At 48.6% G+C, this 72,089-nt stretch overlaps 1 protein-coding gene and 1 long non-coding RNA gene across 2 annotated transcripts; both read right to left on the bottom strand.

Annotated features, from left to right (window-relative positions):
• Nucleotides 1-28,010: 28,010 nt before the first annotated feature.
• Nucleotides 28,011-31,541, bottom strand: LOC141167087 (transmembrane 4 L6 family member 5-like). Its single transcript, XM_073654428.1, has 5 exons — nucleotides 31,297-31,541; nucleotides 30,929-30,994; nucleotides 30,364-30,542; nucleotides 28,581-28,773; nucleotides 28,011-28,333 (listed from the first exon to the last, which is right to left on the bottom strand). The coding sequence occupies exons 1-4, from the start codon at nucleotides 31,477-31,479 to the stop codon at nucleotides 28,584-28,586; spliced, it is 618 nt and encodes a 205-aa protein (XP_073510529.1). The 5' UTR covers nucleotides 31,480-31,541; the 3' UTR covers nucleotides 28,011-28,333; nucleotides 28,581-28,583.
• A 7,820-nt stretch (nucleotides 31,542-39,361) lies between these two features.
• Nucleotides 39,362-71,366, bottom strand: LOC141165388 (uncharacterized). Its single transcript, XR_012251154.1, has 3 exons — nucleotides 71,292-71,366; nucleotides 42,626-42,796; nucleotides 39,362-39,545 (listed from the first exon to the last, which is right to left on the bottom strand). It is a non-coding gene; the product is annotated as an uncharacterized lncRNA (long non-coding RNA).
• Between the last annotated feature and the right edge of the window lie 723 nt (nucleotides 71,367-72,089).

The following is a 72,089-nucleotide window of genomic DNA, read 5'->3' as shown; positions in this document are numbered from 1 at the left end:
GCTCAATGAAAGGGTTAAAGACCTGCTAATTGCTTATCCTACACCTGAAGATTTGCAACAGGCTATGCAATTAGCTATACGGGTGGATAGGAGACTGCGTGCAAGGGTTAATGAGAGCAAATCCTCTGCTATGTCAGTTTCTGGTTATGAGAATGTGTGTACTAACAGTGGTGAATCGATGGAGATTGGAGTGATGGCACCTCGCTCTCAAGAAAAAGACCGTAGATTTTTTGAAGGCTTGTGTTTCTATTGCGGAAAATCTGGTCATTTGATTAAAGGCTGTGAGCTTCGTATGAAGAAAAAAAAAAAAATGGTCAGTCATGCCCGTATTGCCTGTTTAAATTCCAAGGGTGTATTTTTAGCTGCTTCCACGATTGCTCAGGAAAAATTAATGGAATTTCGGGTGTTTGTCGATTGTGGGTCTACACTGAATGTAATTGATGGGGGATTCTTGGAAAGACTCAATTTAAAACCCGAACCTTTATCATCCCCCATTGCTGTGGTTTCTGTGGATGGTTCCCCTTTGAAGAATATTACTCTCAAGGTCTGTGAATTTCCTCTCACTATTAATGGTGTTCACCATGAGAAATTGGATTTGGTAGTTTTGAATAACTTGCCTTCTCCAGTAATATTGGGATTGCCCTGGTTAAAATTGCACAATCCTGTACTGGATTGGTCTACCAGTGAAATTAAATCCTGGAGCCATAAATGTTATGACAAGTGTTGTAATGGGCGTATTGCAGCTTTGGATAGGGGAGAATTGCCTGTTCCTATTCAGGATTTTTGGAGAGTTTTTTCTGAGGAGGAATCGCAGGTTTTGCCTCCCCATAGAGACTATGATTGTTCTATTGAATTTGTCCCTGGAGTGACTCTTCCTAAAAGTCGTTTATTTAACCTTACTATTCCTGAGAGGAAGGCTTTGGAGGAATACATACAGACAAGTTTGGCCGCCGGTCACATTAGGCCCTCTAAGTCTCCTGTGGCGGTTGGATTTTTTTTTGTAAAAAAAAAGGACGGCGGTTTACGTCCTTGTCTGGATTTTCGTGAGATTAACAAAATTACGGTACGCAATCCTTACCCACTGCCATTGATTCCTGATCTCTTTAACCAGTTAATGGGGGCCAAGTGGTTCTCTAAAATTGACCTTAAGGGGGCATACAATCTGTTGGGCATGAAGGAGGGTGACGAATGGAAGACTGCTTTTAACACTCCTGTGGGTCATTTTGAGAATCTGGTTATGCCTTTTGGTCTTACTAATGCTCCTGCATTTTTTCAGAATCTTATTAATGACATCCTTAGACCTTTGATCGGCAAAAATGTGGTTGTGTATTTGGATGACATTTTGATTTATTCGCCGGATCTGGAGTCTCATTGGCGGAGCGTACGTGAGGTATTACAGTTGTTAATGGACAATTCGCTTTTTGCTAAGCTGGAGAAATGTGAGTTCGCTGTACAGAGAATTAGTTTTTTGGGCTACATTATCTCCAGCGAGGGCTTTGAGATGGACCCGGTTAAAGTTCAAGCTGTACAGGAATGGCCTAGGCCTATTGGTTTGAAATCGATACAGAGGTTTTTAGGTTTCGCCAATTATTACAGAAAATTCATAAAAAATTTTTCTAGTATTGTCAAACCTCTGACCGATCTCACCAGGAAAGGTGCTGATGCGGTTCAGTGGTCTTCTGAGGCCATTGAAGCTTTTGTGTATCTCAAGGAGAGGTTCACCTCTGCTCCCATCCTTATGCAGCCTGATGTGACTAAGCCGTTTTTGGTTGAGGTTGATGCTTCCTCTGTGGGGGTTGGCGCAGTATTGTCTCAGGATAACGGGGATGGATTACATCCCTGTGCCTTTTTTTTCAAAAAAATTTTCGGAGACTGAACTGAATTACGATATTGGTAATCGGGAATTATTGGCTATTAAACTCGCATTTGAACACTGGCGCCACTTCTTGGAAGGTGCGGAATTTCCCGTTCAGGTTCTTACGGATCATAAAAATCTGATATATCTTGATGCTGCCAAGCGCCTGAATGCCCGTCAGGCTAGGTGGGCACTGTTTTTCTCGCGGTTTAATTTCTCCGTTACTTACATCCCTGGTACTAAGAATGTTAAGGCGGATGCCTTATCTCGCAGTTTTTCTCCCATAGTCGGTGCTGAGAAAGAGGAGAACATTTTACAAGAAGGTGTTGTGATTGCTGCTTTGGACTCCGTTTTGGAAGATGAGATTCTTAAAGCACAGGAGAATGCCCCATCTAACACTCCTCATGGGAGGTTGTTTGTGCCTGGGACCTTTAGGAGAGATTTGTTTGTTGAGTGTCACGAATCTCGGTTGGCAGGTCATCCCGGAATCTCTGAGACCAAGAGACTGGTGGGTCGCAGTTTTTGGTGGCCTGGATGGCAGAAGGAAGTCATTAAGTGGGTGCGTCAATGTACTATATGTGCTAGATCTAAGTCCTCACATACTCCTGCTGCGGGGTTGCTTTGTCCTTTGGAGGTTCCCAGTGCTCCTTGGACACATTTGGCTATGGACTTTATAACCCTCTGAGGGTTTTACTGTCATCTGGGTGGTCGTGGACCGTTTTAGCAAGATGTGTCACTTGGTTCCCTTCGTCAAACTGCCCTGCGCTAAAACTCTCGCTAAGGCCTTTGTCAAGGAAATTGTCAGACTTCATGGCGTTCCTACTGACATTGTTTCTGATAGGGGTCCTCAGTTCGTGGCTCGTTTTTGGCGTGCCTTTTGTGACAGGTTGGGAGTTCATTTATCGTTCTCGTCCGGATATCATCCTGAATCTAATGGCCAGACAGAAAGGAAAAACCAGGATGTTGAGCAGTTCTTGCGTTGTTTTGTGGCAGACAATCAAGAGGGGTGGTCTGAGTTTCTGCCACTTGCTGAATTTGCTCTGAACAATCATACATCTTCTTCTGCTGGTTGTTCGCCTTTTTTTTGTTGTTCTGGGAGACATCCGTCGTTTGGGTCGTTCTCCAAGTTGGGATCTGCCGTGCCTGAGGAGGAGAATTTTTCTGGTGATTTGGAGAGAGTTTGGACGGATGTGTGTGGTAATCTTCAGGAGGCCAACAGAAAATCTAAAGACTACTTTGATAGGAAACGACAGGAGGTTTTGTTCGCTGTTGGTGACATGGTTTGGTTGTCCTCTAGGAATCTGCGGTTGAGGATTCCTTCTAAGAAATTGGGTCCCAAGTTTGTAGGGCCCTTTAAGGTGCTTCAGGTTGTCAACCAATCTGCTGTTAGGTTGGAGGTTCCTACCTCCTGGAGAATTAATCCGGTATTTCATGTCTCTCTGTTAAAAAAAGCTGTTGTGTCGGATGGTGACGCCTCTGCCTCTGTTCCTCCGGTGGTGGAGGACGGGGAATATGAAATTTCTCGCATCCTTAACTCTAGACGGTATAGAGGTAGTTTGCAGTATCTTGTGGCCTGGAAAGGTTTCGGACCCGAGGATAACTCTTGGGTGAGGTCAGATGATGTTTCCACGTCCAGACTTATCAGAGCGTTTCACAGGAGATTTCCTGATAAGCCTGGTCCTAGGGGATCCGGAGGATCCTCTTAGAAGGGGGGGTACTGTTAGAACCTTGCTCTTAGGTTTTTTCCTTTGCTGGTCACATGACCTTGTTGGCCTATTTAATCCTGCTCCGCCCTTCTGGCTTTGCTGGACTTCATTGTATAACTACTTTCTAGCTAGCCTGTGCTCTGTATCTAACTCTGTTAGTTTGCTTGGTCTTCGGACCTCAGTGTTCTATATATTTTGTTTGTTTGTCTGTCTGCTACTATTTCTGTTAGGAGGTGTCCCATTTTCCTCCCAGTCCTTAGTACTTGTAGGGATTCCTTCCCCATATCTATAGGTCTCCGTACAGACTAGCTTAGGACTTTAGCAGGTCTGATCGCAGGATCAGGTCCCCTGTTACATCGTAGGGATAAAGCTGAGTTCTATCGTAGGGACAGATCTCCTCTCTTTCCTTAGCTCTGGTAGCAGAACATAACAAGCAGTTCATTAAAAAACTTCACATTACTACATCAAATAGGTGGGGTGCCAGAGGCAGAAAGAAAACGATCAAATAGCCCATTGTAGTGAAAAAAAAGAAAAAAAACTTTATTATAAATATTGCACAGGAAAAAAATGGGGAATAAAGGAGCAAAAAGACATACTTTTGCATTAAAAAATTAAAAGCAGATATATAACATGTCAAATGCGGGTAAAATAACTCTCTGAAACCGTGTCAAGCTTCCACTATAAATGAATAAGAGGAGTGCTAACAGAGAGAAAGAGAGGACCTATGCACATAACAAATAGTATGTAGTTATGTCTGTCTATCAATGTCCCTCACATTAAGTATAGCCACCATTGGCCGTCATTACCTTAGTAGGAGACCAGCATCAGCATGCAATTACCCCGACGCGCGTTTCGGCGCTTTTGCCTTTCTCAAGGGGACAGCTATGGCTGAACAGCTGATGTCTTAAATCTCCTGGCGTGTGGACCGCAGACCAACCGGAATGTGCCACCGCCCCCACCGGAAGTAGTACAATGTGCTTCGTCATTCACCATGGTAGCAGAAACTGCTACCCAGTGCAACCCCGCAGTACATTACTACATCGACAGCTAGAGAGGGAATGAGATGTAGAAGCAACACTGTAGTGTGTACAGTAAAGAATCTTACTAACATGACCTTACTCCCTTTACAAACTTGCGATTTTGCGTTTTTTCCTCCCCTTCTTCCCAGAGCCATCACCTTTTTATTCTTCCATCAATATGGCTGTATGAGGGCTTGTTTTTTGCAGGACGACTTGTAATTTTGATCGGCACCATTCATTTTACCATGTAGTGTACTAGAAAACGGGAAAAAAAATCCAAGTGTGGCTCAATTGCAAAAAAAGTGCAATTCCACAATTGTTTTTTTTTTTTTTTTTTTTATTTACCATGTTCACCAAATGTTAAAACTGACATATGATTATGATTCTCCAGGTTATTACGCGTTTGTAGATACTGAACATGTATAGGTTCTTTTTTATTTATGTGGTTGAAAAAAATGCAAAGTTTGTAAGAAACAAAATGGCGCCATTTCCCAAGACCTGTAGCGGTTTCATTTTTCGGGATCTGGGGTCGGGTGAGGGCTTATTTTTTGCGTGCTGAGCTAACGTTTTTATTGATACAATTTTGGGATAGATATGATGTTTTGATTGCCTGTTATTGCATTTTATTGCAATGTTGCGGCGACCAAGAAAACCCTAAGTCTGGAGTTTCAATTTTTTTCCTCATTATGCCGTTTACCAATTGGATTAATTTGCTTCATATTTTGATAGATCGGGTCTTTCTGAACCCGGCGATACCAAACATGCTTTTTTTTTTAAGCTGTTTTACTTTGAACTTTTATTTATTTATTTTATATTTTTTAAAACATTTTTCTTTTTAGCTTTTTACTTGCTTCAATAGTCTCCTTAGAAGACTTGAAGCTGTGATCATCCGATCGCCTGTGCTACAGAAGCAGAAGTGTGTAGCTGAAATCATCATCATCCATAGGAAATCTGCAGTGACAAGCACTGAGGTCTTCTACAGACCCCCACTGTCTGCCAGCCCATCAGCACCCCGCGATAAAATTGACAGAGGCGCCGATGGGCAGGTCTTATGACTCTCTCTAGCACACTCCAGTTAAATGCCGATGTCAGTGACTGACAGCGGCATTTAACATGTTAACAGCTGTGGTTAACAGCCGCAATTTCACCCTCGGCTCTTAGAGGCACGTGACAGTAGACGACCTTAGACGTTTCTATATGTCCAAGGTTGTGAAGGGGTGTGACGACACAGTATTTAATCTTAATTATTCCAGACGTATTTTTCAGTAGGTCAGGAGAATAAGGCCATTGTTCATATGAGCCTGAATGTTGAATCTTGAATTGATGTTTGTTGCAGCTTATTATGATGTCATTCTTGGAGGACAGGGATGCAGGGTAATTGAACAATCAGTGTTTGCTATTATGTTGATTACCGATTGTATTAGTTCATGTTTGTTGACCTGCAAACATGAAAGGACAAACTATGCAGATTGAGTGGATACTCAAAAAATGAGGCATGACCTCATCCCACCTTCCCTCTGACCTGTGGATGATGGCCTGAAGGACAGATGTGGATATAAAAAGGGACCTCTAACCTTCTGCAAGGAGACTCTACAGAACAGCACCCAGGACACCATGGTTTCAACCAGAGGAAAACAGATTTAAGACACTCTACAGGATGCCAGCTTAAAGGACCATTGCCCCAGCTGGAGGATACAGATCATATCCATTGACCATCACTGAACTATGGAGATGTTTGGAGAAGCCAGGGTGGGACAATCAAGTCACCTGGCTCCATGGAGATGTTCAGAGAAGCCAGGTTGGGACATTCAGGTCACCTGGTCACTTACTTCAATGGACTGCTATCTTCCTAAGCTTGTTGTTACCTCCTCTCTGTGTGTGCCTGCCAAGCACGGAGTGCCACTATTCCCGACGGGCCAGCGGAAAGGCGAGACTCTGTAATTTGTACCATTTTGGGTATTTGCTGGGACTGTTCTATATGTTATTGTCTATTAGTGGTTGTCAGTAACTCCACAGGGATAACACTGGGGAGATCATGCAATATCTCGCCGTTGGTGTCACGCTGTCAGTATTTCGTTCAGAATCGCGAGCACACGATCCAGACTACTCGATCCAGACTACACACAGTGAGTGTATGGGCGTCACACCTCTGGGTTCAACAGCATGGAATACGTGTTTATGTCCTCCGTATGGTCATTGTCAGCTTCAAGATAGCCCAATTATTATTATTCTTTGCCACCACCGGCTGAGTTTGAATTATAATACAGGCCTGGCCGGAAGCCTGCGCTTTGGTAGCGTATATGGCTTCGGGGAAGGGAACGATTACAGGACAAAAGAAACAGAACTATTAAATTTTATATTTAATCCAAAAGAGAGGCAGTGTTTAGGAAAAATATATACACAAGGATGTTACAAAGGAGACATTAAAATACATAAGCAGTTACATAAAATAAACAGGATAAAAGAAGATAACTTACAATACGATCTCTGAGACGATTCAATATAGGTGGAAGAGGGTCTCCCCAGTTTGATGTGAGCGTTATCGAACGCGACCCGTTACTTATAATCTTTATCTCCCCCTGGCAATGAGTGCTCCTGTATTTTCCATGGGTTCTCTCCCCTGTGGTGACTTCATGTAGGCCGGTCTCGAACCTGCACATTTTTATGAAAACCGCTAACTTCTGAGATAACTCATCGCTCATTGATCACATAAGCTTGCAAACGACGCCATTTTTTCCGTTATGATTTTACCTACATTTAGAGACCACACATCGCATAGTTGCAGTCTGCTATTCTGGTGTTTTTGCTCTACAGCTCTCCGATTTTGCTTACAATGAAAAACTAAGTATACCTTCCTTGGCTGTCCCTGTCACTAAAACTATAGGTCCCTTTATTGTCAGATGTATGAAACTTACAATATTTCATATTTCGTTTTGGAGTCCAAGTGTCTGTAAACTTCTTTTTGAAGCTCGGGAAACAAGTTTTCCCAGTTACATGCAAATTAGTGCAATCCTGCCACTAATTAACCCCTGTGTGTGCCAGGGACAAGATGCTCTCATCTTAACGAAGTTATCACCCTTCTCGTCTGCCAGCAGTTTGTTTGTGTGAGCTATTTCGGCTGTGGGTGATAATTTGCAGGAAGACACTATAGATTGTCATCTCTGGACTGTGTTAATTGGGGCTTTGTACTGAGATTTTTATGGAGACAGTTCGTTACTGACAAAAGGGAGAAATGGTCAATATCCATGTCAGGGAAATATGGAAGAACATTTTCCTGACATCAATATTTCTCTGACGGTGGTTCAATAAGGTATTGCCACAATGCTTTACCCTCACCCTGTGTTGTCTGAATAGTATTATGCCCACGGGAAATGAGAGCGGGTGTTCAGTGGGAAGAGCCCTGGTCCATGCGGTTCATAAAGACAGCCGAGCCAGCGGATAAGAGGGTAAAAAGGGGTAAAAAGATGTTAATTTTACCCCACAAGGGGTAAAAGATGTTAATTTTATGCCCTTATTCATAAAACCAAAGAATTCAAAGAGGGAGGATGAATATAGTTTTTCTCATGAGTGTAGGTATAAAAGCAGTGCGAGACAGAAATGATGTCAAGGCTTACCAGATGAGGAGTATCTTCTAAACCTCAGGTCCGCGTGGACAAACAGACCCCGGGCGTTGATGCAGAAAGTTGGAAGGCACGTGGCCAACGAGAACTTGGCACACACTGGAACCTCAGGACCAGCAGGATGGATGAAGTGCAAACCAGAAGGGATGGAAGCACAAAAAAAGCATAATTTCCACAGAAAGTTGAGCACAGTAAACATAGAGATCTAGATAATCAAACCTAAGACACAGGTGTGTGTCCTAATGGACCTTAAACAGGATCATGGAGATGACTTTCACTGAGCCACTCCGAGCAACCTGCAAGACCCAACGTGGAGCACAACAGAGGGCAGCGAACCGAGGTGAAGGGAGCAGAGCCCCAGATACCCAAGAAAACTGTGCAGCATATTAACATTTACTGCAGAGAGTGGACTAAAAAATCTATATTTGATTCATCAAAGAATACACTAATACACTAATAAGATGGATTTATACTCAGCCAACATAAAAGATTCTCTGCGGCCGACATCCTGGGCACCGGATCCTGGGCACCCGTGCCGCTTGTTTGGCCCTTACACAATAATAATTAATAGTTCACCAACTTCTTCTAGTGAATGATGTATACTTTTTGATAATGTATTTTTTTCTGTGTGTTTTCATTTTTTCCTCGAGTTGTGGTTTCACACCTTTCTTTTTACCATATAATTTATTGAAAAATGTAAAAAAATTTATATGGTGTGAAATGGTTAAATAAGACACAAATTCCAGCATTGTTTTTTTTAGGTTTAGTATTATCAGGAGTCACTGCATGAGAACACAATTCTCCTGGACAATACGATTACGGCGATACCAAACTCATTTATTTAGTTTTTTTTATTTTTTATTTTAGTGATTAAAAAAAAATCTGTACTTTGTTAAAAAAAAAAGTTTGTATCGCCTTTTTCTGAGACCCATAACTTTTTTATTTTAATATTGGCAGAACTACAAAAGGGCTTTCTCTTTTACTTTATTTATGTGGTGAATGGTGATCTTATTGATGCCATATCAGAGCACACTTGTCATCTTGATCACTTTTTTTTTTTAATCTTGATCACTTTCTTTTTTTTTTTAATCTTGATCACTTTTTTTTTTTAATCTTGATCACTTTTTTTTTTTTTTTAATTTTCTAGGGAGAGTCTGGCGAGTAAAAACAAGCGGCAATTGTGGCATTTTAATAGGTTTTTTGTTTCTTTTCAGCATTTAATATATGGTTTAAATAATTTTATATTTTGCTAAATCAGACTTTTACGGACTCAACGATAAATAATATGTTGTTGTTTTTTTAATTCTTGGATGCTCGGATTTCATTTCGTATTCTGTCAACTCTCATGGCGCTCACATGATACAGTTTTCTTGGCCGAGAGACCGCTATTAATGAGCTGCATGATGCTGTTTCTCTTTTCTTGGGAATCGTCCTAATAACACACTGGGCTATTAGGGGATGTGAGATCATGTTGTAATTTGTAGTATACAGGAAGAAAAAGATTTTTCCATCACCAGGAGCAAAACAGTAACAATGCAGTGACATGAGGAGAATCTGCATAACTAATCATATGCTAAATAGTTGAAAGTCAAATTTATGTATGAGATAGCCAAGATGAAGGTCTATAAAATGAAGGTAGTCTCACGTTCGAAGCAGTAGTGGATGGAGAGATATGGAGCCTGAAAGTTCAAAACATTGTTACCATTTTGCTCGTCAGTGTAGTTCTTCTCAGTAATAAAAATGTGGCGCCCCTAAGGGGTCAGTCGCCACACAGGTACTACAATTAGTGGTGTCTCACTCTCTGGTAAGGAAAGGGTACAGCCCGGGACCCCAACACCCACATCCAACACCACACTGCTACAGGAAGGGCAAGATGCACTGTGTTCTGCTGAGCCCTGTCCCTGGTTGGAGTGGGGGGGAACCAGAGTGAAGGGGGAACCAAGTAGTGGGTGTGGGTGGAGGAAGGAGTTTAGGGGAGCATTTGTTAGGAGTATAAATAGTAAGTGGACGTCTGTGTGTAGTGAGAGGAGCAGGGGCTCTTCAGGAGCTCTGCTCCAGTGTGGGCCTACTAAATGAGACCCAGCAGAGAAGGGAAGAAGAGGGGAGCAGAGGAGGAAGGCTCCAGTAACTGAAGGGGTCCCAGGGGTACGGAAGGAGCAGGAAGCCACCCGTACGCTCTAATCTGTCAAGTGTCAGAGGGACCAGGCCGCAAGAAGGGAACCGGTCCCTGGGTCGTATCACTTCAAGCCTCGGCTAGGAAACCGGAGGCTTCTGACTTTTATGGTACAGTTGCCATACTCGCATTCTAGCAGCCAATAAAGGTAGCCATTTAGGACCAGGGAACTCCAAGTGTCCCTGAAGGATCTGAGGACGCCATCTTGGGGCTCAGTATGTGAGGCGCAGGGCAGGAGGGAGAGACCCAGCGCGGAAAGTCGGCTGAGGAAAGGAACATATAGAAAGGGGGTCCCAATAAGTACTCTCGAATTGCCGGAGGGACTTCTGAACCCCTGCTTGGTGAATGCAGCGTGGCGCGGGAAGCGGTAACCTGTACAGTGTACCTGTGGAATCTAAAAAGAACTGTGAGTAAAATTGGACTGAACTCCACTGTCTCTGTCGGTTATTGCCGCTGCGCCATCATCCCTTCTACGCCACAACGCCCTGCAACCCATCTATCAACTCTGCCCCGGAGGCCCCCTTCGCCTGTGGGGAGCAGAAACATCCCAGCTGCCATCCCATCACCCCCGGAGGTCTGCAGCAGCGCTGGTACCCATTACCAGAAACCACAGGTGGCGTCACGAGACAAAAACTGTTAACAAAACCCCCCAGGGTATGGGCCCGGGAGCTGACTGCCATGACATCCCACAGAAGGTCAAGGCCCGGGTACCGAGTCTCCCCCATATCCCCCTGGGCGAGTCAAAATCATATAATAATTATAGACACAAAAAGCTTTTCTGACCTCCCATTTTACTTCCGTAGACATTAATATGGAGTCGCCCCTCTGTAGATATAAAGGCTTCCACTCTTTGTGATTTTCTACAAGATTTTGGAGGCTCTGCGGCAATTTTGCCCCTTCATCCAGTAGAGCGTTTGTGAGGTCAGGTCCTGATGTTGGGGAGAGGCCGGGCTCACAATCTCCGGTCTTGGATGGGGTTGAGGTCCAGAATGTGTGTAGCCGGTCATGTTCTTCCTCCTCCACATCTATGTGAACCTTCTGCACAGTCATGTGGAAGAAAAAAGGGCCTTCCCCAAAGCTGGAAGCTACAACTGTGCACAATGTCTTTGTGTTGAAGTAATAAGATTTTCCTTCACTGGAACTAAGGGCCCAATGCCGACCCCTGATAACAAGCCCATAGCATTATCCTTTTTCAGCTGTACAGCAGGTACAATGCAGTCAGGCAGGTAACATTTTTCTGGCATTTATCAAACCCAAGCTCTACCATCAGACGCAGATGGAAAAGTGTGATCCGCCACTGAACAGAACATGTCTCCTCCAGAGTCCGACGCTCGGCATTGTGCTTGGTGATGTATGGCTGCATGCAGCTGCTCAGCCATGAAGCTCCTGGTGGGGGCGCAGTGTTCGCGCTGACGTTAATACCAAAGGAGATTGGCATTGTTTTGTATTTACTCTGTTTTTGGCGGTCAGTGTAGTGGACTGGCGCCATCTTTTTCCTGCTTCAGTCTCAGAAAAGTAGAATGTGCTACAGGAATAATCTTGATTGCTTCCCTTTACATTACTTTCTGCAGACTGATTAAATTGAGGCTACTGTGCTCAACGATAGAAGAAAACTACGTTATCATTAAATTGGGGTAGGATCCAGGGTAGCAGATACAAACTGAAGATGTTTTTATACCTTTCGATCTTTGGTGCTCCACCAGTGATCGTCCAAGTGCGATATACGTCAAAAGTATATTTATTAGACATATTAAATTACAAATAAGTTATTTTAAATGTGTTCTAGGGGGTAAGAATTCCCACCTTTCATAGACATAGCGTATATGCAAACAGTCCGCACTAATAGCCATAAACCCAGGAAGTGTCAGGGACCAGAAGTGACGTCACGTTGACTTTTGCATTTTGAGTCGGATTTATCAATCACATAAAATGTCTAAAAGCCTCCTACGATAATTACCTGGTGCGGCAATAGACTCAGTATATTTGTTATATTGTTGATAATATTAAATTTAATGTTGTCCCCCCAAAAAAGTGCTGTGTGCCCCAAACAGGAAATCTGTGATCCACAAACAGGAAGAGCGGAGCAACAGAAAACTTATGATCCAAAGACAGGAAGTCTGTTTTAGTCCTAAATTAAACGGTATTAAAACTATTTAATAAAAAAGTTAAAAAAAAAGCTATAAACAATGTAAAAAAGTAAATGATCTAACTTTCATGAGGAAAGAGAATAATAAATAAATCGGCACAGTCGTTGCCAAAACTTCTGAGAATGACACAAATTTTAGTTTTCACAACGTTAACGGCTTCTTTGTAGTTAGATCTTTTACTCGGATGTTTCTCATAAGTTTTCACACTTTTATTCACAAATCCATGAAGTTTCTGTACAGCCTTGATATTCCCCTTATTTTTCCAGACTTCTGCCCTTCAATATGTATGAAATAATGATAATTGTACATCAGTAATCAGAGAATCATCCGAGTAAAAGATCGAAAATCACTGAAGAAGCAAAATGTGAAAATCAAAATTTGTGCCAGTCTCAGCACTTTTGGTATGTATCAATGCAAATAAAAGATATTAGTGATTTTAATATATTAATATATATATATGTCCAGGAGACTCATTTAGGCCACTTGGTGATAAGGAGTCACATCTAAACACCCAAAAAATCTCTTTTTGAATAAGGGTTTCTACTGGAGAGTGACATGCCAGGTCTGGCATGCCAGTATGAGGAGACTTAAAATCCTTGCATGCTCCTTTGGGAAATTAAATATGCAAATTGTCTCTTCAGAGAGGAAGAGGACTTGAGATCTAGTGCCACCTGTCCTACAAGTTAGTCTTAGCCTCTTACCAGCCAAATCAGATCTTATACTTTGTACTGACGGGGGCAGCACCCCGATATACCGTTTCTATAAATTGAGATTATGATTTGGCTTTTATCCTAAGTCATATTTCTAGGCTCGTTAAAGGGTCAATTACTTGTAGGATTGCTACTTCCAATAGGTGGCACTAGAGTTCAAGCCCTCTTTCTCTCTGAAGAGACAGTTTGCATATTGAATAAGAGTTTAAAATTTTTATTCACAATTTGTTTCTAGGGGATAACTCCAAGGACTGTGGGATGAATATGGTGGTGCATTGTGAGGTGTCTTAAGACGCTGTGCTTGGGAAGCTGTTTTTTTACATTTGATCAGATGTTTACTGATTTATTCTCTGAGGTTCTTCATTGTACCCCAACATATCTCACCCCACTTGGGGTATTCTAACAAATATACAAAATAGCATGATGCACAACTAAGGTGTGATTTACAGTGAGAAGGATGAGACTGTGTAATGTTGCACCATCTTGGGCATTTGCTGGGACTGTTCTATGTGTTTATTGTCCGCTTTGTGGTTCAATAAACTATTGCCACACTGTTTTACCCTCACACTGTGTTGTCTGAGTGGTATTACACCCACGGAAGGCCCCAGGTCTTCACATGTTGGTGGCAGTGGTGAGAACCTACTCAGCCCAGCTGAGCTGAGGAAGCTGCAAGGGGACTGCTTTTAGCACACACCATCCAAAGGGCTCCACAACCAGGGAAACATATAGACAGACCCAACAGACCATAGGTGAGGCATACACAGAGGGTTTCGAATGCTACCATGTCCGATCCCACCAGCCCGGCCTTGGGAGGAAGAACAGAGAGGCTATACAGCAGCAACAAGAAACGGCAACTACAGGAGCTGTGCCAGCTTCAATGGATTGAATACCAGGCCACCTATACTCATCGGATTTAATTCATTTAATGGATACATTTGGAGAGACCAAGTTGGGACAATGAAGTCACCTGGCCTCATGGATATGTTGTTTGGGGTTGCCAAGTGGGACCTTCCGGTCGCCTGGAACCCATGGAGACATTCGGAGAAGCCACTTTGGGACTGGCAGGTCATCTTGCCCCATGGAAACTCTCAGAGAGGCCAGGGTGGGATCCTCGGGTCTCCTGACTTTGTACCTCGATGGACTGTTAGCTTCCTAAGCTTGCCGCTACCTTCTCCCTGTGGTGGCACGCCAAAAGCGGGGGCCACTGGTTGAGGTAGTTGGCCCTGGAAGTCCCAAAGTCACAGCTATTCTATCCCTGGCGGGCCAGCGGAAGGGTGAGGCTGTGTAATGTTGTACCATCTTGGGTATTTGCTGGGACTGTTCTATCTGTTTATTGTCCGCTTTGTGGTTCAATAAAGTATTGCCACGCTGTTTTACCTTCACCCTGTGTTGTCTGAGTAGTGTTCTACCCACGGAAGACCCCGGGTCTTCACAAAAGGTTTGCTATCATCATCCATATTCAGTGCTTTGATACTATGTGCAATAGACTGACATCATCAACATCTTCTGACACCACATTTGTAAGACCCATTGTTTGCAGATAAAGAACTAGAGGATGTAATTAGGGTTGCAAAATAAAGGGTAGGGATTTGGAGACATTAAAGTGCCAGATAGAGATGAGGGGATCAGGAAAATTAAATTTGCTTGTTCATATGGATTATTCTGGAAAATTTGTTTTGCGGACAAGTTATGTCCATTACTATGTTCTGAGGTCTCAATACCCAGAGCACAGTAAAAAAATATGTAAGAAATGAAAACATCCTTATACTCACTTTACTGCTCATCTCTCCAGCCCCTCCTCACCTCAACATCAACTGTCCGGTCCTTGTTTCATCTTATGATCCGGTTTCCAGAAAAAATATCCCTTAAAATTTAACTTTTAATAATAACAACAACGGATAGACGCGATTGGCGCCCCTGCTCCATGGCGGCTGTCCCTCACTAAACCTCTTGATCCCTATTCATTGTGTCGATAACCAGAGTTTAAAGAAAAGGGGGATCAATGCAGATCCTGGTACTGCAGAAACAAGGACAACCAGCCAGGTCAACAATTGGGAAATAATTACATAGGAAGACACATTTATCAGTTCAAACAAATACTATGCACTGATAATTGACCGACTGCTCATAATAAGCCGGACAGAGAATGCAACACAAAAATTTACACATAAGATGCCCTTGATAAGGTGGCTCTATCTAGTGGCTAGTAAGTACGGTAATCAAGTGATTATATATAAAAACGTATAAATCAAGGAAAGGGAGAAACAATAGGACTATTTCTCCCTATATGATTGGAAATACTGTCTATCAGCGGGGGTCAGCACCTAAGAGTACATTCAGATAGCACCCTCTTATCTGAATATACTATGATAGGGGGGTGCTATCTGAATGTATCCTTAGGTGCTGACCCCCGCTGATTTCTGATATAGGGAGAGGCAGATTTATTATACTTACCTTACTGTCTGTTGCAGAGCAGTTGATGCAAAAGCCACTTCTGTGAAGAATTATCTACTTTATCATTGAGATTGTCTTGAGTTTTAATATACATTTTTAATTGTATCACTAAAAGTAAAATTTTAAGGGATATTTTTTCTGTAAACCGCAGTAGATTACCCTTTTTTGTGCATCTTATGTTCCCTGTCGCTTGCGCTGAAAGCCTCTAACACTAATCTACATATATAGTCATATCTTCTGATTGCATTTATTGTGATCTAGTAACAGAATTATGTTAAATTTTACTATCATTAAAGTTTCAGCATCTATCTAACCCAGCTTTTTGGCATCATTCATAAAAAGCTTATAAAATACCACTCTTGGGTCACATATGTAACTTCCAAAAGCCCCCATAAACAGATTAGCATAATATGGCACATATTTCGCGCCCATAGCGGTCCCTCTCGTATGAATATAAAAAATGTTACCATTGTTATAAAAATAATTGTGATGTAAAATGAAATGAATGAAGCCTTAAATAAATTGTTGTTGTTTCGGGGGCATCAAGGGATTCGATTTTAGAAAACGAGATATGGATTTTATGCCTTTAAAGTGAGGGATATTGCTATATAAAGATGTTACATCAAGGGTAGCGTATAAATAATTATTTTTCCAGATGAACTGATCAACTTATGTAAATGTCCTGTGTCTGAACGGTATTCTGGGAAAGTTGTCTCATACCTTTGTAGTTATTGATCTAAATATATTCGGATAGGTTATAGGTAGTGAATAATAGGTATTATCAGTCACACATGGACTTATGTTTCTTAGGCAAAAATAAAAATACAGAATGTTTAGATGTGTTCTGTAGATTGAACAATGTTTTTTTGTATTCCGTATTAATATTCCTAGTTAATGTTTTGTAGTAGTTTGTATCGGAAAGAATTTGAAGAGCTTTTGTTTCATAGTACTCATAGTCCATTATCGCAATTTCCCCTCCATTATCAGCATTTTTGATGACAATATCATTCTTGGATAAACATAAGAATACAGCCGCCTCTGTAAGCACTAAGATGTGCAAACATTGACTATATGGTATGTGAAGGGAATTACTGCTATATAGACTATACTTATACAATGAAGGTACTTAGCGCACAAATTCGCCATTAGTATTGTAGTGCAACTTTCACGTATTCATTGTTTGCACATCTTACAAAGTTCAGCTGTGTTCTTTTGTTTATGGGTTGTGTAGTCATGGCAGCAATGTTTTTTAAAAAAATATATAAAAAATAAGTCTGATCTATCTAAAAGTAAAGTTAATTAATAGTGATGAGCGAACGTGCTCGCCACTGCTCTGTACTTGGGTCCCCTATCTGCATGTTTGGCGCTCTTTAGAGAGCCAATGATCATGCAGGGATTGCCTACCACTCACTGTAATGCTGTAGCCATGTTGGTTGTGGGCATTACAGTGATTGGCTGGCCGCACAGCGTCATCCGGTCTATATAAGACCTGGCGCCGCCATGCTCGTCACAGTCACTCAGGAATCAGGCAGAGTAGGGAGAGGTGCTGCTGAGCTAGGGAGAGATTTGCTTGTTTATAGTTAGTAAAAGTATTCCACAGCATATATCTATATATCCATCTGTACTAACAGTGCTTCTGAGGACTAATGCAGCTGCATATAATCAGTGGTGATAGCAGGAGTTAGGCAGGCAGGGTATGTGTAAAACTGCAGTGCATGATACAGCACAAGAGGGTCCATAGCACGTCCTGTTAGTATAGGTATTCCACACATATATATATATATATATATATATATATATATATATACATCTGAACTAACAGTCCTTCTGAGGGCCAATCCAGCTGCATATAATCAGTGCTAGGCAGGCAGGCAGTGTATGTGGCAGACTGCAGTGTATGATACAATACAAGAGGGTCAATTGAACGTCCTGTCTGCTGCTGATGTAATAATTACAGATATTTGTAGACATTGCCCCAGATATCAGGGGCCAGGGCAAATTTTTTTTATCTTAATCCAGGTTATTTTCTTAAAAAGCAATCCAGAGAACACCATTTTTCTGTTACATTTGCTTGTTCTCACTGCAGAATACAGCCAGATCTGTTCCACATTTCAGCAATAAAAATCCAGAAATTTGAACTCAAGGTGGAAAATATTGGCCTTCTTTTCCACTTTGTTGCAGTGTGTCGGTCAAGCTATTCACACTAGGTGTCTGGAAAGAATAGTATTAGTAAATTACAGGCCTGCTATTTAAAACCGTGGTTCTCTGTCAGACATATCTCCTATAAGACTGTTCCAAAATCAGACATTTGTTCCATTTTCATTTCGTTGCAGTGTGTCGGTCAAGCTATTCACACTAGGTGTCTGTGAAGAATAGTATTAGTAAATTACAGGCCTGCTATTTAAAACCGTGGATCTCTGTCAGACGTATCACATATAACTGCGTTCCAAAATCAGCCATTTCTCGTGAACATGGAAAATATTGTCCTCCATTTAAAATGGGCCAGGTGCGAGGCAAGGGACGGTGAAGTGAATGTGATGGTAATGGTGCATGCAGAGGCCGAGGCCGAGGACGTGGACGTGGGCAAACTGAAATTGTGCCTAACAAACACCCACATCTTGTCGCTCGACCACAGAGCATCACTATTGAACACAGAGCAGTGTCAAAAGTTTGTTGGCTGGATAGCAGATAATGCTTCCAGTCACTTTGCCACCACCACCACCACCCTGTCTTCCATACGGTCAAGTCTCAGGAGCCGTGAGTCAGGACTGCATATTCCTCACCCTGATCCTCCTTCCTCCCACCATGCTGAGTGCCTGGAGACAACTGATCCCACACTTGGACACTCAGAAGAGCTGTTCAGTTTTCCATTTGTAGATTCGGGCCTCTCGCCCAGCCAGCTTCAAGCGAGTCAAGAGGAGAACGCGTGTAGTGATGGTCAAATATTGGAGCAGCCACGGTCACACAAAGGTGATGTCGCAAGAGGTGGATGACAATGATGATGAGACACAATTGCCAGAAAGTCAGGAGGAGGACCAAGGTGCGGAATGGAAGACGAGGTGGTGGATGATATAGTAACTAACCCAACCTGGCAGGGGGACATACAGAGCGAGGACAGCAGCACACAGGGGATGGAGGCGTAGCACCACAACAGGCAGGAAGAAGCAGCGTGGTGGCTGCAGACACAAGGCGGGAAAGCGTTCCTCGTAATGCCAACACGACGAAAGTTGCCAGTACAACTGTTAGGTCTTCCCAAGTCTGGTGATCAGGCACATGGCAGCAAAGCATCTGACTAAGTGGGCCGAACCCCGGGGACCAGCAACAGTGTCTGCAGGTGACACCACTGCTTGTTCCGCTGTTGTATGTGCACGCCAATCCCCTGTCCATGGCGCATGCCAAGATGCCTCCCGCCCTGCACCTGTTGTTGAACACTCTCAACTAGCACCATCAGCAAGCACGCCCACGTCCTTGTCCCAGTGCAGCATTCTGTTGTCCCTATCCCAGTCCTTGGAACGCAAGCGCAAATACGCAGCCAACGCCCCACAGGCCACATTACTAAATTCACACATTTCGCAAATGCTTGCGCTCTAAATGTTGCCTTTTAGGCTCGTGGAGACGGAAGCTTTCCACAACCTGATGGCGGAGGCTGTCCCTCGGTACTCTGTCCCCAGCCGCCACTATTTCTCCTGTTGGGCTGTCCTTGCATTACACGAGCATGTGTCCCACAACATTAGGCGTGCCCTCAACAATGAAGTTACTGGGAAAGTCCACCTAACCACGGACACGTGAACAAGTACTTGTGGGCAGGGATGGTACATCTCGCTGATGGCACACTGGGTTAATATAGTGGAAGCTGGGACCCAGTTGGACCTTGAAACGGAACACGTCCTCCCAACGCCGAGGATTGTGGGCCCTTGGTCAGTCAGGGTTGCCCCCACATTCTACAGCTTCTGCACTTCCTCCTCCTTCTCTTCAGCCTCCATCTCCGAAATGACCACATCAGTCACAAGCTGGAAGCACTGCAGCATTGCCTCAGCTAAGCGGGAACAGGCTGTGCTGAAGCTAATATGCTTAGGTGACAAACCGCACAACACTGCAGAGTTGTAGACAGCCCTGAAAGAGCAGGTAGATCTGTGGCTGACACCACTGACCCTACAGCCAGGCATGGTCGAGTGTGACAATGGCCGGAATCTGGTGGCGGCTTTGAGGCGAGGCGAGCTGACACACGTACCATGCTTGGCCCATGTGCTTAACCTCGTGGTTCAGTGGTTTCTCAAAACCAACCCGGATCTGCCAGATCTGCTTGTCAAAGTACGCCACCTGTGTGCCCATTTTAGAAAGTCAGCTACAGCTTTCGCCGCCCTTGCCGTGCTTCAGCAGCGTTTGCAGCTTCGAGCTCACCAACTGATCTGCAATGTCCCCAAGCGTTGGAACTCTACATTGCAGATGTTGGGAAGGATTTGTGAGCAGAAGAGGGCAGTAGTTGACTACCAGCATCAACAATGCCGTCGGTATTCAGTTCAGACTCCACACATAAGACCTCAGGAGTAGACATGGATGTCAGACATATGTACCATCCTCCAAAACTTTGAGGACTACACCAAGATGGTGAGCGGCGATGACGCCATAATTAGCGTCACCATCCTGCTTCCGTTTCTTCTGAAATGCTCTCTGCTCACAATTAAAGAGGATGCATTGCAGGCGGAGCACGATGAGATGAAGCAAGGAACCATACATGGTGATTCCACACAGCCCAGTCTCATCTCATCCCAATGTAGCGCCCAGGGGATGGGGATGTACTCGACGCCCAGGCTTTGATGCCCGGCCTTGGGGGATGTCGCGGTGGTCGGCTCCTGGGCCCGTACCCTGGGGTCTCTTTTAAAAGGGGGATTATGGTTTGGGATTTAAGAAAGTTCGTGACGCCACCTGTGGTGTCTGGTGAGGATCACCAGCGCTGCGGCAGTCCTCTGAGGCCGGTGTTAGGCAGCTTAGATGGTATAGCTCCCCACAGGTGGAGCTGGGCCTCAGGGCAGCGTGGGAGTAGGGGTGCAGGACAGAGGGGACTCAGCCAGGTCGGAAGAAGGATAGGCAAGCACACAGTTCACTTCAGTACCTTTACGGGTGGTATTTCAGGCACATCCCGGAGCACTGTAGGGTGAAGGGTGCATATCAGGACTCTCCCCAGTGAGCGGGTGTAGGGCCTCCTGCTTCTTTGCCTTTGTTTGGTAGGTCTCTGGCCTGCCTGGAGCTAGGCCTAACTTGGTCTCTGTCTTGCACCTACTGACTTTGTTGTAGTGCCTTTTCTTGGAGTTCACACTCCCTGCTTGCGGGGCCTCCGAGACTCCTGGCTCTGGTAGGTATCAGTTCTAGGTGATCCTGGGACCTGAAGTCTTCCAGGGGTTCCAGTTGTTTCTACAGGGGATATAGGGCCCTGAAGATGCGGACCAGGTGTCCGGTGAATCCTTTTTGGGTGAGCTGGTACAGCTCCTCTGTCCCCTATGTTGCTTATTCCACTAGCCTTCGGCCTCGCTCGAGGCCCTCACTAGGCTATACACACAGCAGCTGGCACACTGCTTCTTCACCGCTCTTATGGCGTTGGCACACCTTAAGCTCACTTACTTGAGCTCCTTGGGTCAGACTTGTGCTAAGCACTTCTCTGGCTACTGCAGACTGCTCTGTGCAGGACCTGACTTAGACTGCTGCCTGACTCCACCCTCCATATATATAACCCTATCCGGGCTCCCTCTGGTGGTCTGAGGTGGTAGGGTGGAGGTGTGTGTATGCTCTGAGGGCCTCTTGTGGAGAAGTCCGTCCATGCACCCCTCTGGGATCTGTGGCACTAATGCGCACCAGGGTGCCACACCAACATGGATTGGGTGACAATGAGGAAGAGAAGGAGGAGGATTAAGAACAGGAGCTAGTTTCTTACGCTATAGATGGTACTACCTGCACAAATATCATACCGTCTGTTCAACATGGATGACCTGAGGACAGGGAGGATGAGGAGGAGAGCATGGTCAATCGTCCTCTTGTTGAGGACACGGAAGTCTTGCCTCTTTGCAGTCTAGCACACATGGCTGACTTTATGTTACGCTGCCTTAACCGTGACCCTCGCATTGTCCAAATTTTGGGTGACAGTCATTACTGGTTGGTGACACTTCTAGATGCTACATGGAAAACTTTTTGTCTCTTATTCCCACGCTGGACAGGCCTAATAAAATGGGGCACTACGAGAAGGCCCTTGTTGTGGAATTATTAAAAAAAATTCTCATCGGAAAACGCTAGCGGCAGAGGTCACAGTTCATTGGAGTACAGGCGAGAGAGACACAAATACAGAAGCAGGGAGACACTGTCAAAGTTCTGGGACAGTTTTCTCAGACCCTCCCATCGCACAGGCCCTGAGACGCGGGGTGCTCTCCCAAGGAGGGAAACGTTTTGGAAAATGCTGAGGGAGTACCTTGCCGACCATACCAGCGTCCTCCATGATTCCTCTGTGGCTTTTAATTATTGGGTATCCAAGCTGGATACGTGGAAAGAACTGTCTCTCTATGCCTTGGAGGTCCTGGCCTGTCCTGCCGCCAGCGTTTTATCAGAGCAGGTTTTTAGTGCCGCTGGTGGAATTATAACTGATAAGCACATCCGCCTGTCAACTGAAAATGCTGACAGGCTGACTCTTATAAAAATGAACAAGGGCTGGATTGGGCCAGACTTCTCAACACCACCGAATGATAGCAGCGTAACATAAACTCAAATCCAGTGTATTTTCTTGGGGAGGTCTAACTCCATTCCCATGCACCTCTGTCTTCACACCCAGACATGGGTATACTCTTCCTGATTTTGTCTATTTGCTCTTGCCCTCCTCCTTCTCCGCATCCTCATCCTCCACCACCATATCACCACTATATTTACCATATCAATATATCTACATCTCTTGCAAGGGACATTGGAGTTCCTCCAAATTTTTGGCAGCCGTTGCTTCATTGCATAGGCAAACAGTAGGGGAGACCCACTTCCTAATAATGGGAACATTGTTTTCAAAAGGGCCTCTGATCTCTACGTCTCCTGCAAGGGGCATTGGAGTGCCTCCAATTTTTTGACAGCCATTGCAGTCACTGCATAGACAAACAGTATGGGAGGCCCTCTCCTTTCTAATGGGAATATGTCGTTACTAAGGCCCACCTCTATGTGTCTTTAAATTGTTAGTGGGGTTTTTTCTAAATTTTGCCAGCCGTTGCACTCACTGCATACCCTATAACTGAATAGCAGACCCTCTCCTTTCTAATGGGAACATATTGTACTCATTACTGTGGCCCTGCTCTATGTATCTTTAAATTGTTAGTGGAGTTTTTCCAAAATTTTGGCAGCCCTTTCAGTCACAGCATGGGCATTACCACTTATAGGAGACCTGCTCCTTTATAATGGGAACATTTTTTTTACTGAGACCCTCCTCTATGTCTCTTCAAAGGGGTATTGAGTTGCGTCAAAATTTTTGGCAGCCCTTGCAGTCACTGGATACGCAATAACAGTATAGGAGACCCACTTGTTAATAATGGGAACAACAAAGCATAGCCGGCTGATGTCTCTCTAACAATAGCGAAGGCTGACTGCTGGCCCTTTAAGAATAGTAAGGGCCGCCTGATGGCCCTATAAAAATAGGCTTTGTGACTTTCAGAGTCCCTCCATCATAAATGAAACACGATGTGTCTGATGAAGTGTCACACACCACATGGCCAGATAAGGTTGTAAAATGCTAAAATGACATTTCCCAGTGAATGCATTTGTCATGGATGAAAGCAATGCAAAAGTGCAAAAACACATTGAAAACACTACGTGTGAACATAGCCCAAGGTGTGGAGGAGCATTTTTGTTTTTGTATATTTATTTTACCTTATATACAAGTCATTACCCTGGAAATGATGTTCCTTAACATATTTCCCAGGAAAATCCATTTTGGTTTCGTTTTTATATGTTTTATTGTGAGTCCGTAAAAGTGGTGTAATACTCTGACAACGTTGTTGACAGCAGTGACCTGGGAGTCAGAAATGCTTCCAGGGGTCTTCCCCATGCTGTTCCCATGTCATTTGAGCACTGTTCCCATCGATTTGGGCAATTTTTAGGCCCTCTTCAGACCGCCTGGGGGGGGGCGCCGGAAAAATGCTCGAGTTTCCCATAGACTTACATTGGGCTCGTTGCTCGGGTCGAGCACCCGAGTATTCCAATGTGCTCGACCCGAGCAACGAGTACCTGAGCATTTTAGTGCTCGCTCATCACTATTAATTAACCTGCACGATAAATGCCGTTAAGTGAAAATAAACTAGATGCCAGAATTGGAGATTTTTTTTCAACTGTTCCTCCCTAAGAAAAATATCCAATGGAAAGAGATCAAAATGTCATATCGATCCGAAAATGGCATCAACAACAACGTCAACTCAACGCACAGAAACGAGCCCCCACTCAGCTCCATCGACTGAGACATAAAAGAGGTACAGGTGTCAGAAAAATGGCGACACAAACCAAAATTATTTTTAAGTTTCGAATTTGTGAATTTTTCAAAAAAATTTTAACCACTTAAATGAAAAAACTCTTCAAGTTTGGTATTGATGTTATTTACGCGACTTAGTAAACAAAATAAAATTCTGAAAATATAAAATTTAGCTGCTTTTTCTTCATTCCCCCCCAAAAAAAATAAATTCAATGTAATAAATTAATCTTTCATAACCCCAAAACAGTGCGAATAAAAACCACAACTTGTCCACATAAGGCGATTTGTATGGAAATGTTTCCCTCTGCTGGTGGAACACGTGTATAACAGCAGTGCAGCAGCAATTATAATAATCTGTCCACTAGAGGGCATAGGTGAAGTAATTATTAAATTTCAGATTTAACCTCTTGGGTGCCAAAGCCATTTTTGTACATGTATGTATGTATGTATATATATATATATATATATATATATATATATATACAGTACAGACCAAAAGTTTGGACACACCTCATTTAAAGATTTTTCTGTATTTTCATGACTATGAAAATTGTACATTCACACTGAAGGCATCAAAACTATGAATTAACACATGTGGAATTATATACTTAACAAAAAAGTGTGAAACAACTGAAAATATGTCTTATATTCTAGGTTCTTCAAAGTAGCCACCTTTTGCTTTCATGACTGCTTTGCACACTCTTGGCATTCTCTTGATGAGCTTCAAGAGGTAGTCACCGGAAATGGTCTTCCAACAATCTTGAAGGAGTTCCCAGAGATGCTTAGCACTTGTTGGCCCTTTTGCCTTCACTCTGCGGTCCAGCTCACCCCAAACCATCTCGATTGGGTTCAGGTCTGGTGACTGTGGAGTCCAGGTCATCTGGCGTAGCACCCCATCACTCACCTTCTTGGTCAAATAGCCCTTACACAGCCTGGAGGTGTGTTTGGGGTCATTGTCCTGTTGAAAAATAAATGATGGTCCAACTAAACGCAAACCGGATGGAATAGCATGCCACTGCAAGATGCTGTGGTAGCCATGCTGGTTCAGTATGCCTTCAATTTTGAATAAATCCCCAACAGTGTCACCAGCAAAGCCCCCCCACACCATCACACCTCCTCCTCCATGCTTCACGGTGGGAGCCAGGCATGTAGAGTCCATCCGTTCACCTTTTCTGCGTCGCACAAAGACACGGTGGTTGGAACCAAAGATCTCAAATTTGGACTCATCAGACCAAAGCACAGATTTCCACTGGTCTAATGTCCATTCCTTGTGTTCTTTAGCCCAAACAAGTCTCTTCTGCTTGTTGCCTGTCCTTAGCAGTGGTTTCCTAGCAGCTATTTTACCATGAAGCCTGCTGCACAAAGTCTCCTCTTAACAGTTGTTGAAGAGATGTGTCTGCTGCTAGAACTCTGTGTGGCATTGACCTGGTCTCTAATCTGAGCTGCTGTTAACCTGCGATTTCTGAGGCTGGTGACTCGGATAAACTTATCCTCAGAAGCAGAGGTGACTCTTGGTCTTCCTTTCCTGGGGCGGTCCTCATGTGATCCAGTTTCTTTGTAGCGCTTGATGGTTTTTGCAACTGCACTTGGGGACACTTTCAAAGTTTGCCCAATTTTTCGCACTGACTGACCTTCATTTCTTAAAAGTAATGATGGCCACTCATTTTTCTTTACTTAGCTGCTTTTTTCTTGCCATAATACAAACTAATAGTCTATCCAGCAGTCTTCTGCACAACACAACTGATGGTCCCAACCCCATTTATAAGGCAAGAAATCCCACTTATTAAACCTGACAGGGCACACCTGTGAAGTGAAAACCATTTCCGGTGACTACCTCTTGAAGCTCATCAAGAGAATGCCAAGAGTGTGCAAAGCAGTCATCAAAGCAAAAGGTGGTGTAATGCAGCGACTTGCTGGCATTACGGTAATGGTCCAGGATGTGTTTTACCTGACCATGTACCTTCCCCCTCAGGTGACTGGTCACATGACTGTGACATCACACAGGTCCTGTATGCACAGTAAAGGTCTGTATCACATGACTGGGACATCAGCAAGGTCCTGTCTGTGTATGTATGTGTGCTACAGGATATATAAACCCTGGTAATTTGAGACAGGTGTGTTCAGTGAGAGAGGCATGAGGCCTGTGCTCCGTGTGTGTGGTACACCGTTTGTGAGAGGACTAGTGAAGCCTGGCAGCCTGAAAGGCCGAGCCTGGATCCTGTGCGTGGATGTCAGTGGCCTTTGAGGGAGAGCCGGCTTGGTGAAGAACCCTGAAAGGCGCAGGCTGGATGTCAAGTGTGGAAGACATACCAGTAGCCTACGAGGGGACGAAGGCTAGAGACCCTCACCTGGGAAAGCCGCAAAGCCACAGTGGTGGCGGAATAAACGGACTGTAGCAGCCAAAACCCACTAAAGGTAAAAACGCTGCGTTATATGGACATTTATGTTGTTGCCTAGCCGAGGGCTATAACGGGAGCCAAGTGGACGTATCTGTCGCTGGAAAGGCTCCCGAATTGTGATGTGTGTAATATGCCGGTCTGCCACTTGAGAAGCTCCCGGAGGTGATAGGTGTAAACATGTCGGGCGTATACTAAGATGGACTGTGTGATTAGCGGTTTATGACGAAATAATAAACTGCATGGTGAATTATCAGAAGGACATTGCTTATGTGCCTTAATTGACCCGGTGCAGCAAGTATCCCCCATTATGATGACTAGCGCTGCCTTACAGTGGCTACTTTGAAGAACCTAGAATATTAGACATATTTTCAGTTGTTTCACACTTTTTTGTTAAGTATATAATTCCACATGTGGTAATTCATAGTTTTGATGCCTTCAGTGTGAATGTACAATTTTCATAGTCATGAAAATACAGAAAAATCTTTAAATGAGAAGGTGTGTCCAAACTCTTGGTCTGTACTGTATATATATATAAATTAATATTATTATGAATTTTAATTAATATTAATAATAATGACTAATACTAATATTATTCTATAAACATATTTATATGTAGAAATATATATTTTACACTGAACAGTGCAGAAGCAAAACCCCAAAACAATTGTGGAATTTTTTTTTTCGTTTTATCAAACTTTCATGCAGCCATACATCACTAGGCACAATGCCGACTGTCGGATGGAGTGGTGTAAAGCCGCCACTACTGGAGGAGACGTATTATGTGCAGTGACGGATCGTACTTCTCTATCTGCGTCTGATGGAAGAGTCTGTGGGTTTGATGATTCCAGGAGGACGTTAGCCCTAGACTGCATTGTGCCGCTGTACAGATGGTGGAGGAGGATAATGCTATGGACTTATTATCAGGGGTCGGCATTGGGCCCTTTGTTCCAATGAAGGGAAATCTTAATGTTTTAGAACAAGACATTGTAGACAATTGTAGCTTCCTGCTTTGTGGGAACAGTTTGGGGAAAACCCTTTTCTGCCCCCCATGACTGTGCCCAGCTCCATACAGAAATGGTTGGGGGAGTAGTGGGAAGAAAATTACGGCGTCACAGAGCCCAAACCTCAGTCACATCCAACACAAATAATGGAGCTTTTGAGCTCGGCCTCCCCCAACATCAGGGTCTGACATCACACATGCTCAAAAATTTCCACAGACACCTCCAAAATCTGATAGAAATTGTTCTCAGAAGAGAGGAGGGCCATTATATCTGCAGAGGGGCGACTCCATATTAATGTCTATGGATGTAGGATGGGAGGTTAGAAAAGACCCTGTAATGTGGAGGAAGCGCATACTTTTCTTTTGGCCATACAGTGTAGACTTATAACAAAACTTTTACCCATTAACACTAGAAATAATTCCCATTATAAGGACAAGAAACAAATATCGAAATCTGAGTTTATTCACAAATTAACATCAATAGAAATGATAAATAACAAAATGTCCGGTATATAAGTTATTTACACATCGGAAGAGACTCCCAGAAGCCTTAGTTCAAAAATGAGTCGGTCTGGGGTACAGGCGCCCTTCATCCTGACTCTCTGGGGTCCTCAGTCATGCTTGGCCAGGTAGACAGCTTCAACCAACCAGCTTTGGATTGTCAAAGGATCCAGCCTTTTGACGTCAGCATAAGAGAAGTGATGATGGAATGGGGGGGGGGAGGGAAAGTTGGGGAGGGGGTCAGAAGGGTTTCATTGATGAAGTCATCTGTAAACCAAACCATAAAAATCAATTAATACAACTGCACAAAAAAATCCTCATGTTTGTCACCATATGACCAGCTCTGATCTGAGGACGAGGCGGCTCTTTTCCCCCTCTCACAGCGGGAAATCCCAGCAGCGTCTCATCACTTTCTATAATAGTTCCAGAGTTCTAGGTGAAGGTTATTCTGGAGACTATGACATAAGCCAGGGGTAACCGCAGCCCCCATGGCCCTCCCAAATGGGCAGCTCACCATTTATTCCTTTTTCCGGCAGGTTCCGCAGAGACAGCCAAAGAGGCCGTTCAGCATCTGGATAGTGCACAGGACCAGGGTGATGGCGGTGGAGGCCAGGACCATAGAAAACAGGATGATGTTGAACTCCGCCACACCTTCGGGCTTCTTACAGAAATTCCACTCGTCTTTGTTGAACAAATAACTGTCTTCACTGCAAGAGCAAAGAGAGACAAAGGGTTAATCAGGTTTACTCCAATCACATCCAAAGCTGCATTCACAGCTCCTCCTATTTTAAGAAAAGATTGATGTAATTCCAATTTGACTTTGACTCCCTATTTTTTTTCCGGATTTTGCTAAAGTCAGACCTAAAATGTTTTAAAAAAGGTACACTTTGTTATACTTTTTTTTTAATTTATTATTTTTCATTTTTTTATTTGACAATTTTATTACCATAGCTCTAACCCTAACAGTATGCCACGTCATAACCCTAGCCCTAAACCAAAGCCTAACCTTAAGCCTAGCTCTAAACTGAAGCCTAATATTAGCCCTAAACTGAAGCTTAACCCAAGCCATAAACTGAAGCCTAAGCCTAATCTTAGCCCTTGACTGAAGACTAAGCCTATCCCAAGCCATAAACTGATGCCTAACCCTAACCATAACCCTGAACTGAAGTCAAAACTTAGCTTTAAGCTGAAACCTAAACCTAACCCTAAACTGAAGCCAAACCCTAGCCCTTAACTGAAGCCTAAGCCTAACCTTAGCTTTTGACTGAAGACTAAGTCTATCCCAAGCCCTAAACTGAATCCTAAACTGAACGTTAGCCATTAACATAACCCTAGCCCTAAACTGAAGCCTAACCCTAACCTTAGCCCTGAACTGAAGTCTAAACCTAGCTTTAAACTAAAATCCAACCCTACCCTGAAGCCAAACCCTAGCCCTTAACTGAAGATAAGCCTAAATCTAGTCCTAAACTGAAGCCTACACCTAATTTTAGCCATTAACTTAAGCCTATGCCTAACCCTGGCCCTAAACTGAAGCCTAAACCTAACCCTAGCCTTGAACTGAAGTCTTAACCTAGCTTTAAGCTGAAACCTAAACTTAACCCTAAACTGAAGCCAAAACCTAGCCCTTAACTGAAGCCTTTGCCTAATCCTAGACCTAAACTCAAGCCTACGCCTAACTTTAGCCCTTAGCTTAAGCCCAAGCCTAGCCAAAGTCCTAAACTGAAGCCTAACCCTAACCCTAGCCCTAAACTGAAGTCTAAACCTAGTTTTTAGCAAACGCCTAACTGTAGCCCTAAACTGAAGCCAAACCCAGCCTTTAACTGATGCCTAAGCCTAACCCTAGCCTTAAACTAAAGCCTAGCCTTTACCTTAACTGTAAACTGAAGCTTAGCCCTAAACTAAAGCCTAAGCTTAAAAAAGGGTTAGGGTTTAAAAAAAGTGTAAAAATGTAAAAGCAACTCTTCAAAATAAATGTGCAGCACTCATTCAACAGCTGCTTAGCTCCTGTCATCTCAGTCGCTGCTTTTGCAGAGCGCAGCAGTTGAGATCAGTTTGCCATTGGCTGCTGAGTTCTGCATAGGCAGCGATAGAGATGACAAAACTCACTGCACCATACTGAAGTTTGTCATCTCGGTCACTGTCTATGCAGAGTTCAGCAGACAGTGACGACTGCTAAAGCCGCAACCGAAATTACAGAAATGGAGCAGGTAATGAATGAGCGCTGCAAGTGGAAGGTGAAGCAAGAGCAATGTGAATGGTGTTCAGAGGAGAAGCCATGGTCTCCAATAAATCCTTACCTGAGTTCTTTCAGGTCGGAGTAAAAGGGCCGACCCCACGTTGTTTCATTTTTATTGGAGGTTTGATTGTAGAATGTGTAGAAGCACTGAGGTCCTCGCACCATCGCCAGCACGGCCGTCGCAAAGCCGTACACGGATCCAGCAACGCCAACAGCAGCAAAGATGATGGAGAGGAACATCTGTGGGAGAGAAGGGGTTAAATACTGTGCTCAAGATCACATGACCTGAACGGAAGGTATCACACAAGATAGGATTAGATACAGCAGAAAGTGTCACAAACTATAGTCTTAGATACAACAGATAATATCACACATAATAAGTTTAGATACAGCACATAGGATCACACATAGGTTTAGATACAGCAGATAGTATTAATACCCATGATAGGCTTAGATACTGCAGATAGTATCACATGTGATAGGCTTAGCTGGAGCAAGTAATACTACATACTGTATGGTAGGCTTAGATACAACAGGTGATAGGCTTAGATACAGTGGCTCGGCAGCACTGGTAATCACGGTATACTGGTGTAGTAGTATAGCGGAGGTGTACCCGGTGTACTCACCCCACAGCGGTTGTTGCAGCAGCCCTCTCGCCCGGTGGCTTGGATGTGAATGGCCGGAATGAGCACCTGGGATAAGAAGACTTCAGAGTTATCAGGACGCCGGGTTCTAGGCTCAGGACATCACAGAACGGAGGCTACAGGGTTCTAGGTGCCGAGTGTCCTCTGACAACCTGAAGGTCAGATGGACCACAAAAAAAACAGAACCGGCCGCTCACCCACCACGTAATGGCCACCTCTAGTCCATTTACTTCTAAGCTGACTCAACGAGACTTCCATAATAACAGATCTTCTCTGCACTGATGGCAGGAAAGACCCCCGAACATTCGGCCCAGAGTACACTCTATATATTATAAAGCTGAAGATCTTACCAGTAATCCGCCTCCGATAACTCCCCCTAAATACAGAACTTCTGGTGTGATCTGCTCCGAAGGCTCCTTGATGAACTCAACATCCCATCCTGGAAAGAGCAGGATCAAATTGCAGACCAGGGAGACGACACAAAAAGGGTAGAGGGAGATCCCGATAAATTTGGAACATTTTCCGGTACACATGGTGATGAGAGATGGATGAGCTGGAGGCTGAGACTGTGGTGAGGACACTGATCCTGGTCCTTTATATCTCCGGACCCAACCCCATAGATTCATAGATAACAGGGTCTGAGTCACCGTGGAGTTTGGACTACAATTGACACAGAGGAACATACAGCGATACAGGTAGGGGGTGTAGTCTCAGAAAGATTGATGTCATAACAAAGGTATAATAAAAAAATAACGTAAAATAAAAAATATAATAAATCTATCTGACCATAACTGATCTAAGTGACCTCATAGCTCAGTAACTGAGAACTAGTAAGTTTGTTCATCAAAAATAAAGAATAACAATAAAACCCAGATAAGAAAAATACACCAAACCAATGGATCACCAATGCTAGAATTTAGATAAGGAAAATACACCAAACCAATGCATCGCCAAAGATTAACTCTGGAAGAGCAAGAATGAATATCAAGCCAATGGATGACCGTGGATGGACTCTAGAGCAATAGCAACATACTGTATATGAAACCAATGAATCACTAAGGATGGACTCTAGAACAAGGATAAATATAAAACCAATGGATAACCAAGGATGGATTCTAGAACAACAAAAATGAATATCAAACCAAGGGAGGACCAAGGATAGACTGTAGAAGAATAGCAACATACATCAAACCATGGATCACCAAGAATGGACTCTAGAACAACGACAATGAATATCAAACCAACAGATCAGCAAGGATGGACTCTAGAGCAACAAGAATGAACATCGAACCAATGGATCAGCAAGGATGGACTCTAGAGCAACAAGAATTAACATCAAACCAATAGATCAGCAAGGATGGACTCTAGAACAACAAGAATGAACATCAAACCAACAGATCAGCAAGGATGGACTCTAGAGCAACAAGAATGAACATCAAACCAATGGATCAGCAAGGATGGACTCTAGAACAACAAGAATGAACATCAAACCAACAGATCAGCAAGGATGGACTCTAGAGCAACAAGAATGAACATCAAACCAATGGATCAGCAAGGATGGACTCTAGAGCAACAAGAATTAACATCAAACCAATGGATCAGCAAGCATCTACTCTAGAACAACAAGAATGAACATCAAATCAAAGGATCAGCAAGGATGGACTCTAGAGCAACAGACACATGCATCAAATCAATGGAGAACCAAGGACAGATGGTAGAAAAACACAACTTAATATTAAATCAATAGATCACTAAGGACTCTAAATCAAACTAAGATTGACTACAGAAGAAAGCAAAGTGACAGCATGCTAATGAATCAAGAAAAATCAAAATCAAGAAAAACTGATTCTGGAACAAAAGGAACATACATAACACCACTAGATCACTGAGTATAAAGTCTAGAAAGAAATACATAAAAAACTACAATGATTAGCAAGAATGGACTCTAAAACAAGATTGGACTAGAAACCAATAGATCACCACGGATGGGCACAAGAACAATAAAAAGTACATTAGAAAAATGGACAACAAAGGATAGACTGTAGAACAAAACAAATGTACATCACATCAATGGATCACCAAGTGTGGACTCCAGACCCACAAAAATAAACATCAAACCAATGAATGACTGTAGAACAACAGAAATGAGCATCAAACCAATGGATCACTAGGGATGGACTGTAGAACAACAAAAATGTACATCATATTATTACATCGATGAAAGATTAAGGATTGCATATACAGCTGAACAACAATAGAAACATACAGTATATCAAACTGATGGATCATGAAAGATGGATGGTAGAACAGCATGACAACATTAAACCAATAGATCACTGAAGATGGACTCTAGAACATCAGGGCTATAAATTAAACCCAAGATTGACTTTAGAATAAAGCACATAAACATCAAACTAATGAATCAACAAGAATTGTATCTGGAACAAGAGGAATATAAATCAAACCACTGAATCAGCAAGGATGGACTCCAGAACAACAAAAATGTACATCAAACCAATGAATCATGAAGGATGGAATCTAGAACAATAGAAACATATATCAAACCAAGGGATCACCAAGGATGGACTCTAGAACAACAAATACTATACATCAGACCAATGTATAACCACGAATGGACTCTAGAAAATCTAATCTCTAAATTACCAAGGATGGACTCTGGATAACAAGGACTAATAGTTGGTTAGAGAATTACCATAGTACGAAACTAAAACATTTGAACCACCACGTACAAAATATATATGTATGGATGCAAAACCACCGGATAAGCAAAAACTGACCATGGAGGAAGAACACAACTTTCAACCTCGAGGTCATCAGGGAAAATCCCTGAGTAACTAGAACACAGGATTACTAAGGATAGAATCTGGATGAAGAAATAGAAGACAAAACAATGGAGATACTACGGATGGACACTCGATCTCCATTGAATATGGACGGAATTACTAGAACTTTGTATCTGAAGGTCACGGCGTAGCTTTGGTCATTACTACTGGACTACCACACTGGCACTATATTACTAGGTCTTCAAGGACTGGGCACAATGCCATTGGGTCAGAGGGCATTTTTTTTTACTAAGAGACATAGAACAGGCGTGTGCCACTATTCTTCAATGATTGAAATATTCTCAGCCCGCTTAAATAACGACTGATAGTACATGTGGGCAATTGTCCCAGTGAGCATGGTAGCCATTGCTATAGCCCAGGATTCTCTGGTGTTATGGAAAACTAACAACTACCAAAGATTGGTATTAATACTTTTTTAATTTAGAAACCAAAATCAGTCTTGATAAAGGGCTTTTTGAGGAAAATCAAAAGTTCCGCCACTTAGAAAAAGTCTGTCGGTGAATATCTGCAGGTTATCTGTCCCATTCAGCAAGTTCTGCACATTATCTGGTAGCCCCATTGCTCCTCTGTACAAGGTCTGTGAATTTTATGACTCTGACGACTTTGTATAATTCTAGATCAGTGCCAGGGTCACTTTTACTGGCGGATATCTAAGGAGGATAAGATAGCTACCGACGGATACGCAAAACTCTCTTCAGAGGCGCAGAAAGACATTGTCGTAGGCATTCTCGACGGACTTTAACATCAATGGTCTGTTTTTAGTATAGGCTATCCATAATTGATTGGTGGGACCTTCAAATAAATGGTACAAGCTGTAGTACCAGGCATAACCACCTGTATGGAGAAGGCGATGTGCCTACGTAAGCCATGAAGGAGACCAATTATTTTGCTGATTGGTGGGAGGCCCAGACATTGGACTACCAACAATCAAATATTGATGGTCTTTCTTAAAGAGATTTATCAATGTTATAGTCTCAAAGATCCCTTTGAAGTCTTCTCCTATTCTACACCATGTTCTCTCTAGTATGCGGTGCCTCCTCGACAACAAACCTGCCTGGTCTGTGGTTAAAAATGGTGGAAATGGGACCAGCCTTTTCACTGTCTCAAGAATTTTTTTTCTTAGAGTTGGCTTGAGGGACTCTTTTAATGTCCCTCTTCTCATAAGACGTGTTGTACACATTCTTCATTTTCCGAAATGGCAGCTGATATTGGGTAACTTGCGCTAGCTGAAATAATCAAAATGCATGTCCCTCAGATTATTTTATCATGCTAATTAGCTTATAGAGGAACTTTTACTCCGTCTACGACTAACCTTCCTTCATGGTTGGTGTTACTTGGTTGTCTAAGACCACGTTCACATGGAGTTTTTTGAGGCATTCAAAAATAATTTTTTTCAAGTGGAAAGGGCTTCAAGAAATGCTTCTTTGGATGAGTTTTTCTTTTCCTGAAGGATTGTTTTGAAGCCTTCTGATGGGACGGCGCCGAGTTTCGAATGAATTTCATCAAGAGCTGCTTCAAAAAAGTGACGTGCACTTTTATTATTTTTCCACCAGGCGTTTCTCAAAACCTCTTTGTACGCAAAAAAAAACTCCTCATGTGAACAGAAAAGTTGTTTTCCCGTAGAAATGCAGTTCTTTTAAGTAGTTTAAAAGGAAAATCTGCTCCAAAAACTCCTCAAGAAACTCTATGTGAACATAGCCTGAAGGAATGTCCACTCTGCGTCTTTATCCAGTTTTTTTTGCGTGGAAAACACTAGAAAATATGCTGAGAAAAGGCTCGAATGACTGGTCCACTTGTTGTTCAAGTGTTCATTCTTTTGAGCGTCTTAACTGCTTCGGGTTTCCAAAGTCCCCAAGTGGCTAAAACCCATGGCCAGTCCATTCTTCAGGCATTTTCCGCTGAAGAACAAATCAACGGGATAATTAAGAAGATTCCTGGAAGATGCCTTGACGATTTTTTTTTTTTTTTTAGAGATTCTGTCTCCTAAAGCACTCGTATTTTCTTCATTGCTTTATAGATTTCAAAATAACATGTGTAAAACGCCAGAAGAAAAAGGCAAGAAAGCGTAAAAAAAAAAAGTTGACAAAAACGCTTAGAAAAAAAAAAACAAAGAAGCAAAAGAGAAATAAATCAGGATTACAAGTCTTCAAAGAAAAGGAGAGTTTCCTGGAGAGTCTTCTGCTTCTTGACAGCAGGAAAAAGATGCAGTGTGAACAAGGCCTTCGGGTTGCAAAGAAGCGTTGACAAGTTTCCTTCAAAGGTGGGAGGTGTGAAAGAAGGTTTCTACGTTGGTGCCTAAATTATCGCACCCAACAAATGAGCGTTTTCCTTGTTCAGTGGGTGATCTCTGGCCCACTAATAGTCGGGAGTGAACGTTACTAAGATGACTGATTATTGGCATTAAGAGGACGTTTGGCATGGTGTAGAGTCATTACAGCTGTCTGGTTGTAGAACATTGCCCACCGCACCCCACACCTTCTGCAGCCATTGTCTAATTTCATCTAAGGCCACGTCCACGTGCCCGAAATCCTTCTGAAAAAGCACCACGAAAATGCCCCATAAAATGGACATAATGCCCAACAATGTCAAAATGACATACGTATGTGTTCCGTCTGACGTCCCTACTTTTCACCGCTTTGGACATTCGGAAACCCTGAAGCAGTAAACAGAAGTGACAGGTACATTCTTCGGGCGCCTTCTGCCGGGAAGCCTCCCGAGCTCTATACTTGATAGTGTAAAGTCAAAGACGCGGCAAGAGCGGCAGAAGAAATGCCGGCAAAACCGCTACAGGAAAGCAACCGCCAGCATCTTCCCGGGAATACTCGATGGCTGCGCTGGTGTCTAAAAGCCACCGTGTGCACACAGCCTTAGGGGAACCGTAAATTTTAAAGAAATCATATTTGGGAAACATTGCTCAAGAACATTATATCTTTTCACACTGGGCTTCAATGATGATCAAGGAGAGCCTTTTAGGAAGTATTTGGCCATGTACTGGCATTATTTGATAAAGGGTTAAAACTTATTTTCAAAACGTTAAGGAGAGGGGATACTTTGCTGCCGGTGGGATTCTAACAACCCTATAAACTGGGCTCTTCCAACCCGTCCTGGATAAACCAAGCTGCGCTCCATTCATTGTCCATGGGGCCATTTCCATCAGTCCCATTGACAATAAATTATAGCAGGACCTCTGCTTCATGCAGGAGTCCAGAGCCAAGACATCAGAATTGTTGGGTGGTCCCAATGTCTGGATCCCAGCGATCAGCAACTTATCCCTAAGGGTAGGGGAGTCATTTTGGGGGAATAATCCTTTACCTGTCTAGGTAATAAGAGATGGATTGAAGCAGTTGTCCAACAATGAGATAATATTTTTTTAGGCATGGGTGGTTTTAATAAAGTAACTGATTTTCCAGTGAATCCAGTGCAGGCTAACTCAGAAGATCTCTGCCGGCTCCAAAAGTATTCTCTGCTCCGTTCGGAAGGCACAGGAACGCTGCAGCTGGTGATTGGCTGCAGCAATCGGGTGACCAGGATATCGCATGTTTTTTTGATGGTATGCACTTTTAGTCGCAGACATCGGATCGGAGCAGTCATAGCTTATGAACTTCCTGAGTAGACTGCGCTGGATCCGCGGGAATGCTGGAAGGTGATACCGGTTATTATTTTATGCCAAAAAAATATTATTTCTCTGTCGGACAACCCCTTTAAGGACACCATGCCACAGTAACAGCATCCCGACTAACCCTTGAGTGCCACAAGGAGGACTGTCAGGTGACTGGATCACCTCCTTGCGACACAATGTATTCTTGAACTGTGAGTCGCAATTGATGTGACCGGTGGCCTTCGCCTCGTTATGTCACTGTATGCGAGTTACACCACGTGACGCCATGTTATATGTATGTGCTATTTATACATTTTATTGCAGGCACTGCACAATGTATACACACCCTGGTGCCTTTACGACTGTAGTACATACGTAGCAGTAGCATCTGGGGTTCTGACCATTGAGAAGAACAGCAACCTTGAGATCTAACAGGGGCTTTCAGACTACCTGCTGGAGTCAGGGTCCAGTGCCAAAAAGTAGCCCTGGCTATCACAAGTGGTTGCGGACCACTTAAAGGAGCCTGTGAGCAAGTGCAGTAAGAAGCTCCGCAGCTGTGACCTGTAGACAGTTTGACTGTATGTGGTGTCGATTATTTCCAGGTTGGAGCGTCCTACTGCGCATGTTCACAGGCACCTGACCTGGTAACTTTTTAGGGCAGAAACAAGATATCCGCCATTTTAGTAATTATCTCTCTAGACAAAACAAATGCAATTTGCTAACTAAAGGAAATGACTTATTGTGACATTTTTATTTTATTTTTTTTCTTTGCTGGGAAAACCCTTTTAAGTAATTGTCCAGGGACACTGACAGAAATAACCTGCTAAGCTCTGCTGCTGCCTGGTGTGAGCTAGGTGTGAACTGTGGTAAGAGGCTATTGCTTTTTCTGCAAGTAACCACCAAGCTCTGTGCATCAACTGTGAAGTGTAACCACTAAGCTTAATGCCTCTAATCTGATATGTAACCATCAAGCTCTGTGCCTCTACTGTAATGTGTAACCACTAAGCTCTGTGCCTCTACTCTAATGTGTAACCACTAAGCTCTGTGCCTCTACTCTAATGTGTAACCACTAAGCTCTGTGCCTCTACTCTAATGTGTAACCACTAAGCTCTGTTCCTCTACACTAATGTGTAACCACTAAGCTCTGTTCCTCTACTCTGATGTGTAACCACTAAACTCTGTTCCTCTACTCTAATGTGTAACCACTAAGCTCTGTTCCTCTACTCTGATGTGTAACCACTAAGCTCTGTTCCTCTACTCTGATGTGTAACCACTAAGCTCTGTGCCTCTACTCTGATGTGTAACCACTAAGCTCTGTGCCTCTACTCTAATGTGTAACCACTAAGCTCTGTGCCTCTACTCTAATGTGTAATCACTAAGCTCTGTTCCTCTACTCTAATGTGTAATCACTAAGCTCTGTTCCTCTACTCTGATGTGTAACCACTAAGCTCTGTGCCTCTACTCTGATGTGTAACCACTAAGCTCTGTTCCTCTACTCTGATGTGTAACCACTAAGCTCTGTGCCTCTACTCTAATGTATAACCACTAAGCTCTGTTCCTCTACTCTGATGTGTAACCACTAAGCTCTGTGCCTCAACTCAGAGGTGTAACCACTAAGCTCTGTGCCTCAACTCAGAGGTGTAACCACCAAGCTCTGTGCCTCAACTCAGAGGTGTAACCACTAAGCTTTATGCCTCAACTCAGAGGTGTAACCACTAAGCTCTGTGCCTCAACTCAGAGGTGTAACCACCAAGCTCTGTGCCTCAACTCTGATATGTAATCATCAATGTCACCAGATTGTTGCCAACTTTCCATTCTTTTGAAATCAATTAGGCAGGGGATAAAAATAACAGATGTGAATTTTGCATAGAAGAACCCTCACCATTAGGATATACAGAAGAGTGGTACTTCATGTTTCATTAACACATTTTATTATTTTCGACAAATGACCTTTAACTTTCTAGCAATGCCATCTCTCTGGAGAGGAAAGTGCTATGCAGGTTCTTGCCACCCAATAGCAAAGGGGATGGGACCATCAGGGAGGGTCTTCTCTTTTCATGGACCGAATTTATGGTATATACCCCCTTGACGCCTCTAAATATCAGTGTTTGATCTCTCCTCTTTTTTCAAATTATTTCTGTAAGGAAGAAACCATATTTATTCCATCATGTCCAACTCTTTTAACAACTCTTATAGTAGTTTCTCAGAAAGCAGTGTGACATAAAATATGACCATTACATTTGCTGTATGGATTGTGCCTTATTCTCTACTGAACTTACTCTATCCAATGGATAGGAGTAGGAGTATCTACTGAGAATAACCTCATGACCCAACATCACCATTAGTTTATGAGGGATCGGTCCTGTCAAACTAACCTGATCAGCTTCTATGAGGAGGTAAGGTCCAGACTAGACAAGGGAAACGCAGTGGATGTTGTCTATCTGAACTTTTCAAAAGCATATGATACGGTGCCACAAAAAAGTTTGGTACATAAAATGAGAGTAATTGGAGAAGGGGAAAATATGTGAAACTGGGTTAACAACTGCAAAAAGAAAAAAGGGTTCTCCAGCGATTCCTTTAAGGAAACACTAAGGTCTCATTCACACACCATGATTAAGGCATCTCGCTGAACCGCGTTGGTTTTTGTATCTTTGGACATTCCTTGTGAACCGGTGTATACAGATTTCAATATTTCTACAATAAAGATGGATTTTTAACTGTTTGTCATCGCTGGAGATTCCTTTTTTTCTTTTTTGCATCTGCCTTCATGTCCAAGGGTTAGGGTTAGGGTTAACCCTAACCCTAACCCTAGGATGGCTCCATGCGAGGCTTTATACCTGCTGGCAATCTGCGATGTGGTGAGCTGACATCCCTTCCCTACTCCCCTCTGTGTATATGGGTAAATAACTGGCTCAGTGATAGGAAACAGGGTGGTTATTAATGGAACACACTTAGATAGGGTCACGGTTAACAGCGATGTACGATAGGGGTCGGTATTGGGCCCTCTTCTTTTGAAGACCCGTGCCAGGCAGCTGCTGCCAAGGCAAATAAAATATTGGGATGCATAAACAGAGGCAGAGATGCTCATGATGAGAACATAGTTTTCTACTATACAAGTCACTAGTACAGCCACGTTTGGATACTGGGTACAATTTGGGGCTCCAGTATATAACAAGGACTTAACTGAACTTGACTGGGTGCAGAGAAGAGCAACCATGGTTATTAAGGAAATGGGTGAAATGCAGAAGACGGGTTATCAGACTTAAGAGTTATTCAGTTTAGAAAAATGAATGTTTCTGGGAGATCTTATGTCAGAGAGATATTAAGAATATATTAACTATTTCTCCCAAACCCCACTCACCCCTCCCTTATCCACCATTTATCATAAGAGGAAAGAGGAGAGCTGACAGTCGAGCATCTGTCTCTCTGCAAATGATACAGCAGAAGTGACTTGGAAACCAATGCTGGCCCAGAAGGTGCTAGAACCTAATTAAAATGCGGGGGTCTTTCTCCCCTAGCAGAGGCAGGGGATGATTAGACATCGGCTTGCAATAAATTTACGTGTAGCTGTTGAAGCTTGCTTCCCAGGACGAAAAAGGGAATTTAATAGAGGGTCCCAGGACGCCCAGCACCGATAAGAAATATGGAATATCTCAAGTTCCATAATCCTGATAATAAGGGGACCCATATTTTTAGTGGCATGGTCAGCTAAGGAACAAGATGCTTATTTTTTCGTAGCCATAAGCCCCTCTAGGGAGCTGTAGCGCAAGAGCACCAGAATAACGGATCGCAGCTACGCCATGTGTGGTCTCTAAATGAAGATAAAATCATAATAGAAAATATGGTATCACTTTTGGGATTCTGGGATCAACCGGCGATGTTATCCCAAAAACCAGATATCTTAAATAAAAGGTGCAAGCTAGAGCACAGCCCCGTGATGTCTGAACAGGGGGTGTTTGGGCAGACCTCCCCTTAGGCATAAAAGAGTCCACAGAGGATAGATGAGCATTCATTGCCACGGGGATATAGATACTATAAGCAACAGATCGTGTTTGATAACTCTCAAATCAAATCGGAGAGCCCCTCCTCCAGCTATACTGATTTGTCTCTGAGATCTTTATTGTAAGTTTCTTCTGTAATCCTGTTTATTTTATGCAACTGTCTATTCTGTATGGTAAATGACTATTTGCAAAATCTTTGTATATTTTTCCTAAACACTGTCTCCCTTTTGGATTAAATATAAAACTGAATAGCTCTGTTTCTTTTGCTCTGTAATCGTTCCTCCCCCGAAATCATATGCGCTACCAGAACGCAGGAGTCCGGCCAGGCCTGTCTTATAGTTCAAACTCGGCCGGTGGTGGAAGACAATAATAATAATTGGGATATCGTGAAGCTGACAGTAACCGTACGGGGCGTGTACACATATTCCATGCGTTGGAATCCGGAGGCGTGACGCCATACGCTTTCTGCTCGCTTGCCGATAGCTAAGTAGTGAGTAGTCGGGATCGTGTGCTAGCGAATCCCTGCTCAATCCTGTGAATTAATGACAGAGTGACAGCAACGGTGAGATATTGCGTGATCTCCCTAGTGTCGTCTCTGTGGAACCCTGACATCTTATAACAATGGAAAAATATATAAAGGGACAGTACAGAGAGCTGACTAATGATCTTTTTACACCCCGGCTTGCAACGTGGACAAGGGGGCATCCTTTATGTCTATAGGAAAAAAGGATTAATCATAATCACAAATGGCTATCCTCTACTACAAGAGCAGTGAGATTATGGATTATTTAAGGTACGAGCAGTGAGATTATGGATTCTTTACTGTACGAGCAGTGAGATAATGGATTCTTTACAGTCAGAGCAGTGAGACTATGGATTATTAACTGTAAAAGCAGTAAAATTATGGAGCTCTATGCCACATGATATTGCAATGGTCAATTCACTACAGCAGTTTAAGAAGGACCTGGATGACTTTCTTGAAAAATATAATATTACAGATTAAGGGCACTAGATTCTGCGAAGGGACAATGATCCAGGGAACTCGTCTGATTGCCGTATGTGGAGCTGGGCAGGAATTTGCCTCCTAATATGGGGCAACTAGAGTCTGACTCATGGCGATTTTGCTTTCCTTTGGATCAGCATCTTAGGTTATAGGTTGAAGGAGGTGGACTTGTGTCTACTTTCAACTTTTAAACTCTGAAACTTTCACACAGACCTAAAAGGAAAATTGCACAACAGCAGAAACCAATGAATGTGTCTCAGAAGAAAATCCCACAGATTCCGGGTGTGGAAATAGGAGCAGCTCCAGGATATTTCCTATACCCACTGCCTTTATGGGATGGAGATGATGCTGGTGCCTGACACCAACTGCAGCAGATCCTCTTATCTAAGTCATAAACAGAAAAAACAGGCAATAAACCCAGGAGGCCACAACTACAGGGTCACACACTGCCATACACTCCACCCCGTAAACTACACGGGTCACACACTGCCATACACTCCACCCCGTACACTACACGGGTCACACACTGCCATACACTCCACCCCGTACACTACACGGGTCACACACTGCCATACACTCCACCCCGTACACTACACAGGTCACACACTGCCATACACTCCACCCCGTACAATACACGGGTCACACACTGCCATACACTCCACCCCGTAAACTACACGGGTCACACACTGCCATACACTCCACCCCGTACAATACACGGGTCACACACTGCCATACACTCCACCCCGTACACTACACGGGTCACACACTGCCATACACACAACCCCGTACACTACACGGGTCACACACTGCCATACACTCCACCCCGTACACTACACGGGTCACACACTGCCATACACACAACCCCGTACACTACACGGGTCACACACTGCCATACACTCCACCCCGTACAATACACGGGTCACACACTGCCATACACTCCACCCCGTACACTACACGGGTCACACACTGCCATACACACAACCCCGTACACTACACGGGTCACACACTGCCATACACTCCAACCCGTACACTACACGGGTCACACACTGCCATACACTCCACCCCGTACACTACACGGGTCACACACTGCAATACACACAACCCCGTACACTACACGGGTCACACACTGCCATACACTCCACCCCGTACACTACACGGGTCACACACTGCAATACACACAACCCCGTACACTACACGCGTCACACACTGCCATACACTCCACCCCGTACACTACACGGGTCACACACTGCCATACACACCACCCCGTACACTACACGGGTCACACACTGCCATACACTCCACCCCGTACACTACACGGGTCACACACTGCCATACACTCCACCCCGTACACTACACGGGTCACACACTGCCATACACTCCACCCCGTACAATACACGGGTCACACACTGCCATACACTCCACCCCGTACACTACACGGTTCACACACTGCCATACACTCCACACTGTACACTACACGGGTCACACACCGTCATACACTCCACCCCGTACACTACACGGGTCACACACTGCCATACACTCCACCCCGTACAATACACGGGTCACACACTGCCATACACTCCACCCCGTACAATACACGGGTCACACACTGCCATACACTCCACCCCGTACACTACACGGGTCACACACTGCCATACACTCCACCCCGTACACTACACGGGTCACACACTGCCATACACTCCACCCCGTACAATACACGGGTCACACACTGCCATACACTCCAACCCGTACACTACACGGGTCACACACTGCCATACACTCCACACCGTACACTACACGCGTCACACACTGCCATACACTCCACCCCGTACACTACACGGGTCACACACTGCCATACACTCCACACCGTACACTACACACGTCACACACTGCCATACACTCCACCCCGTACACTACACGCGTCACACACTGCCATACACTCCACCCCGTACACTACAAGGGTCACACACTGCCATACACTCCACCCCGTACACTACATGGGTCACATACTGCCATACACTCCACCCCGTACACTACACGGGTCACATACTGCCATACACTCCACCCCGTACACTACACGGGTCACACACTGCCATACACACAACCCCGTACACTACACGGGTCACACACTGCCATACACTCCACCCCGTACACTACACGCGTCACACACTGCCATACACTCCACCGCGTACACTACACGGGTCACACACTGCCATACACTCCACCGCGTACACTACACGGGTCACACACTGCCATACACTCCACCGCGTACACTACACGCGTCACACACTGCCATACACTCCACCCTGTACACTACACGGGTTACACACTGCCATACACTCCACCCCGTACACTACACGGATCACACACTGCCATACACTCCACCCCGTACACTACACGCGTCACACACTGCTATACACTCCACCCCGTACACTACACGGGTCACACACTGCCATACACTTCACCCTGTACACTACACGCGTCACACACTGCCATACACTCCACCCCGTACACTACACGCCTCACACACTGCCATACACTCCACCCCGTACAATACACGGGTCACACACTGCCATACACTACACGCGTCACACACTGCCATACACTCCACCCCGTACACTACACGGGTCACACACTGCCATACACTCCACCCCGTACACTACACACGACACACACTGCCATACACTCCACCCCGTACACTACACGCGTCACACACTGCCATACACTCCACCCCGTACACTACACGGGTCACACACTGCCATACACTCCACACCGTACACTACACGGGTCACACACTACCATACACTCCACCCCGTACACTACACACGTCACACACTGCCATACACACAACCCCGTACACTACATGGGTCACACACTGCCATACACTCCACCCCGTACACTACACACGTCACACACTGCCATACACTCCACCCCGTACACTACACGCGTCACACACTGCCATACACTCCACCCCGTACACTACACGGTTCACACACTGCCATACACTCCACCCCATACACTACACGGGTCACACACTGCCATACACTCCACACCGTACACTACACGGGTCACACACTGCCATACACTCCACACCGTACACTACACGGGTCACACACTGCCATACACTCCACCCCGTACACTACACGGGTCACACACTGCCATACACTCCACCCCGTACACTACACAGGTCACACACTGCCATACACTCCACCCCATACACTACACGCGTCACACACTGCCATACACTCCACCCCGTACACTACACGGGTCACACACTGCCATACACTCCACCCCGTACAATACACGGGTCACACACTGCCATACACTCCACCCCGTACACTACACGGGTCACACACTGCCATACACTCCACCCCGTACACTACACAGGTCACACACTGCCATACACTCCACCCCGTACAATACACGGGTCACACACTGCCATACACTCCACCCCGTACACTACACGGGTCACACACTGCCATACACTCCACCCCGTACAATACACGGGTCACACACTGCCATGCACTCCACCCCGTACACTACACGGGTCACACACTGCCATACACTCCACCCCGTACACTACACAGGTCACACACTGCCATACACTCCACCCCATACACTACACGCGTCACACACTGCCATACACTCCACCCCGTACACTACACGGGTCACACACTGCCATACACTCCACCCCGTACAATACACGGGTCACACACTGCCATACACTCCACCCCATACACTACACGCGTCACACACTGCCATACACTCCACCCCGTACACTACACGCGTCACACACTGCCATACACTCCACCCCGTACAATACACGGTTCACACACTGCCATACACTCCACCCCATACACTAGATGGGTCACACACTGCCATACACTCCACACCGTACACTACACGGGTCACACACTGCCATACACTCCACCCCGTACACTACACGGGTCACACACTGCCATACACTCCACACCGTACAATACACGGGTCACACACTGCCATACACTCCACCCCGTACACTACACGCGTCACACACTGCCATACACTCCACCCCGTACAATACACGGTTCACACACTGCCATACACTCCACCCCATACACTACACGGGTCACACACTGCCATACACTCCACACCGTACACTACACGGGTCACACACTGCCATACACTCCACCCCGTACAATACACGGGTCACACACTGCCATACACTCCACCCCGTACACTACACGGGTCACACACTGCCATACACTCCACCCCGTACAATACACGGGTCACACACTGCCATACACTCCACCCCGTACACTACACGGGTCACACACTGCCATACACTCCACCCCGTACAATACACGGGTCACACACTGCCATACACTCCACCCCGTACACTACACGGGTCACACACTGCCATACACTCCACCCCGTACACTACACACGACACACACTGCCATACACTCCACCCCGTACACTACACGCGTCACACACTGCCATACACTCCACCCCGTACACTACACGGGTCACACACTGCCATACACTCCACACCGTACACTACACGGGTCACACACTACCATACACTCCACCCCGTACACTACACGCGTCACACACTGCCATACACACAACCCCGTACACTACACGGGTCACACACTGCCATACACTCCACACCGTACACTACACGGGTCACACACTGCCATACACTCCACGCCGTACACTACACGGGTCACACACTGCCATACACTCCACCCCGTACACTACACGGGTCACACACTGCCATACACTCCACCCCGTACACTACACGCGTCACACACTGCCATACACTCCACCCCGTACACTACACGGGTCACACACTGCCATACACTCCACCCCATACACTACACGGGTCACACACTGCCATACACTCCACACCGTACACTACACGGGTCACACACTGCCATACACTCCACCCCGTACAATACACGGGTCACACACTGCCATACACTCCACACCGTACACTACACGGGTCACACACTGCCATACACTCCACCCCGTACACTACACGGGTCACACACTGCCATACACTCCACCCCGTACACTACACGCGTCACACACTGCCATACACTCCACCCCGTACAATACACGGGTCACACACTGCCATACACTCCACCCCGTACACTACACGGGTCACACACTGCCATACACTCCACACCGTACACTACACGGGTCACACACTGCCATACACTCCACCCCGTACAATACACGGGTCACACACTGCCATACACTCCACCCCATACACTACACGGGTCACACACTGCCATACACTCCACCCCGTACACTACACGCGTCACACACTGCCATACACACAACCCCGTACACTACACGGGTCACACACTGCCATACACTCCACCCCGTACAATACACGGGTCACACACTGCCATACACTCCACCCCATACACTACACGGGTCACACACTGCCATACACTCCACACCGTACACTACACGGGTCACACACTGCCATACACTCCACCCCGTACAATACACGGGTCACACATGCCATACACTCCACCCCGTACACTACACGGGTCACACACTGCCATACACTCCACACCGTACACTACACGGGTCACACACTACCATACACTCCACCCCGTACACTACACGCGTCACACACTGCCATACACACAACCCCGTACACTACACGGGTCACACACTGCCATACACTCCACACCGTACACTACACGGGTCACACACTGCCATACACTCCACGCCGTACACTACACGGGTCACACACTGCCATACACTCCACCCCGTACACTACACGGGTCACACACTGCCATACACTCCACCCCGTACACTACACGCGTCACACACTGCCATACACTCCACCCCGTACAATACACGGGTCACACACTGCCATACACTCCACCCCATACACTACACGGGTCACACACTGCCATACACTCCACACCGTACACTACACGGGTCACACACTGCCATACACTCCACCCCGTACAATACACGGGTCACACACTGCCATACACTCCACCCCATACACTACACGGGTCACACACTGCCATACACTCCACCCCGTACACTACACGGGTCACACACTGCCATACACTCCACCCCATACACTACACGGGTCACACACTGCCATACACTCCACACCGTACACTACACGGGTCACACACTGCCATACACTCCACCCCGTACAATACACGGGTCACACACTGCCATACACTCCACACCGTACACTACACGGGTCACACACTGCCATACACTCCACCCCGTACACTACACGGGTCACACACTGCCATACACTCCACACCGTACACTACACGGGTCACACACTGCCATACACTCCACCCCGTACACTACACAGGTCACACACTGCCATACACTCCACCCCGTACACTACACGCGTCACACACTGCCATACACTCCACCCCGTACACTACACGGGTCACACACTGCCATACACTCCACCCCGTACACTACACGGGTCACACACTGCCATACACTCCACCCCGTACACTACACGGGTCACACACTGCCATACACTCCACCCCGTACAATACACGGGTCACACACTGCCATACACTCAACCCCGTACACTACACGGGTCACACACTGCCATACACTCCACCCCGTACACTACACACGACACACACTGCCATACACTCCACCCCGTACAATACACGGGTCACACACTGCCATACACTCCACCCCGTACACTACACGGATCACACACTGCCATACACTCCACCCCGTACACTACACGCGTCACACACTGCCATACACTCCACCCCGTACACTACACGGGTCACACACTGCCATATACTCCACCCCGTACACTACACGGGTCACACACTGCCATACACTCCACCCCGTACACTACACGGGTCACACACTGCCATACACTCCACCCCGTACAATACACGGGTCACACACTGCCATACACTCCACCCCATACACTACACGCGTCACACACTGCCATACACTCCACCCCGTACACTACACGGGTCACACACTGCAATACACTCCACCCCGTACACTACACGGGTCACACACTGCCACACACTCCACCCCGTACACTACACGCATCACACACTGCCATACACTCCACCCCGTACACTACACGGGTCACACACTGCCATACACTCCACCCCGTACACTACACGGGTCACACACTGCCATACACTCCACCCCGTACACTACACGGGTCACACACTGCCATACACTCCACCCCGTACACTACACGGATCACACACTGCCATACACTCCACCCCGTACAATACACGGGTCACACACTGCCATACACTCCACCCCGTACAATACACGGGTCACACACTGCCATACACTCCACCCCATACACTACACGCGTCACACACTGCCATACACTCCACCCCGTACACTACACGGGTCACACACTGCAATACACTCCACCCCGTACACTACACGGGTCACACACTGCAATACACTCCACCCCGTACACTACACGGGTCACACACTGCCATACACTCCACCCCGTACACTACACGAGTCACACACTGCAATACACTCCACCCCGTACACTACACGCGTCACACACTGCCATACACTCCACCCCGTACACTACACGCGTCACACACTGCCATACACTCCACCCCGTACACTACACGGGTCACACACTGCCATACACTCCACCCCGTACACTACACACGTCACACACTGCCATACACTCCACCCCGTACACTACACGGGTCACACACTGCCATACACTCCACCCCGTACACTACACGCGTCACACACTGCCATACACTCCAACCCGTACACTACACGGGTCACACACTGCCATACACTCCACCCCGTACACTACACGGGTCACACACTGCCATACACTCCACCCCGTACACTACACGCGTCACACACTGCCATACACTCCACCCCGTACACTACACGGGTCACACACTGCCATACACTCCACCCCGTACACTACACGGGTCACACACTGTCATACACTCCACCCCATACACTACACGGGTCACACACTGCCATACACTCCACCCCGTACACTACACACGTCACACACTGCCATACACTCCACCCCGTACACTACACGCGTCACACACTGCCATACACTCCACCCCGTACACTACACGGGTCACACACTGCAATACACTCCACCCCGTACACTACACGGGTCACACACTGCCATACACTCCACCCCGTACACTACACGGGTCACACACTGCCATACACTCCACCCCGTACACTACACGGGTCACACACTGCCATACACTCCACCCCGTACACTACACGGGTCACACACTGCCATACACTCCACCCCGTACACTACACATGTCACACACTGCCATACACTCCACCCCGTACACTACACGGGTCACACACCGCCATACACTCCACCCCGTACACTACACGGGTCACACACTGCCATACACTCCACCCCGTACACTACACGGGTCACACACTGCCATACACTCCACCCCGTACACTACACGAGTCACACACCGCCATACACTCCACCCCGTACACTACACGGGTCACACACTGCCATACACTCCACCCCGTACACTACACGGGTCACACACCGCCATACAATCCACCCCGTACACTACACGGGTCACACACTGCCATACACTCCACCCCGTACAATACACGGGTCACACACTGCCATACACTCCACCCCATACACTACACGCGTCACACACTGCCATACACTCCACCCCGTACACTACACGGGTCACACACTGCAATACACTCCACCCCGTACACTACACGGGTCACACACTGCCACACACTCCACCCCGTACACTACACACATCACACACTGCCATACACTCCACCCCGTACACTACACGGGTCACACACTGCCATACACTCCACCCCGTACACTACACGGGTCACACACTGCCATACACTCCACCCCGTACACTACACGGGTCACACACTGCCATACACTCCACCCCGTACACTACACGGATCACACACTGCCATACACTCCACCCCGTACAATACACGGGTCACACACTGCCATACACTCCACCCCGTACAATACACGGGTCACACACTGCCATACACTCCACCCCATACACTACACGCGTCACACACTGCCATACACTCCACCCCGTACACTACACGGGTCACACACTGCAATACACTCCACCCCGTACACTACACGGGTCACACACTGCAATACACTCCACCCCGTACACTACACGGGTCACACACTGCCATACACTCCACCCCGTACACTACACGAGTCACACACTGCAATACACTCCACCCCGTACACTACACGCGTCACACACTGCCATACACTCCACCCCGTACACTACACGGGTCACACACTGCCATACACTCCACCCCGTACACTACACACGTCACACACTGCCATACACTCCACCCCGTACACTACACGGGTCACACACTGCCATACACTCCACCCCGTACACTACACGCGTCACACACTGCCATACACTCCACCCCGTACACTACACGGGTCACACACTGCCATACACTCCACCCCGTACACTACACGCGTCACACACTGCCATACACTCCACCCCGTACACTACACGCGTCACACACTGCCATACACTCCACCCCGTACACTACACGGGTCACACACTGCCATACACTCCACCCCGTACACTACACGGGTCACACACTGCCATACACTCCACCCCGTACACTACACGCGTCACACACTGCCATACACTCCACCCCGTACACTACACGCGTCACACACTGCCATACACTCCACCCCGTACACTACACGGGTCACACACTGCCATACACTCCACCCCGTACACTACACGGGTCACACACTGTCATACACTCCACCCCATACACTACACGGGTCACACACTGCCATACACTCCACCCCGTACACTACACACGTCACACACTGCCATACACTCCACCCCGTACACTACACGCGTCACACACTGCCATACACTCCACCCCGTACACTACACGGGTCACACACTGCAATACACTCCACCCCGTACACTACACGGGTCACACACTGCCATACACTCCACCCCGTACACTACACGGGTCACACACTGCCATACACTCCACCCCGTACACTACACGGGTCACACACTGCCATACACTCCACCCCGTACACTACACGGGTCACACACTGCCATACACTCCACCCCGTACACTACACATGTCACACACTGCCATACACTCCACCCCGTACACTACACGGGTCACACACCGCCATACACTCCACCCCGTACACTACACGGGTCACACACTGCCATACACTCCACCCCGTACACTACACGGGTCACACACTGCCATACACTCCACCCCGTACACTACACGGGTCACACACTGCCATACACTCCACCCCGTACACTACACGGGTCACACACTGCCATACACTCCACCCCGTACACTACACATGTCACACACTGCCATACACTCCACCCCGTACACTACACGGGTCACACACCGCCATACACTCCACCCCGTACACTACACGGGTCACACACTGCCATACACTCCACCCCGTACACTACACGGGTCACACACTGCCATACACTCCACCCCGTACACTACACGAGTCACACACCGCCATACACTCCACCCCGTACACTACACGGGTCACACACTGCCATACACTCCACCCCGTACACTACACGGGTCACACACCGCCATACAATCCACCCCGTACACTACACGGGTCACACACTGCCATACACTCCACCCCGTACAATACACGGGTCACACACTGCCATACACTCCACCCCATACACTACACGCGTCACACACTGCCATACACTCCACCCCGTACACTACACGGGTCACACACTGCAATACACTCCACCCCGTACACTACACGGGTCACACACTGCCACACACTCCACCCCGTACACTACACGCATCACACACTGCCATACACTCCACCCCGTACACTACACGGGTCACACACTGCCATACACTCCACCCCGTACACTACACGGGTCACACACTGCCATACACTCCACCCCGTACACTACACGGGTCACACACTGCCATACACTCCACCCCGTACACTACACGGATCACACACTGCCATACACTCCACCCCGTACAATACACGGGTCACACACTGCCATACACTCCACCCCATACACTACACGCGTCACACACTGCCATACACTCCACCCCGTACACTACACGGGTCACACACTGCAATACACTCCACCCCGTACACTACACGGGTCACACACTGCAATACACTCCACCCCGTACACTACACGGGTCACACACTGCCATACACTCCACCCCGTACACTACACGAGTCACACACTGCAATACACTCCACCCCGTACACTACACGCGTCACACACTGCCATACACTCCACCCCGTACACTACACGGGTCACACACTGCAATACACTCCACCCCGTACACTACACGCGTCACACACTGCCATACACTCCACCCCGTACACTACACGGGTCACACACTGCCATACACTCCACCCCGTACACTACACACGTCACACACTGCCATACACTCCACCCCGTACACTACACGGGTCACACACTGCCATACACTCCACCCCGTACACTACACGCGTCACACACTGCCATACACTCCACCCCGTACACTACACGGGTCACACACTGCCATACACTCCACCCCGTACACTACACGCGTCACACACTGCCATACACTCCACCCCGTACACTACACGCGTCACACACTGCCATACACTCCACCCCGTACACTACACGGGTCACACACTGCCATACACTCCACCCCGTACACTACACGGGTCACACACTGCCATACACTCCACCCCGTACACTACACGCGTCACACACTGCCATACACTCCACCCCGTACACTACACGCGTCACACACTGCCATACACTCCACCCCGTACACTACACGGGTCACACACTGCCATACACTCCACCCCGTACACTACACGGGTCACACACTGTCATACACTCCACCCCATACACTACACGGGTCACACACTGCCATACACTCCACCCCGTACACTACACACGTCACACACTGCCATACACTCCACCCCGTACACTACACGCGTCACACACTGCCATACACTCCACCCCGTACACTACACGGGTCACACACTGCAATACACTCCACCCCGTACACTACACGGGTCACACACTGCCATACACTCCACCCCGTACACTACACGGGTCACACACTGCCATACACTCCACCCCGTACACTACACGGGTCACACACTGCCATACACTCCACCCCGTACACTACACGGGTCACACACTGCCATACACTCCACCCCGTACACTACACATGTCACACACTGCCATACACTCCACCCCGTACACTACACGGGTCACACACCGCCATACACTCCACCCCGTACACTACACGGGTCACACACTGCCATACACTCCACCCCGTACACTACACGGGTCACACACTGCCATACACTCCACCCCGTACACTACACGAGTCACACACCGCCATACACTCCACCCCGTACACTACACGGGTCACACACTGCCATACACTCCACCCCGTACACTACACGGGTCACACACCGCCATACAATCCACCCCGTACACTACACGGGTCACACACTGCCATACACTCCACCCCGTACACTACACGGGTCACACACTGCCATACACTCCACCCCGTACACTACACGGGTCACACACTGTCATACACTCCACCCCATACACTACACGGGTCACACAGTGCCATACACACCACCCCGTACACTATACGGGTCACACACTGCCATACACTCCACCCCGTACACTACACGGGTCACACACTGCCATACACTCCACCCCGTACACTACACGGGTCACACACTGCCATACACACCACCCCGTACACTACACGGGTCACACACTGCCATACACTCCACCCCGTACACTACACGGGTCACACACTGCCATACACTCCACCACGTACACTACACGGGTCACACACTGCCATACACTCCACCCCGTACACTACACGCGTCACACACTGCCATACACTCCACCCCGTACACTACACGGGTCACACACCGCCATACACTCCACCCCGTACACTACACGGGTCACACACCGCCATACACTCCACCCCGTACACTACACGGGTCACACACTGCCAAACACTCCACCCCGTACACTACACGCGTCACACACTGCCATACACTCCACCCCGTACACTACACGGGTCACACACTGCAATACACTCCACCCCGTACACTACACGGGTCACACACTGCCATACACTCCACCCCGTACACTACACGGGTCACACACTGCCATACACTCCACCCCGTACACTACACGGGTCACACACTGCCATACACTCCACCCCGTACACTACACGGGTCACACACTGCCATACACTCCACCCCGTACACTACACATGTCACACACTGCCATACACTCCACCCCGTACACTACACGGGTCACACACCGCCGTACACTACACGGGTCACACACCGCCATACACTCCACCCCGTACACTACACGGGTCACACACTGCCATACACTCCACCCCGTACACTACACGGGTCACACACTGCCATACACTCCACCCCGTACACTACACGGGTTACACACTGCCATACACTCCACCCCGTACACTACACGCGTCACACACTGCCATACACTCCACCCCGTACACTACACGGGTCACACACTGCCATACACTCCACCCCGTACACTACACGCGTCACACACTGCCATACACTCCACCCCGTACACTACACGGGTCACACACTGCCATACACTCCACCCCGTACACTACACGGGTCACACACCGCCATACACTCCACCCCGTACACTACACGGGTCACACACTGCCATACACTCCACCCCGTACACTACACGGGTCACACACTGCCATACACTCCACCCCGTACACTACACGGGTCACACGCTGCCATACACTCCACCCCGTACACTACACACGACACACACTGCCACACACTCCACCCCGTACACTACACGGGTCACACACTGCCATACACTCCACCCCGTACACTACACGCCTCACACACTGCCATACACTCCACCCCGTACACTACACGGGTCACACACTGCCATACACTCCACCCCGTACACTACACGCGTCACACACTGCCATACACACCACCCCGTACACTACACGGGTCACACACTGCCATACACTCCACCCCGTACACTACACGGGTCACACACTGCCATACACTCCACCCCGTACACTACACGCGTCACACACTGCCATACACTCCACCCAGTACACTACACGGGTCACACACCGCCATACACTCCACCCCGTACACTACACGGGTCACACACTGCCATACACTCCACCCCGTACACTACACGGGTCACACACTGCCATACACTCCACCCCGTACACTACATGGGTCACACACCGCCATACACTCCACCCCGTACACTACACGCGTCACACACTGCCATACACTCCACCCCGTACACTACACGCGTCACACACTGCCATACACTCCACCCCGTACACTACACGCGTCACACACTGCCATACACTCCACCCCGTACACTACACGGGTCACACACTGCCATGCAATCCACCCTGTACACTACACAGGTCACACACTGCCATACACTCCACCCCGTACAATACACGGGTCACACACTGCCATACACTCCACCCCGTACACTACACACGTCACACACTGCCATACACTCCACCCCGTACACTACACGGGTCACACACTGCCATACACTCCACCCCGTACAATACACGGGTCACACACTGCCATACACTCCACCCCGTACACTACACACGTCACACACTGCCATACACTCCACCCCGTACACTACACGCGTCACACACTGCCATACACTCCACCCCGTACACTACACGCGTCACACACTGCCATACACTCCACCCCGTACACTACACGCGTCACACACTGCCATACATTCCACCCCGTACACTACACGGGTCACACACTGCCATACACTCCACCCCGTACACTACACGGGTCACACACTGCCATACACTCCACCCCGTACACTACACGGGTCACACACTGCCATACACTCCACCCCGTACACTACACGGGTCACACACTGCCATACACTCCACCCTGTACACTACACAGGTCACACACTGCCATACACTCAACCCCGTACAATACACGGGTCACACACTGCCATACACTCCACCCCGTACACTACACGGGTCACACACTGCCATACACTCCACCCCGTACAATACACGGGTCACACACTGCCATACACTCCACCCCGTACACTACACACGTCACACACTGCCATACACTCCACCCCGTACACTACACGGGTCACACACTGCCATACACTCAACCCCGTACAATACACGGGTCACACACTGCCATACACTCCACCCCGTACACTACACGGGTCACACACTGCCACACACTCCACACCGTACACTACACGCGTCACACACTGCCATACACACAACCCCGTACACTACACACGACACACACTGCCATACACTCCACCCATACACTACACGGGTCACACACTGCCATACACTCTACCCCGTACACTACACGGGTCACACACTGCCATACACTCCACCCCGTACACTATACGGGTCACACACTGCCATACACTCCACCCCGTACACTACACGGGTCACACACTGCCATACACTCCACCCTGTACACTACACGGGTCACACACCGCCATACACTCCACCCCGTACACTAAACGGGTCACACACTGCCATACACTCCACCCCGTACACTACACACGTCACACACTGCCATACACTCCACCCTGTACACTACACGGGTCACAAACCGCCATACACTACACCCCGTACACTACACGGGTCACACACTGCCATACACTCCACCCTGTACACTACACGGGTCACACACCGCCATACACACCACCCCGTACACTACACGGGTCACACACTGCCATACACTCCACCCCGTACACTACACGGGTCACACACTGCCATACACTCCACCCCGTACACTACACACGTCACACACTGCCATACACTCCACCCTGTACACTACACGGGTCACACACTGCCATACACTCAACCCCGTACACTATACGGGTCACACACTGCCATACACTCCACCTCGTACACTATACGGGTTACACACTGCCATACACTCCACCCCGTACACTACACGGGTCACACACTGCCATACACTCCACCCCGTACACTACACGGGTCACACACCGCCATACACTCCACCCCGTACACTACACGGGTCACACACTGCCATACACTCCACCCCGTACACTACACGGGTCACACACTGCCATACACTCCACCCCGTACACTACACGGGTCACACACTGCCATACACTCCACCCTGGACACTACACGTGTCACACACTACCATACACTCCACCCCGTACACTACACGCGTCACACACTGCCATACACTCCACCCCGTACACTACACGCGTCACACACTGCCATACACTCCACCCCGTACACTACACGCGTCACACACTGCCATACACTCCACCCCGTACACTACACGGGTCACACACTGCACTACACTCCACCCCGTACACTACACGGGTCACACAATGCCATACACTCCACCCCGTACACTACACGCGTCACACACTGCCATACACTCCACCCCGTACACTACACACGACACACACTGCCATACACTCCACCCCGTACACTACACGGGTCACACACTGCCATACACTCCACCCCGTACACTACACGGGTCACACACTGCCATACACTCCACCCCGTACACTACACACGACACACACTGCCATACACTCCACCCCGTACACTACACGCGTCATACACTGCCATACACTCCACCCCGTACACTACACGGGTCACACACTGCCATACACTCCACCCCGTACACTACACGGGTCACACACTGCCATACACTCCACCCCGCACACTACACGCGTCACACACTGCCATACACTCCACCCCGTACAATACACGGGTCTCACACTGCCATACACTCCACCCCGTACACTACACGGGTCACACACTGCCATACACTCCACCCTGTACACTACACGAGTTACACACCGCCATACACTCCACCCCGTACACTACACACGTCACACACTGCCATACACTCCACCCCGTACACTACACGGGTCACACACTGCCATACACTCCACCCCGTACACTACACACGTCACACACTGCCATACACTCCACCCCGTACACTACACGGGTCACACACTGCCATATACTCCACCCCGTACACTACACGGGTCACACACTGCCATACACTCCACCCCGTACACTACACGTATCACACACTGCCATACACTCCACCCCGTACACTACACGGGTCACACACTGCCATACACTCTACCCCGTACACTACACGCGTCACACACTGCCATACACTCCACCCCGTACACTACACGGGTCACACACTGCCATACACTCCACCCCGTACACTACACGGGTCACACACTGCCATACACTCCACCCCGTACACTACACAGGTCACACACTGCCATACACTCCACCCCGTACACTACACGGGTCACACACTGCCATACACTCCACCACGTACACTACACGGGTCACACACTGCCATACACTCCACCCTGGACACTACATGGGTCACACACTGCAATACACTCCACCCCGTACACTCCACACGTCACACACTGCCATACACTCCACACTGTACACTACACGCGTCACACACTGCCATACACTCCACCCCGTACACTACACGCATCACACACTGCCATACACTCCACCCCGTACACTACACGCGTCACACACTGCCATACACTCCACCCCGTACACTACACGGGTCACACACTGCCATACACTCCACCCCGTACACTACATGCGTCACACACTGCCATACACTCCACCCCGTACACTACACGGGTCACACACTGCCATACACTCCACCCCGTACACTACACAGGTCACACACTGCCATACACTCCACCCCGTACAATACACGCGTCACACACTGCCATACACTCCACCCCGTACACTACACGCGTCACACACTGCAATACACTCCACGGGTCACACACTGCCATACACTCCACCCCGTACACTACACGGGTCACACACTGCCATACACTCCACCCCGTACACTACACGGGTCACACACTGCCATACACTCCACCCCGTACACTACACGGATCACACACTGCCATATACTCCACCCCGTACACTACACGGGTCACACACTGCCATACACTCCACCCCGTACACTACACGGGTCACACACTGCCATATACTCCACCCCGTACACTACACGGGTCACACACTGCCATACACTCCACCCCGTACACTACACGTATCACACACTGCCATACACTCCACCCCGTACACTACACGGGTCACACACTGCCATACACTCTACCCCGTACACTACACGCGTCACACACTGCCATACACTCCACCCCGTACACTACACGGGTCACACACTGCCATACACTCCACCCCGTACACTACACGGGTCACACACTGCCATACACTCCACCCCGTACACTACACAGGTCACACACTGCCATACACTCCACCCCGTACACTACACGGGTCACACACTGCCATACACTCCACCACGTACACTACACGGGTCACACACTGCCATACACTCCACCCTGGACACTACATGGGTCACACACTGCAATACACTCCACCCCGTACACTCCACACGTCACACACTGCCATACACTCCACACTGTACACTACACGCGTCACACACTGCCATACACTCCACCCCGTACACTACACGCATCACACACTGCCATACACTCCACCCCGTACACTACACGCGTCACACACTGCCATACACTCCACCCCGTACACTACACGGGTCACACACTGCCATACACTCCACCCCGTACACTACATGCGTCACACACTGCCATACACTCCACCCCGTACACTACACGGGTCACACACTGCCATACACTCCACCCCGTACACTACACAGGTCACACACTGCCATACACTCCACCCCGTACAATACACGCGTCACACACTGCCATACACTCCACCCCGTACACTACACGCGTCACACACTGCAATACACTCCACGGGTCACACACTGCCATACACTCCACCCCGTACACTACACGGGTCACACACTGCCATACACTCCACCCCGTACACTACACGGGTCACACACTGCCATACACTCCACCCCGTACACTACACGGATCACACACTGCCATATACTCCACCCCGTACACTACACGGGTCACACACTGCCATACACTCCACCCCGTACACTACACGGGTCACACACTGCCATACACTCCACCCCGTACACTACACAGGTCACACACTGCCATACACTCCACCCCGTACACTACACGGGTCACACACTGCCATACACTCCACCCCGTACACTACACGGGTCACACACTGCCATACACTCCACCCCGTACACTACACGGGTCACACACTGCCATACACTCCACCCCGTACACTACACGGGTCATACACTGCCATACACTCCACCCCGTACACTACACGCGTCACACACTGCCATACACTCCACCCCGTACACTACACGGGTCACACACTGCCATACACTCCACCCCGTACACTACACGGGTCACACACTGCCATACACTCCACCCCGTATACTACACGGATCACACACTGCCATACACTCCACCCCGTACACTACACGCGTCACACACTGCCATACACTCCACCCCGTACACTACACGGGTCACACACTGCCATTCACTCCCCCCCGTACACTACACGCGTCACACACTGCCATGCACCCCACCCCGTACACTACACGGGTCACACACCGCCATACAATCCACCCCGTACACTACACGGGTCACACACTGCCATACACTCCACCCCGTACACTACATGCCTCACACACTGCCATACACTTCACCCTGTACACTACACGCGTCACACACTGCAATACACTCCACCCCGTACACTATACGCGTCACACACGGCCATACACTCCACCCCGTACACTACACGGGTCACACACGGCCATACACTCCACCCCGTACACTACACGGGTCACACACGGCCATACACTCCACCCCGTACACTACACGGGTCACACACTGCCATACACTCCACCCCGTACACTACACGGGTCACACACTGCCATACACTCCACCCCGTACACTACACGGGTCACACACTGCCATACACTCCACCCCGCACACTACACGGGTCACACACTGCCATACACTCCACCCCGTACACTACACGCGTCACACACTGCCATACACTCCACCCCGTACACTACACGCGTCACACACTGCCATACACTCCACCCCGTACAATACACGGGTCACATACTGCCATACACTCCACCCCGTACACTACACGCGTCACACACTGCCATACACTCCACCCCGTACAATACACGGGTCACACACTGCCATACACTCCACCCCGTACACTACACACGACACACACCGCCATACACTCCACCCCGTACACTACACGCGTCACACACTGCCATACACTCCACCCCGTACAATACACGGGTCACATACTGCCATACACTCCACCCCGTACACTACACGGGTCACACACTGCCATACACTCCACCCCGTACACTACACGGGTCACACACTGCCATACACTCCACCCCGTACACTACACACGACACACACCGCCATACACTCCACCCCGTACACTACACGGGTCACACACTGCCATACACTCCACCCCGTACACTACACGGGTTACACACTGCCATACACTCCACCCCGTACACTACACGGGTCACACACTGCCATACACTCCACCCCGTACACTACACGGGTCACATACTGCCATACACTCCACCCCGTACACTACACGCGTCACACACTGCCATACACTCCACCCCGTACAATACACGGGTCACACACTGCCATACACTCCACCCCGTACACTACACACGTCACACACTGCCATACACTCCACCCCGTACACTACACGGGTCACACACTGCCATACACTCCACCCCGTACACTACACGGGTCACACACTGCCATACACTCCACCCCGTACACTACACGCGTCACACACTGCCACACACTCCACCCCGTACACTACACGCATCACACACTGCCATACACTCCACCCCGTACACTACACGGGTCACACACTGCCATACACTCCACCCCGTACACTACACGCGTCACACACTGCCATACACTCCACCCCGTACACTACACGGGTCACACACTGCCATACACTCCACCCCGTACACTACACGGGTCACATACTGCCATACACTCCACCCCGTACACTACACGCGTCACACACTGCCATACACTCCACCCCGTACAATACACGGGTCACACACTGCCATACACTCCACCCCGTACACTACACACGTCACACACTGCCATACACTCCACACTGTACACTACACGGGTCACACACTGCCATACACTCCACCCCGTACACTACACGGGTCACATACTGCCATACACTCCACCCCGTACACTACACGGGTCACACACTGCCATACACTCCACCCCGTACACTACACGGGTCACACACTGCCATACACTCCACCCCGTACACTACACGCATCACACACTGCCATACACTCCACCCCGTACACTACACGGGTCACACACTGCCATACACTCTACCCCGTACACTACACGCATCACACACTGCCATACACTCCACCCCGTACACTACACGGGTCACACACTGCCATACACTCCACCCCGTACACTACACGGGTCACACACTGCCATACACTCCACCCCGTACACTACACGGGTCACACACTGCCATACACTCCACCCCGTACACTACACGGGTCACACACTGCCATACACTCCACCCCGTACACTACACGCGTCACACACTGCCATACACTCCACCCCGTACACTACACGGGTCACACACTGCCATACACTCCACCCCGTACACTACACGGGTCACACACTGCCATACACTCCACCCCGTACACTACACACGTCACACACTGCCATACACTCCACCCCGTACACTACATGGGTCACACACTGCCATACACTCCACCCCGTACACTACACGGGTTACACACTGCCATACACTCCACCCCGTACACTACACGGGTCACACACTGCCATACACTCCACCCCGTACACTACACACGTCACACACTGCCATACACTCCACCCCGTACACTACACGGGTCACACACTGCCATACACTCCACCCCGTACACTACACGGGTTACACACTGCCATACACTCCACCCCGTACACTACACGGGTCACACACTGCCATACACTCCACCCCGTACACTACACGGGTCACACACTGCCATACACTCCACCCCGTACACTACACACGTCACACACTGCCATACACTCCACCCTGGACACTACATGGGTCACACACTGCAATACACTCCACCCCGTACACTACACACGTCACACACTGCCATACACTCCACACTGTACACTACACGCGTCACACACTGCCATACACTCCACCCCGTACACTACACGCATCACACACTGCCATACACTCCACCCCGTACACTACACGGGTCACACACTGCCATACACTCCACCCCGTACACTACACGGGTCACACACTGCCATACACTCCACCCCGTACACTACACGCGTCACACACTGCCATACACTCCACCCCGTACACTACACGGGTCACACACTGCCATACACTCCACCCCGTACACTACACAGGTCACACACTGCCATACACTCCACCCCGTACACTACATGCGTCACACACTGCCATACACTCCACCCCGTACACTACACGGGTCACACACTGCCATACACTCCACCCCGTACACTACACAGGTCACACACTGCCATACATTCCACCCCGTACAATACACGCGTCACACACTGCCATACACTCCACCCCGTACACTACACGCGTCACACACTGCAATACACTCCACGGGTCACACACTGCCATACACTCCACCCCGTACACTACACGGGTCCAACACTGCCATACACTCCACCCCGTACACTACACGGGTCACACACTGCCATACACTCCACCCCGTACACTACACGGATCACACACTGCCATATACTCCACCCCGTACACTACACGGGTCACACACTGCCATACACTCCACCCCGTACACTACACGGGTCACACACTGCCATACACTCCACCCCGTACACTACACGCGTCACACACTGCCATACACTCCACCCCGTACACTACACGGGTCACACACTGCCATACACTCCACCCCGTACACTACACGGGTCACACACTGCCATACACTCCACCCCGTACACTACACGGGTCACACACTGCCATACACTCCACCCCGTACACTACACGGGTCACACACTGCCATACACTCCACCCCGTACACTACACGGGTCACACACTGCCATACACTCCACCCCGTACACTACATGCCTCACACACTGCCATACACTTCACCCTGTACACTACACGCGTCACACACTGCCATACACTCCACCCCGTACACTATACGCGTCACACACGGCCATACACTCCACCCCGTACACTACACGGGTCACACACGGCCAAACACTCCACCCCGTACACTACACGGGTCACACACTGCCATACACTCCACCCCGTACACTACACGGGTCACACACTGCCATACACTCCACCCCGTACACTACACGGGTCACACACTGCCATACACTCCACCCCGTACACTACACGGGTCACACACTGCCATACACTCCACCCCGTACACTACACGGGTCACACACTGCCATACACTCCACCCTGTACACTACACGGGTCACACACTGCCATACACTCCACCCCGTACACTACACGGGTCACACACTGCCATACACTCCACCCCGTACACTACATGCCTCACACACTGCCATACACTTCACCCTGTACACTACACGCGTCACACACTGCCATACACTCCACCCCGTACACTATACGCGTGACACACGGCCATACACTCCACCCCGTACACTACACGGGTCACACACGGCCAAACACTCCACCCCGTACACTACACGGGTCACACACTGCCATACACTCCACCCCGTACACTACACGGGTCACACACTGCCATACACTCCACCCCGTACACTACACGGGTCACACACTGCCATACACTCCACCCCGTACACTACACGGGTCACACACTGCCATACACTCCACCCCGTACACTACACGGGTCACACACTGCCATACACTCCACCCCGTACACTACACGGGTTACACACTGCCATACACTCCACCCCGTACACTACATGCGTCACACACTGCCATACACTCCACCCGGTACACTACACGGGTCACACACTGCCATACACTCCACCCCCTACACTACACGGGTCACACACTGCCATACACTCCACCCCGTACACTACACGCGTCACACACTGCCATACACTCCACCCCGTACACTACACGCGTCACACACTGCCATACACTCCACCCCGTACACTACACGGGTCACACACTGCCATACACTCCACCCCGTACACTACACGGGTTACACACTGCCATACACTCCACCCCGTACACTACACGGGTCACACACTGCCATACACTCCACCCCGTACACTACACGCGTCACACACTGCCATACACTCCACCCCGTACACTACACGGGTCACACACTGCCATACACTCCACCCCGTACACTACACGGGTTACACACTGCCATACACTCCACCCCGTACACTACACGCGTTACACACTGCCATACACTCCACCCCGTACACTACACGGGTCACACACCGCCATACACTCCACCCCGTACACTACACGGGTCACACACTGCCATACACTCCACCCCGTACACTACATGCGTCACACACTGCCATACACTCCACCCCGTACACTACACGCCTCACACACTGCCATACACTTCACCCTGTACACTACACGGGTCACACACTGCCATACACTCCACCCCGTACACTACACGCCTCACACACTGCCATACACTCCACCCCGCACACTACACGCGTCACACACTGCCATACACTCCACCCCGTACACTACACGGGTCACACACTGCCATACACTCCACCCCGTACACTACACACGTCACACACTGCCATACACTCCACCCCGTACACTACACGCGTCACACACTGCCATACACTCCACCCCGTACACTACACGGGTCACACACTGCCATACACTCCACCCCGTACACTACACGGGTTACACACTGCCATACACTCCACCCCGTACACTACACGAGTCACACACTGCCATACACTCCACCCCGTACACTACATGCGTCACACACTGCCATACACTTCACCCTGTACACTACACGGGTCACACACTGCCATACACTCCACCCCGTACACTACACGCCTCACACACTGCCATACACTCCACCCCGTACACTACATGCGTCACACACTGCCATACACTTCACCCTGTACACTACACGGGTCACACACTGCCATACACTCCACCCCGTACACTACACGCCTCACACACTGCCATACACTCCACCCCGTACACTACACGGGTCACACACTGCCATACACTCCACCCCGTACACTACACGGGTTACACACTGCCATACACTCCACCCCGTACACTACACGCGTCACACACTGCCATACACTCCACCCCGTACACTACACACGTCACACACTGCCATACACTCCACCCCGTACACTACACGGGTCACACACCGCCATACACTCCACCCCGTACACTACACGGGTCACACACTGCCATACACTCCACCCCGTACACTACATGCGTCACACACTGCCATTCACTCCACCCCGTACACTACACGCGTCACACACTGCCATACACTCCACCCCGTACACTACACACGTCACACACTGCCATACACTCCACCCCGTACACTACACGGGTCACACACCGCCATACACTCCACCCCGTACACTACACGGGTCACACACCGCCATACACTCCACCCCGTACACTACACGGGTCACACACTGCCATACACTCCACCCCGTACACTACATGCGTCACAAACTGCCATACACTTCACCATGTACACTACACGGGTCACACACTGCCATACACTCCACCCCGTACACTACACGCGTCACACACTGCTATACACTCCACCCCGTACACTACACGCCTCACACACTGCCATACACTCCACCACATACACTACACGGGCCACACACTGCCATACACTCCACCACGTACACTACACGGGTCACACACTGCCATACACTCCACCCCGTACACTACACGCGTCACACACTGCCATACACTCCACCCCGTACACTACACGCGTCACACACTGCCATACACTCCACCCCGTACACTACACGCCTCACACACTGCCATACACTCCACCCCGTACACTACACGGGTCACACACTGCCATACACTCCACCCCGTACACTACACGCGTCACACACTGCCATACACTCCACCCCGTACACTACACGCGTCACACACTGCCATACACTCCACCCCGTACACTACACGCCTCACACACTGCCATACACTCCACCCCGTACACTACACGGGTCACACACTGCCATACACTCCACCCCGTACACTACATGCGTCACACACTGCCATACACTCCACCCCGTACACTACACGGGTCACACACCGCCATACACTCCACCCCGTACACTACACGGGTCACACACTGCCATACACTCCACCCCGTACACTACATGCGTCACACACTGCCATACACTCCACCCCGTACACTACACGCGTCACACACTGCCATACACTCCACCCCGTACACTACACGGGTCACACACTGCCATACACTCCACCCCGTACACTACACGGGTCACACACTGCCATACACTCCACCCCGTACACTACACACGTCACACACCGCCATACACTTCACCCCGTACACTACACGGGTCACACACTGCCATACACTCCACCCCGTACACTACACGGGTCACACACCGCCATACACTTCACCCCGTACACTACACGGGTCACACACTGCCATACACTCCACCCCGTACACTACACGCGTCACACACTGCCATACACTTCACCCCGTACACTACACGGGTCACACACTGCCATACACTCCACCACGTACACTACACGGGTCACACACTGCCATACACTCCACCCCGTACACTACACGGGTCACACACTGCCATACACTCCACCCCGTACACTACACGCGTCACACACTGCCATACACTCCACCCCGTACACTACACGCGTCACACACTGCCATACACTCCACCCCGTACACTACACGGGTCACACACTGCCATACACTCCACCCCGTACACTACACGCGTCACACACTGCCATACACTCCACCCCGTACACTACACGCGTCACACACTGCCATACACTCCACCCCGTACACTACACGCGTCACACACTGCCATACACTCCACCCCGTACACTACACGGGTTACACACTGCCATACACTCCACCCCGTACACTACACGGGTCACACACTGCCATACACTTCACCCCGTACACTACACGGGTCACACACTGCCATACACTCCACCCCGTACACTACACAGGTCACACACTGCCATACACTCCACCCCGTACACTACACGGATCACACACTGCCATACACTCCACCCCGTACACTACACGGGTCACACACTGCCATACACTCCACCCCGTACACTACACGGGTCACACACTGCCATACACTCCACCCCGTACACTACACGCGTCACACACTGCAATACACTCCACCCCGTACACTACACACGTCACACACTGCCATACACTCCACCCCGTACACTACACGGGTCACACACTGCCATACACTCCACCCCGTACACTACACGAGTCACACACTGCCATACACTCCACCCCGTACACTACACGGGTCACACACTGCCATACACTCCACCCCGTACACTACACGGGTCACACACTGCCATACACTCCACCCCGTACAATACACGGGTCACACACCGCCATACACTCCACCCCGTACACTACACGCGTCACACACTGCAATACACTCCACCCCGTACACTACACGGGTCACACACTGCCATACACTCCACCCCGTACACTACACGGGTCACACACTGCCATACACTCCACCCCGTACACTACACGCGTCACACACTGCAATACACTCCACCCCGTACACTACACGGGTCACACACTGCCATACACTCCACCCCGTACACTACACGCGTCACACACTGCCATACACTCCACCCCGTACACTACACGCGTCACACACTGCCATACACTCCACCCCGTACACTACACGAGTCACACACTGCCATACACTCCACCCCGTACACTACACGGGTCACACACTGCCATACACTCCACCCCGTACACTACACACGTCACACACTGCCATACACTCCACCCCGTACACTACACGGGTTACACACTGCCATACACTCCACCCCGTACACTACACGGGTCACACACTGCCATACACTCCACCCCGTACACTACACGGGTCACACACTGCCATACACTCCACCCCGTACACTACACGCGTCACACACTGCCATACACTCCACCCCATACACTACACGGGTCACACACTGCCATACACTCCACCCCGTACACTACACGGGTCACACACTGCCATACACTCCACCCCGTACACTACACGGGTCACACACTGCCATACACTCCACCCCGTACACTACACGGGTCACACACTGCCATACACTCCACCCCATACACTACACGGGTCACACACTGCCATACACTCCACCCCGTACACTACACGGGTCACACACTGCCATACACTCCACACTGTACACTACACGGGTCACACACTGCCATACACTCCACCCCGTACACTACACGCGTCACACACTGCCATACACTCCACCCCGTACAATACACGGGTCACACACTGCCATACACTCCACGGGTCACACACTGCCATACACTCCACACCGTACACTACACGGGTCACACACTGCCATACACTCCACACTGTACACTACACGGGTCACACACTGCCATACACTCCACCCCGTACACTACACGCGTCACACACTGCCATACACTCCACCCCGTACACCAGTGGTCCCCAACCTTTTTTGCACCAGGGACCGGCTTGAAGAAAGATCATTTTTCCATGGCCCAGCAAGGAGGGGGTGGGGTGGGCGGGGCTTTGGTCATATGGGGGCGGGGTAATGGAGGGATTTGGAGTTTAGTGCATACTTATCATATAGTGTAGACCAGGTCCCCGCCAGGAGCCCCACATAATGTGCTGTGCCAGGAGCCGCATCACTGAGGCCCCATCACGCCCTGCAGCAGGACAGGGCAGCTGTCCTGACAGCTGCTGTTCAGCTGCATTTACTTCATCCCAGGGGCGGACACAGACTGTAGTGGGCCCCTGTGCAAGAAATTTTTGGGGGCCCCCCCCGCCCTTCATAAGGCAACAAAGTTATGTAAACATAACCCCCCCATGTGCATCTCTCACCCCCCCATGTGCAGCTCACCCCCGTGCATCTCTCATCCCCCTCCGTGCATCTCTCACCCCCCCGTGCATCTCTCATCCCCCCCGTGCATCTCTCATCCCCCCCGTGCATCTCTCATCCACCCCCCGTGCATCTCTCATCCCCTCCGTGCATCTCTCATCCCCCCCGTGCATCTCTCATCCCCCTCCGTGCATCTCTCATCCCCTCCGTGCATCTCTCATCCCCCCCCGTGCATCTCTCATCCCCCCCGTGCATCTCTCATCCACCCCCCGTGCATCTCTCATCCCCCCCATGTGCAGCTCACCCCCGTGCATCTCTCATCCACCCCCCGTGCATCTCTCATCCCCCCCATGTGCAGCTCACCCCCGTGCATCTCTCATTCCCCTCCGTGCATCTCTCATCCCCCCCG

This window comes from Phyllobates terribilis, unplaced genomic scaffold, assembly GCF_046119375.1.
Source record: "Phyllobates terribilis strain yellow unplaced genomic scaffold, ASM4611937v1 Scaffold_11__3_contigs__length_659146591, whole genome shotgun sequence".
Lineage (NCBI taxonomy): Eukaryota > Metazoa > Chordata > Amphibia > Anura > Dendrobatidae > Phyllobates > Phyllobates terribilis.
This window is presented reverse-complemented; position numbering and strand designations above follow the sequence as displayed.

What these genes read in the sequence shown, in the direction of transcription:
- LOC141167087 (XM_073654428.1), bottom strand. Translation starts at nt 31,479, where the DNA reads ATGTGTACCGGAAAATGTTCCAAATTTATCGGGATCTCCCTCTACCCT. An exon ending in TTATCGGAGGCGGATTACTG is followed by an intron (nt 30,995 to 31,296) that starts GTAAGATCTTCA and finishes TTCTTATCCCAG; the next exon opens with GTGCTCATTCCGGCCATTCA. An exon ending in TCCGACCTGAAAGAACTCAG is followed by an intron (nt 28,774 to 30,363) that starts GTAAGGATTTAT and finishes TTGCTCTTGCAG; the next exon opens with TGAAGACAGTTATTTGTTCA.